Source organism: Primulina huaijiensis, chromosome 8, assembly GCF_012295235.1.
Source record: "Primulina huaijiensis isolate GDHJ02 chromosome 8, ASM1229523v2, whole genome shotgun sequence".
Classification (NCBI taxonomy): Eukaryota; Viridiplantae; Streptophyta; class Magnoliopsida; order Lamiales; family Gesneriaceae; genus Primulina; species Primulina huaijiensis.
The window spans coordinates 1,734,864-1,805,190 of record NC_133313.1 but is presented as its reverse complement, the minus strand read 5'-3'; the positions used below and the strand labels follow the sequence as shown (position 1 = coordinate 1,805,190).

The window sequence follows — 70,327 nt, the reverse complement described above, 5'->3', positions numbered from 1 at the left end:
AAGTTATCAACAAGCTTTTGTGATGAAGCACTGAAAATAATGTCATCTACATAAACTTGGCAAATCAAAATATCATGCTTCAATCTTTGAATAAAGAGGGTTTTATCAACCTCACTTCATTTAAAGCCCAAGTTGATCAAATAGTCAGCCAACCTATCATACCATGCTCGTGGAGCCTGTTTCAGTCCATATAGAGCCTTCTTCAGTTTGTAGACATGGTCCATGTGATGTGGATCTTCAAATCCTTTTGGTTGGCTTACATATGCTTTCTCTCTCAATATTCCATTTAGAAAAGCACTTTTTACGTCCATTTGAAGCAATTTGATGCGCATGTGACATGCTATGGCAAGCAACAATCGGACAGACTCAATACGGGCTACATGAGCAAAGGTTTCATCAAAATCCACCCCCTCAACCTGCGTATACCCTTGAGCTACCAACCAAGCTTTATTTCGAATGATGTTATCAGATTCATCTGTTTTATTTTTGAAAATCCATTTTGTTCCAATAAAGTTGGTATTCGAAGGTCTGGGAACTAAGTCCCAAACATCATTGCGCACAAATTGTTCAAGTTCTTCATGTATTGCATTGACCCAAAATTCTTCTTTTAGTGCATCATTAATATTATTGGGTTCAATTAGAGACACAAAACATGAGTGACTTACTTGAGAAAATGTGGAACTCATGCACACCAACCCAATCATCTTTCGGTAGTCGACCTTCTCCTTTTTCCTCGTTTGCACGTCTTCATGTACTTCACCATTAATTTGTGATGATGGGTGATTCTTCTGAATTTTACTGGGAATATCTTTCCCACCATTGATTATCACATCATCATCAACAACATCTTCATTTTCCATTATTTCTGTTCGGTTCAGAGGCGGTGTTGCGCTTGGTGTTGCCCCACTGAACTCAACACCGATACTGGTCGGTGGCTCACTTACATCCAGCAGTTCTTCAGTACCTTTTTCCTTGGTTTTTCCTGTTAGATCTGCAAAATCATCAAATACAACATTAATTGATTCAATAGATGTCCTAGTTCTCAAGTTAAACACACGATAAGCACGACTATTCATTGAATATCCGAGAAATAGACATTGATCACTTTTGGAATCAAATTTTGCAAGTGATCACGATCATTTAAAGCATAGCAAACACAGCCAAAGATATGAAAGTATTTAAAGCTTGATTTTCTTCCTATTAAGATTTCATAGGATGTCATGGTAGATCCGCTTATTAGAAATACACGGTTGGAAATGTGACATGCAGTATTCAAAGCTTCGGCCCAAAAACATTTTGACACATTCTTAGAATTTAGCATGACCCGATCCATTTCTTGGAGGGTTCAATTTTTCCTTTCAGCTATGCCGTTTTGTTGAAGGGTCTTCAGAGCTGAATATTCATGAGTGATACATTTCTTATCGCACAAAGAAATAAAGTGAGAATTGTCAAACTTCTTACCATGATCGGTTCTTATTCTGTCACCCTCGGATCATACAGGTTTGTTATCCTAGCATGTAATTTCTTAAAAGTATCAAAGGTATCAGATTTTTCTCTAAGGAAGCTTACCCAAATAAAGCGCGAAAAATCATCAACGCAAACAAACGAATATTTCTTACCACCCAAGCTCTCAACATCCCTTGGACCCATTAGATCCATGTGTCATAGTTCAAAGCATCGTGTTGTTCCGAAGTGTTGAAACACCGGACGCGCAAAACGGGTTTGTTTACCTTTCTGACAAGGTCCACAGACATATGTATTACCTGAACTTAAATTTAACATTATCACAGCATCAAACTTACACAGATTCTTCAAGGTATTGAAGCTCACGTGACCCAATTTTTTATGCCAGAGATCTAGATCACTTACTTTGGCACTACAACAGTCATCGTCTTCTCCCAATTGGTAGCAATTGTCAGCAGATCGAGCACCTGGCATTATACACATATTTGCATTATTGTAAACTTCACAATTATTTTTATTGAATCTAACATGCAAGTCATCATCACAAAATTGACTTATGCTTATTAGGTTTGAGTTAAGTCCTTCAACATGTAAAACATTGTGGAGTTCAGGAAGCCCATCAACATTCAAGGTTCTTTTGCCTACAATTCTCCATTTGGCACCACCTCCATAGATTATACGCCCACCTTTTACTTCAAAATAATCAATGAGGTATTCTTTAGATCCAGTCATGTGGCGTGAGCACCCACTGTCAAAGTATCATACTCCTGCAATGTTAGTTTTTAAAGAAGTATAAATGACATTGCATCGAATAATAGTTTTTGGTACCCAAATTTTCTTAGTGGAAGAATTCTTGATTGCGGTGTTGGGCTTGGTGTTGGACAACACCTTATGCAACACCTGATTTGAATGCCAACTGAGGTAGTCATTTCTAATTTTGTAGCAGAAGGGTTTGATGTGCCCAGGCTTATAGCAGTAGTGACAGATGAAATGACACTTTCTTTGCTTGGATTTTGAGGTTGACACAGGCTTCTTGACTTGTGACACCTTTGCTGAAGAGTGACCTTTTGACGGTGAAGAAGATGAACTGGATGTTTTTAGCTTTTGTTCAGAGACCAGCTTTGAGCTTTGCACAGTCTTCATAGGTGGATTTACTGTTAAGGGGTCAGCATAGTCTTCAACACCCTTCACAAATACTGTGGTCTTTGAACTGGAGTTAGATGACTCATCATGTTCATACACACTTTCAACTTATCCAAAACCAGTTCTATTGTCTTTTCCCATAGTTAGCATTGACTCAAGTTTTGATGAGCTTGAGTTGAATTTTGCAAGTGCCTTTGATGCCTTCTCAAGATAATTATCCTTGATTTTACATAGTTCGAGGTCCTTCCTACTCAACAAGACTTCAAGACGAGACAAGTTGCTCTTCAAATTAGTGTTTTCTTTTGAAAGTATGGAGTTTGTCTCATTTCGTTTGACCCAATCATCATAAAGTTCTTCGTACATCATCTGGAAAATTTCCACAATAAGCTCTTTTCCTAACAAACTAAATTATTAAGATATGAAATTTTTTTTGAAAACATCATATATTTTGTTTGAGATAATAAGAAATATCTGAAGAGAATTTGTTAAATTAATGATATATATTTGAATATTTTTATAGAGATTTTAAAATATTCATTTTGAAAATTATAATTGTGGGAACCAGGACGCTAATCATTTTCTTAATCGTCATTGAGATAAATGGATCAATTAATTAATCTGGGTCTAAATTTTTTTTTAATTGCGGAACATATCATACTCAATCTGATATAAACATCAACAGTAAAAATTACAAGTCGTGTACAACATACAGCCATTTAACACTAAGGTTCAACAACTATATATCTAGTGTCGAAACCAACTCTCTACATCAAGTCCGTAGTCTCCACTCTATATCAATCTCTCCTCATCTCCTCGACCCTGATCATGCCCCACCTGTTGTCATGCACACATACAAACACAACAACAGCCGGATAACTCCGGTGAGAAATACATACCAGTATAAACAATGTATACATGCAGTTTATACAATTCTATATAAAAGCATAAAAACATTGATAACAGCATATATCAAATCTGAAGAATGTAAATCAACATAAAGCTGTAAATCAAACTCTGACTCATATTCTTTGACTCGACTCAATCTGGCCTAGTCTAGGGATCCCGGTTGAATAAGAACACAACAACTCACCTACTCTCCGCAGCTAGATGGTGGTACGTTCTTATTCCCAGACTTTGGTACACTATATCGAATATCTGCAATAGAAGCCGATCTGCATTCTAAGCAACATCGATATAACCCAAACGTCCAGTGACCTGGCACCTCTGCCAATACTCTGTCACGACTTGGCACATCTGCCAATGACAACTTTGTCTCAATCAATCATCTAATACATGCTTTCTATAAATCAATAGAACAAGCATATAAATGCAATGAATTCAAATAACTAAAAACAATAGCAAATAAGTATGTGGTTTAGGGAAACTCAAGTTCTATCTAACTCGAGTCATTCTCCCTGATTCGACATTAATTTATACTTTTCTTTTCGTAGTCTCGGTCTGAAGAAGTAGAAGTTCTGAATTCAAGACTGTCTCTATCAATCTGAAATGACATATCGAGAATAACAATATCAACATACCACTCAATTCAGATCTGTTCTGATCCATATTCAAATCAAGATATAATCTGATCAATATCGACAGCATAACAGCACAATCTCGATATATCCAGTAATACAATATCAACAGATACCAATCTCAATATCTATAATCAATCAACAACAAAATCTGATATCAAATCGGTATAGTCTCAATCGAATCAACTCTGAAAATCATAACAATTCCATACGGTATCAGTTCTTCGATCTGGTTTCGATTATATAATGTCTAGTATCTCAAAAACACCATATATCAATCATATCTGATTCCTTCAATATCATATTTTTAAATCGTAACAAAACATAAGAAATGTTACATCCTGTTGAAGTTCTTGTTGATAGAAGCACGGTACTAAACTCGGATCGAAAATCGGACGGACGGATTTTATAAAATCAGAATTCTAGTCTTCGAAAGAAATTTTGAAAATCTCCTATGGCTTTCCTCGTTTTCTTGCTGATTATAAAAGAAGTGAATGGTTTTATATATATATCTTGCATGCCAAAGTAAGGGTGGCTTCATTTTGGTGATGCACGTCTCGCGCATATGCGCGAGACATTCTGTCTCGACGCTCAGCAATTCTGCTGCTGGCGCATATGCGCGACTTCACCCCGCGCATGTGCGCCCACATCTCTGTCCCAGCACTTATGGACTCCACTACCTCGTGCATGTGCGCGCCTCACGTCGCGCATGTGCGCGCAAAGTTCTGTTCCGGCTTCTTGGCTACTGCCCTCCTCGCGCATATGAGCGCCTTGTCTCGCGCATATGCGCGCCTTGTCCTCTGCCTTCACGATTGGTCTCTCGCACATATGCGCGCATCTTCTCGCGCATATGCGCGAGGCTACTGCCTTGCACATTTCATTTCAACTTTTCAATGCTTTTTCTCGGTGTTCCGGCCCTTCGAAATCAAATCAATATAATCAGTCAAATAATTTCTGATAATTGTGCTATAAAATCTCGGACATTACGATAATTGAAAATGTATGATATATCTTTTGAATAAGTCTATATATGTAAGGAGTTTATTAAGAAGAATGTATTGTTTTGTTAAGATATAAATGATAAATTGATAATAATGTTTGAAATAATTATCTCAATTATTTGGTTTCTGAAAATGCTATTAAAATAATAAGATCTAAATTATGAAATAAAACATATTTTATAAGTTTGAAGAGTGGAGTTTTCAATTTGGAACATATTATGCAATAAAATATAAAATATATATTAAACGAGATTATTGTGAAATGTGATCGAGGCAACCACATTATATATTGTGATTGTATCGTGAATCACATTAAAATTTTGAAGGATAAAAATTAAATGTATCGGAATTTGTATTATAAATTACAAGTTTATTAAAATTGTATTAATATTATTTAAATAAAAATAATAATCCACTAAATATTTAATGTCAACTCATCAATTAGATAGAGTTTATGTCACGCCCCGAGACCGGGGTTAGTCGACACCGGCGTTGCTCAACAATCACATAATCGTCAAACAACAAGCCTCGTAGTACAGTATATACCAATACCAGTTTATTTCTCATAATCAACAAAAAAATCGTCTTTACAACTTTAATACCAAAATAAACTGATTAAAAATGTTTTAATAGTGCGGAAGCGATAAACATAAACTAAGATTTAAAACTTCTGGGATAAATCGAGATCTTCTATCATCCCCAAAATTGCTCTTGCTCCTCTTCATCCATTTGCTCTTCGTTCTTATCTGGGTGGGAAGGAAGTAAGGGGTGAGTATTTTGGGAAATACTCAGCAAGTGGGGGCCGTTCGAGACATGAAGCAAAATATACATATACATGAATTCAATNTCCTTTCCCATATCCAATCGAATCCTAACAGTGCTTTGAACATATAATTTGACAAATCTTGAAGAAAACATATCATGAACAATGAATTATGCTCGAACGAATTTTAAAAAAACGAAATAATTCATACGCAACATATTTTAAAACAAGCCCACTTACGAAGAACAAGTGTGGCAAACAAAAACTCACTTACTGAAGAATATATACATAACAAAAGCGCACTTACAAAAGACAAGTGTGTAAATTATAATATAACAAAAACACACTTACGAAGGACAAGTGTGCAAATTATAGCATAGCAAAAACCCACTTACCTTAGATCTTGCTTGAAGAAAAAGTTGAATGAACAAGCTGAAATTTGTCTCTCAAAAATCAGCCAACTTGCAGGCACGTTTGCAACTTAATGAACCGTTGGATCAAGCTCGAACTTGTACAGCACGTTCCCAAGTAAGTTATTTAAAATATGAACGGTGGAGATTGCGTTTGGACTTCCTTTGTACCAGATTATGGACAAGAAACCGTAAATATGCTGTTCCGCGTAGAATCTGAGCAGTATTTTTGAAACGACAATATCGTAAAAACTAACCGTTGGATTTGACTGAATTTTGGATATGTTGTTCAAAACATATGAAGGTATGTTTTGAACGGTGAAGATTGGATTCCGAGGCCTGGAGTGATGGGACGAAATTTCAGAGCGTGTGCAGATTTTCGGTCTCTTGGCAGCACCTCGGGGGACGAAATTCTCGAAAATTGGAGAGAGAGGAGCTCGAAATTTTGAGCTTGGAATGTGTGAATTTTGAATGCATAGAGTCTCTTATTTATAGGTGTGTGAATAAAAATCTTACCATAACCGGGTTGATACTTCTTCCATAATTTCAAGGATATTTCTTCCATTATTTTATAACATGCCAAATTCGCAAAACTTGATTCCCAAACAATGCTTATTTACCAAAATTATCTCATCTCCTAAATCAATTATATATGTATATTTATTTATTTAATAATCTCATACATGTATCTATATTATCCCTTTTATTAAATATAAATCACAAGATACACATACATATACACATACATATACATATACATAGGTGTATAAATTATTTATATTGACAACTTCTTAATTAAATTCTTGAAGAGTTTAAAATAGCTAAATCCTTGATAAATTAATATTATCTTGAGTATAATTAAATACATGATTTAGAATTTATGGAGTTTTACAATATTTCTCTAGGTTATTAATATATATCACATGTATAAGTATTTATTATCTCATTATTTAAATTCTTGATATGTTTATCTCAAAATTCTTTTCTCCGAAAAAAAATCAGGGCTTCACAGTTTATGCAATAATTAAAATTAAACTAAATTTACTATAATTATATTATATTTATATAAAATATAAATGTGTGAGGATAAAATTTTTATTATGAATCACAAACTTTGTCTTTCATGGTATATATTTTACAAAAAAATTGAAACTGAATGTTTCTTTTAAAAGCTAAATTACTAAGATATGATAAAAATTGAAAAATATTATATTTATTGTCGGAGATAATTAGAGATATCTGAATATATTTGTTAAAATAATGATATATATTATAATATTTAGATAGATATTTAAAATTTTCATTTGGGAAAATTAAATTGTAATTATGATATATATTTTGAATGAGACTATATAAGCAATACGTTTATGAAGAAGAAAAGATATAGATGATAATTTGATAATAATCTTTGAAATAAATATATCAATTATTTAGTCTTATTTTTTTACTCGAAATTTAAAACAATATTTTTATTTCATACAATCACCGAAAATTTTAGAAACTGGCACATCAAATTAAAGTTGCTGATAAAAGTACCCTTACACAAATTCTCCATCAAAGGAATATTCTACAAAAGGTAGATAATATTTATCTTTCAATTTATATTTATCGTATATGTATATATAATAAAATTCAATATGTTAATGTACATGTACAAATATACTTGTCATATCGACGTTGAAACGAAATAAATAAAAAGTAGACATAACATTAATTCATAAGATATATAGTTAAATTTTAGCAAAACAACTTTTTTCACCTCATTTTTTCTAGTAAAGACAAACGTGAGAATAGTAACTCCAACGCCCTAATTGTGATCTTTAATGACGATTCAAATTTATTGCGACATGAGAACAACTCAAAGAAGCATTAGACATACTCAAAACAACATATGAGGAAACAATTGCAGTTGAAGTTTCCAAACTATACCGATTTTTTTTTTAATGAAAAAAGATTTCATTAAAAAGGTAAAAAGTTAGTACAAGAACAACTACACTGGACATCCTTAGGAGAGATACAAAATACCAAACTATACCGATTTGATGACATGAGGATGGATAGGCGACTTCAATATCAAATTTTGTGAAATTTCAAATGAAGCATTTGCTCTTGGACCAATACCTGAGGTGAGTCTCAGATACAATAGTCCTTCAAATACATATCAAGGATAATCATTATTCTACTATATGAGGCCAACAATTTCAAAAATAAAAATAAAATATTTAAAATAAAAAAATAATTATTATTAATAAAAAAATCATTATTCTACTATAATCATTAAATACACTATATCAGTTTTCTTAACCATATGTTGACTTTTAAATCTCCAATAGAATTTTTTGTTCATCATATTATTTAATATGAACTCACACTAACCATTAATTTGGGTAATCAAATTTCAGTATTATAATTTGTTATTAATAATTAAAATTTGATATTGAGAATTCCTTGTTCGAGAATTTTCATTATATGTTTATGTGTTATGTATTATTGCCAAAAATTGATAATTTTTTTTAAAATTATTTTAACTTGTTTTACATTTGATAAGAAACGATCGATAGCTAGTTTAATAGATATAAAAAAATTTCATGTATTTTTTAAGATACAATTTTTGAATTGGTTACTTATGTTTCAACATGGCTAGTTTTGCTGATAAAATGAATATTAAATTATACAAGTTAAACATTTATATCTGCATACATATTAATTTAGAAATACATTCCAAATTTCTAAGTAATATAATTTGTAGCTATAATAGATAGCATTTATTTATTTTTTGTTAGATATAATCAATAATCAATGACATAAAACATTTTTGGTAGCCAAAAAAAAATAGAAAGGAAAAAAATTACTCATAATTACATTGGAGATATTGATAAATATGAAAATAATAACATAAAGAGAGAATAAATAATTGGCAATATGACGGATGTGAAACAAGAAAATCAATTAAAACAACAATAATGTTAAAGAATTTGATTCATCTACGAATGATAATGATGAAAAATAAGTGATTCAAGCTCCCATTGTGAACGAATTGAATGAAGAAGAAATGTTAATATTATCGACGATGTTTAACATGAAAATATTGATTAAGAGAGAGTTAGTTTCCATGTTCATGATCACACAATTGGAAAAAAATTGGTGAAAATATTATAGAATTCTTAATTGAAATTTATCTGACAGAGATGATGTCGTTATATATTGAACAATTCTTTTTTTTTTCCCTTATGAAAACGATAACCTTTTTTTTTTTTGAAGGGCTCAATTTTTAAGTTCGACTCAGACATCGAAATCTCAAATACGACATTGATACTCGGATGCGAAAGTTGTAAGAAAAACTCTTTCTTTTTTACCTAAAAGATTTTTTAAGAAAGAGCAGCCTTGCAACTATGAAAGAAAAACACTTCCTGCTAATGTTTTTAACATAAATGACTTAACACGAAGTAACATATGTATTTGCATAAGCTGTATATATTAGAATACTAGTAATAAAGTACGTGTGTTGCACTTGGGTAACGCACTTGAGTGCGCTATGAATATTGATTGTAAATTTGCAAATCAACATAGACACGTAATTTTTCCACAAATGATTCGATAGCAACTATCATTTCAAATAAAAATGGTTTAATTTCTTCAATTTTTTCCTTATTTGATTTTTGAATCATTCAATATATTTTTCATCTTTTTTATTTTTATTTTTTATTTTTTCTACTTCTTTGTTCGATTAAATATCTTATTTTCATGTTTTTTTCATCATCTGATTTGAAGTTGATTAATCTATTTGATATTTGCCTTGTTTTTTTTATGACTTTCTTATTTTGTTTATTTGAGTCTTCACACTTCAGGTCTTACTTCATTTTATTTTCTTTCTTTTTTGTTTTTGAATTCTCACTTGGTTTCTTCATATCTTTCACCACTATTGACAACTCATCATTGTTCTTAGTAATTAATTTGTCTAATATCAAATGAAACTTGTGATGTTTTTGTTTGATTATCTAAGGTTCTTTTTAGTTTAGACATATATTTTTCTTATACATGAACTAAACTAATATTTTAATAAGTTTTCAGCTCTATCTTTTGGACATTGTTGGGTACAATAATTGTCCCTGCTTGGTAGAGCGATCGAACCGTGGTGCTTGAGCTGTTGTGCGGTTTAAAAGATTTGAGTTGCACCATTACCACCAGATATAACTTTTGGTAAAGCGGCAAGCGCTCGGTCCTACAAATTGGTATCAGAGCCAAGGTCACGAGTTCGATTCCCATTGATTGCAATGAGTGCAATTATTAGAAGAGAGATTGTTGGGTACAATAATTGTTCCTGCTTGGTAGAGCGATCGAACCGTGGTGCTTGAGCTGCTGTGCGGTTTAAAAGATTTGAGTTGCACCATTACCACCAGCTATAGCTTTTGGTAAAGCGGCAAACGCTCGGTCCTACAGACACATACATATAATTTAAATCATAAAAAATCTCAGTCCAATATTATGGTCACACAACTCTAATTTATTTCACATCTTAAGGTATTTACATGCTCCACCAAAAAATATGTTTATTATTCTTTCATAAGACAAATGGCAAACACTACAACCTCACATGGTCTATGTTGCCTTATATTTTAGGTTATGCTTCACTTTAAATCAAATAATGGTAATTTAAAGTTTTTCTTCAAAGATGTTGGATACTTATGTCTAAAAATTAAAAAAAAAAAATCAATGAACAAATAATAATTCATCATAAACGAAACGGACAAATCAATTTTTAAAATCAGATGATATAAGTCCAACTTATCATGTCTAAATACAGATAATAAAAAGCGAGAAAGATGACCACAAATCTATATAGCAAATCTAAAATATAAATTTAATTTTTTACTTGTATAGTTTTTATATTTAAGAAATGAAATTCACTTCGACATCATAGTCTAATTATTCATAGGTATGAATTTTGATTTACAATCATGTTTCAAAATAAAATGAGAAGAAAAAAAGAAGGAATGAAGAGAATTAAGAATTAAGAAATAATTTTTTTTTTTGAAACACATCACATTTTCTCAACATTTTTTTTATTGAATCAATGATATTAAAAAATATATCAATTGACAACTCAATATTTCACACCAACGTATAATTTTTTAATAATAATAAATAATAATAATTATATATACATTTATATTTGAATGAAAAAAAACTCTGATTTGAAATATGAAAAAAAAAAATTAAAACATAGAGAAATCATAAGAGTTATATAATTTAAAATCATATGATAGAATTTCATCTTATCATGCCTAAACATAAATAATAAAGGGTGAAAAAGATTAACATATATCTATATAGAAAATCTAAAATATAAATTAAATTTTTTTTACTTGTAAAGTTTCTATTTTTAATAAATGAAATTCACTTTGAAGTCATAGTCTAATTATTCATGGGTACGAACTTTGATTTACAATCATGTTTCAAAACAAAATGAGAGGAAAAAAAGAAGGAATGGAGAGAATTAATAATAAAAAAATATAAAAATATATTTTTTTTATTTTTTGAAATACATAACATTTCTCAACATTTTCATCGAATCAATGATATTAAAAAAATTTATCAATTAACAATTTAATATTCCACCCCAACGTATAATTGCTTAATAATAATAAAAAATAATCATTATATATACATTTCTATTTGAATGAAAAAGAAAAACTCTGATTTAAAATCTAAAAAAAAATCTAAAACATAGAGAAACTATAAGAATCATATAATTTCTTTAAATAATATCAACTTAATATAGTAATAATTTAAAATAAATTAAAAATTTTCACATATTCGATTACGGGGATAAACAATTTGAACACATGTTATAGAAATTTTAATTGCTCGGGGAAAAAATGAAGAAAAAAATAAAATATTGCGTTGAGAAATATGTATTTATTGACAAAAAAAACTTATTCAAATTACCTGAATCATCAGATGAAATTATAATAAAATGAAAAAAACATAATCGAATATATATATGTTATAAGAATAATAGTTACATAAAAAAAACCAAGCAAATTTCTGTCGATAAAATATCATATATCCGAATAGAATTAAAATATGATCTCAAAAAATTTTACTGCTCACTAAGTGTGTTAATTAAAATATTTTGTGAAATCGAAGTATATTAATTCATTCGACTAAAAAATCAAGACTTTCACATGAGAATGAAAATAATGATCATTTTGTTAAATTGAAACTATACATATTTAAATCTGATTGTTTTTTTAACATAACCGAAGTCAGAAAACTTCAAGTCTCCAAAGCAATAAATATAATAAAAAGATAGAACCTCGAGACTCGAGATGTAATTATGTAATTAAATCGTCCAACCAAAAAATGAAGAAAGAAGATAATCCAAAGCTAAATATCTGACAAATGACAAAATTACAAAAATACGATATAGTTATAGAAACAATACGTGTAAGTGGATCGACTCATCAACTTCCATTGAAATATGATCCATACAAGGAAAAAAAACTTGTTATCCGTTGGTTATTAGCGGCATCTTGAAAATATTAGAGTCGAAATACGACTTTCAAATTATTTTTTGAATTAGTGGATGCTGTCAAATGTAGTTTTTAATGCAAAATTGAACATCGATATGCAACTATGGAATTAAACCCCCAACCAAAAATAAAATAAAAAAAATTCAAAGTTAAATAGACAATGACAAAATAATCTTAGTGATATCAAATGACAAACATAAGGCGCACCAAAAGACAAACATAAAACATGAGAGCATTTAGTAAACAAACAATGAAAACTCTCATTTTTATAATAAATAGAAGATATGCACGTGCGTTGCACGTGTCGAATATACAAGGATTATATGAGGAGAACAATTCTCATCTTACTCTCACTATCTTTTATTTTTTAACAATTAATCTAATCTACGATACCTAGATAAAGTTCATATTTTATTTTTTGCTTGAGTTCTTGAAAACTAATATAATTGAGTTGTTTTAGGATTGATATACATATAAATATATATTGTTGCAATATTTTGTCTAAATATAATAATATTTATTAATGTGATCCATAATCAGAACCGTATTCTTACTATCACTCTGACACCTATTTTAATATCACAACCTTAAAATTGTAAAAATAATATAGTAGATGTAAAAGTAATTTGTTTCACATAAAAACGATTTGAATTCATTCTTATTCCCAATTTTCTATCACTTTGATCATGTCTATAAGAGTAATTATTACACATAAAATCAATTTAAACTCATTTTCAATCTTCTGAAGTGTTCCCTTGTGGCACCAATCAATTATTTGTGTTTGTCATGCATAGAGTTTTATGGTTTGGCCCATTGACACAACGTCAGTGCAATCCTCATTATATTCACCATTAGCTTAGTACATGGCTTTGCATTATAAATCATAATTATAAGAAATAAAAGTCATATCTTAGATACAAATATAACTTTTGATTGGAAGATCAAGAAACGTTTGAACTAAAAGATTAATCTTTCACTATCATTCAGTTTTGTTGAGTTAAGCGTGCATGAGTGAGAGTAGTACTGGGATGGGTGAACTCCTGAAAAATTCTCGTGTGTTAAACTGGTGACATTATGTCGCTTATTTTAAATTACATTAATGATATAGTTTTTTTAATGAAGTTTAAATTTCATTCCAAAAATAAAATTTCATTTTTCTTCAATTTATTGTAAAATTTATTAATATCTTTTTCAAAAATAAAGTCTCATTTTTTTCAATTTATTGTAAATTCATTAATACCTGAAAAAACAAATAAAAAAACATGTATTTATTAATACTATTTAACGAAAATAAGGACATACATGTAAATTCACACAATTTTATTAGATTTTTCAAATTTATTATTCGCGTATTATTTACGTTATTCATGGATGTTAATTTACTCAAGTTAAAAATAAAAATTGTCACAAAAACACATATGTGACTATTTTACGGGTCAATTTTTTGAAATATGTCTTCTGTTGACCCGGATCATGAAAAAACATTGTTTTTCACTCCAGAAATAAACTGAGTCAACCCATATCAGAGATATATATCCATGAGACCGGTTTACAAAATACCTACTCAAAAATTGGAGAACTATAAAATTTTGAATAAGAGTATATATTTCATTTTTATTCGATTTATTTTAAATTCATTAATTAATGGGGAAAAAAAAAGAAATCAAACAAAAGAACATCCAAAAAAATAAAGATAGAGTTAATAAATCGAAAAAAGAAAAAAAGAGAGAAATTAAAACAAAAATAATTATTTTTAAAATAATTATATAATTCATTTTTAAAAAATGGAATGTAAATTTTATTATTCTTCTATTTATTTTAAATTCTATTAATGATATAGCTTTTTAAAAAAATATAGAGTATAAATTCCATTTAAAAAATAGTGGTTAAATTTCATTTTTTTCAATTTATTTTAGAATTAATCGGTGAAAAACAAACAATAAACATGTGTTTATTATTATTATTATTTTAAGTATCATTAAAGATATAATTTTTTAAAAAAAAAGTGGAGTGTAAATTTCATTCAAAAAAATGAAAGTTAAATTTAAATTTCATTCCAAAAAATGATGGCTAAATTTCACTTTTCTTCAATTTATTTTAGAAACCATTAATAGCTGGGAAAATACAAGAAAAATATATTTATTATTTTTATAATTTAAAAAAATTAATTTAAGATATAGTTATTTTTTTAAAAAATAGAATGTAAATTTCATTTCAAAAAATAAAGACTAAATTTCATTTTTTTTTCAATTTATTTTATATTTATTAATTAATAGATGAAGAAAACAAACAAACAAAGATATATGTATTAATTATCATTATTTACGTTATCATAGATATTAATTAACTCAATTTAAAAATTAAATTGACACATAAACTTTTACGATGTTGTTTCGTTGGTCAATTTTGTGAAACATATCTCCTATCAGACCTGAATCATGAAAAAACTTTATTTTCACTCAAGAAATGACTGAGTCGACCCGTCTCAGATATATATATCCATGAAACCGTCTCACAGAAGACCAGCTCAAAAATTGGATAACTATAAAATTCTGAACAAGAGTGTAAATNTAAAATTTTGAACAAGAGTGTAAATTTCATTTTCATTCGATTTATTCTAAAATTATTAATTAATGAAAAAATAGAAATCAAACAAGGAGACATCTAAAAAAAATAAAGATAGAGTTCATAAATTAAACAAATAGCCCTTTACACAGGACTCCCAATAGTTATATTCATGTACGAAACAGCTGGCCTAACTAAGAACATCTGCAACCAGTATGATTCATCTCTAATCCCCAACCGTAGTCACCTCAATCAAAGAAGATGGATACCTTAGCCTACTTTCTGGTATATGCCATGGGTCTCCACTCTTCCTTACTTTAGCGATAGCAATGGTTCAACAATTCTGATTGTTTTTCCATCGTAGTGCTAGACCAGAGTTTTCTTCAAAGCCTCAATCCGTTCTCGCGCGCCCCTACTAACGGGCTTAACCGCGGAACGTACGTTCAAGAACCTTGGGTCGTCTCTGTTTGACCAGTCGGTCTCACAGTCAGGCAGGCTTAATCAATGAGAGTAGAGGATACAAAAGAAAAAAAAAAAAAGATAAATCAAACAAAAATAATTATTTTTAAAATAAGGATATAGTTTATTTTTTAAAAAAATGAATGTAAATTACATTATTCTTCTATTTATTTTAAATTTTATTAAAAATATAAATTTTTTTAAAAAAATAGAATGTAAATTTTGTTCCAAAAAGAATAGCTAAATTTCATTTTTCTTAAATTTATTTTAAAATCCATTAATAGCTAAGAAAAACAAACAAAAAACATGTATTTAATATTATTATTATTTTAAATTTTATTGAAGATATAGTTTTTTTAATAAAAAAATAGAGCATAAATTTCATTAAAAAAAGAAAACTAAATCTTATTTATCTTCAATTTAATTTAGATTTTATTAATTAATAGATAAAAAAACAAACATAAATATGTATTAATTATTATTATTTAATAAAAATAATAAATTTACAATTCAAAGCAATAGATATAAGTACGAACGAATTATTTTTCACGTCTCAATATTATATGATATGATCCAAACGAAGTAGAAAAGATTCAATAAAATATTGGACTTTCACGAAGGACATTGTCCCATTAATTATCCACACAGCATAAACACTATTTTTAATTTTTCTTTTTGGTAAAATTTGTTTGCTTCCTTTATTGTATTTGATTTGATTGATTGTTCTTCTTTTTCACGCTGTTCTAAACATTTATACCCGATTCTTTTCTTTTCTTCCGCTTGCCAAGAAGATTACACAGAGAGGGAAAAAGCTAAGAAATCTACTCGTTCATAAATGGCAAGAAGTAATACGATCCATTTTTCCAGCAGATGTATGCTTACACCAATTTTGTACGTATTTGTTGTTTCATGGGCAGTAGCTACCGGAGCGCGACCTCGGCACCCTTATTTGAACGGCGAAGAAAAACCCATCAGCAATATTTTTGACACTTCAAAATATGGAATATTTCAGCTGAGCAATGGATTGGGGAAGACTCCTCAGATGGGGTATCTAGATAATCCCTTTTACTTATTTTTGTTCTTCTTTTTAGTCAGTACGCTTTTTATTTTTCCTTTAATTCTTTGAATGTTCGTGGGTTTTTCCAGTTGGTGAAATTGAGGCTTGAATAGGGAGATATAAGTTCAGATTGTTGTGATTGATTTGGTGCTATGCCTTTCAGTTGGAGTTAAGAGTTGTAGGACTTCCCTTTGATTGTAATGGAACAAGCTTGAGTTTTAGGTTATTGCTGCTGTGTAGGAATGGTACATTTTATTATTGATTGAATGACTATATTTTTGGGCAGATGGAATAGCTGGAATTTCTTTGCATGTGATATCAATGAAAAAGTTATCAAAGAAACAGGTATTCTTTTGCTGTTGTTATTGATATGCTAAATTGTGATTTAGGATCCTTATTTCTTAATGCCATGTATAAATAATCTTTTACGTAGGTGTAATTTATGACATTTTAACTCAAAATTTAAAGATCTCTGTGTTTTATATGATGAATTAATGAGCATTGCAAAGTACTGCTGTTTGTTTTGAGAAAGCTAACATTTATTTTCTATTTCAGGATAGTTCGCCTATTCTTGGATTTTTTAGCATTTGCCTGCTCTTTTTCGAAATTTAACTTCTCTTTTTTTTTTTTGTAGTTCAGTCTTCTGGGGTGCCTGAAAGATTTGACCTTTTTCTTTGTGCTTGTTGACAGCTGATGCTCTTATTTCTACTGGTTTGGCCAAGTTAGGATATATCTACGTGAATATAGGTTAAAATGACAGGTCTTCCTTATTTTACTTATTTCATGACTTGGTATGTTCTTGATGCTCAATATCATGAAATGCAGATGATTGCTGGTCTAAGCTGTCACGGGATTCCAAGGTGAATAAGTAACTCTGCTAAATGAATTTTAGCTTTTGAAATATATGCAAAGATTTAGTTTACCTCGAGAAAACTTTTTTCTTTTCTTTTCCCTGCACCAAAGCTCTTGTCTTAGAGGTGTCTTCCGTATTTCGGATTCTATTCGTGAGTTGTTGGAAGTGTACATCTTCATGCCCAAAAACGAAAGACGTGAATAAAGCACCCGAAAAGTGTTGGACCTTGATCTCAAGACCATAAAGATCTTGTTCTAGATGGTTAGCATGGTTAGCTTAATCATGCTAGAACCTGGATTACTGTGCAGGGTCAACTAGTTCCTGATCCTGAAACTTTTCCATCGGGAGTTAAAGCTCTTGCTGATTATGTGCATTCTAAGGGGCTCAAGCTGGGTATCTACTCGGATGCGGGGTAGGAAGCAATCTTTAGCGTCTGATCAGGACAACACAATTAAGAATATACGAACAATACATATTCATGTTAAGTGATAACTACAAGTGTTTCTGATATCTTTGCTTATCTCAGTGATTCTTGAATTGAATTTTATCAGGGCTTTCACTTGTCAAGTACGACCTGGGTCACTTTTTCATGAATCTGATGATGCAAAACTTTTTGCGACTTGGGTGAGCTGATGTTTCTTTATTTATTTTTGTAACTTTCTTTTTTCTCACGATTATCGTTGTGTTATCATTATTAAAATACATTGTGTTTTTTTAAGAGAATGTGATTTCCTGTTATTACTTGTGGTTTATTTTGCAATAAACTCATAATATCCCCAAAGTTAAAAAACTGCCTAGTCACTACTTAAAGTTGGTGGACCAGACCTTGTAAGGTTTTTGGAACAATAATCAATATCTTTATTACATTAGCTAAAACTTACTTGATGTTGTGAAACTTATAAGTTTTTTCTTTGTTGATTAAAAACAACTATAAATAATAAATCTCTTGGTTTATAACTTTCATGCTGCTGCCATTGCTTTTCTTTTTTAGCAACTACACGTGCTTATGCCGTGGCTTATAGATGCCATATTTTCATTGCCTCTAGGGTGTTGATTACTTGAAGTATGACAATTGTTTCAATCTAGGCATTGAACCAAAAAAAAGGTAAGCATCCAAATATGGTTTTACATTTTGCCATCCATATCCTGTTTTAATCATGTATCCACTATTGTCAGGTATCCGCCGATGCGTGATGCCCTCAATGCAACTGGACGTGAAATATTCTATTCACTTTGTGAATGGTATCCTCTATCACCTTCAGTCTCCGATTTCATACATGGAACTTGTTTATCCCCCACCTATTTTTAGCATCTTAAAAGTTATCTAGAATCTAAAAATAACTTTTTGGTTTTAAAATTTTTATAGGGGAGTGGACGACCCTGCCTTGTGGGCAGGAAAAGTTGGAAACAGTTGGAGGACAACAGATGACATCAATGATTCGTGGGCAAGGTATTGAATTGAACCCTTTGCTTTTGTTGTCGGTCGAATATCAGATGTGCCTGCTCGTGTAATTTTTTATGTACATGTTAAAACATGTCTTATTAGCAAAATTTTATCTCCCTCGAACCAATTAACTACAAGCATTCCTAAAATGTACCGTTCACACATTCAAATTAGATAAACCCAAAAGTTCATTACCTTTAAACCTGAGGATAAAGCCCATTGATGAAAGAACAGATACAAATGTTGCTGGTAGAACTGCAATAACATATGACCTTTTATCTTACCATAGATCTGTGTTAATCCCATGTTTCATGCAAAGAAGTTTATGGAGTGGTATGTAAGGGGAGGGGGGTGGCGGGAGGGACGCGGGTGAAGATGTGCATATAGTTATATGTACCAACACCTACATTGATGTTTGAGAAAGCTGCTGCATCAACAAACTTCTGTTGTGTTTTTCATTAGCATGACAACAATTGCTGATCTCAATGACAAGTGGGCAGCATATGCAGGGCCTGGAGGATGGAATGGTAACATTTCAAATCTTAGTTATGTAGATGCAACTAGGAACAAAGTTTACTGATTCTTTTTGTGACTTCTCATTTGGCGATTTGTTCAGATCCAGACATGTTAGAAGTTGGAAATGGTGGCATGACTTACGAAGAGTATCGAGCACATTTCAGCATTTGGGCTTTGATGAAGGTTCTTTTTATAACACTTTAAGATTGCATTTCTAGTAAACACTTTCGTATTAAGGCAATAAGGCCCAAGGAAATCCTTAAAAAGTTATGCAGCTCTTGGGTGAGGTCACCATAGTTGCATTTTTCTTGGCTAATCTTAAAGTTTCATGGATCTTTTGTTCCTCTGAATCAAATTTTTTTTATGCTCTTTAGATATTTCCGCAGTTTTCTTCCAGCTTAAATATGTGGATCTCTACTTTCTAGGAAACAATCATCCGAAATATTCTTGTTGCCAGTGATATGAAATGATATTGACATTTCCATCAGTCTTAAACTAATGTTTACTTGATTCTGCAGGCCCCACTTTTAATTGGTTGTGATGTGAGAAACATTACTACAGATGCATTTGAAATTCTTAGTAACGAGGAGGTTATTGCTGTAAACCAAGGTAAAATACATCTTTTTGCTTCTGTCTTTCTCCTTAAGACGGATGGCAAGACAAATTTAAAATGTATGTTGGCAGTTCTGCAGTTCTTATTACTGACTCATATATTTTATTTGCAAAATCATTGCCACTTACTTCTTGTTGCATAAACAAATGAAATTTTATTCTGATTACAGATTCACTAGGGGTTCAAGGAAGGAAAGTTTATTCCTATGGACCTGGTGGTTGTTATCAAGTACGGCATTCCTGGACTTCTTTTACGCGTTTTTCCCATTTTCCGACTCTGTTTTCAAGCTAAGTGAAGTTGAGGGTCTAGTCCCTTGCATGTCTTTGTCGAAGCCTTGGGAATTTTTAAACTTTCGCACATAAACTTCTGAAACAGATACCTGTAGGAACAGAAAGCGAGGTGTATTGTCCCGTTTGATGACATCTTACTTCAAATTTCTGGGACATCTGTTTCTGAAGTTTAGGAACAAAGGCTTACATGTTTCAATCTATATAATTAACTCCAAGAATAGTTTCGGTTTTTTTTTCAGATGATGATTTGGTTGCTGTGATTCTGTTACATACTTAGGCAAATCATATTTGTTATCCAGATTTGGGCCGGTCCACTTTCTGATCAACGTCTGGCCGTTGTTCTATGGAATCGATGTTCAAAATCTGCTATAATCACTGCTAAATGGAACAAACTTGGACTTCAATCTTCTATCAGTGTCTCTATCAAAGATTTGTGGAAGGTATTCTAGAATTTTATAATACCCAACAATTATCTCGATTGTTCTATTTCGCTGTTTTTGTTGCATTTCGCTAAAAACTTGGCATTTGGGCTGTTATGTGTAGTTTCAAAGAAATTAGTTGCACTACTATCATCTAGTATAACTTTGGTATAACAGTAGATGCCCAGTTGAATAAATTGTATAATACTATTGCCAAAACATGCTTTGTTCATCTGTCTGGCCAATTTTAAGCAGCGGAACTTTTTTGTATGTGAGTGAGAATTGATTTGTTATAATCACAATATCCTTGTAGCTCTTAGAGGGATTGGTTTCTTGTTGTGCTCTCATTTTGCAAATATTCCCGTTAATTTCCTTGTGCTATCTAATGCAGCACAAATACGTTTCACAAAACAAGGCCTCGTTCAGTGCTCGAGTTGATGGCCACTCTTGTGAAATGTACGTTTTTGCTCCATCAATTCAGATGCACTCTGCAAGCTAACTCGCCAGCTAAAGTGAGTTTCAAATCCTGTAACCATTTTTAATGGTCATCGTTGTCCTCTTCGAGTTCATTAAAAACGGAAGAAAAAAATAGGGTATGTGGGGATTTAGTATGGTAAAAGTATTTCCTTTCCACATGCTTCGAATCAACCTCTACTGTATTATGATGCGTGTGATCTTCGTGTATAAATAATGGTTTCCTGTGCTTAAGCATTGCCTTGGGTGCAAATTCATGGATTCTTGAGATTTGTATAGTGTACGTGTATGAATTATGATATATGATATTCTAGACAAAATATTTCAACTAATTATAAGGATTAATTGAATCATGTGCAGGTATGATAAACACCGATGATTCAGGCACACGCATTGTCTGTGTAAAGTAGAAGACATTGTGTAATACATTACAAATTTTATAGGTACCGGACGATGATGAATGACAAAATATGCCCAGTAGATTTGACATTTAGCGTTAAAAAGAAAAAAAAAACAGCTTTTAATAAATATAATAAAAATATATATATTTTAGCAACATGTTATTAAAAGATACTAGTGTTTTATTGAAAGGGATGATTGTCATGTATTTTTTTTTATATTTGATAATTTTTTTATAAAAAAATATATATTATTTTATTAAGATATGATATTTATATATTATTTATTAAATAATATTTAATAAGATATTTAAATTATAGATAAATTAGATATAAGTTGGAGAAAAAAATTAATAATAAACACAGTCAACAAAGTTTGTTAATAAATATTATGAAAGATTGACATATCAAAGTTTGTTTAATAATATGAGTAGATCTTGTGTGACATAGTTTTACGAATCTTTATCTGTGAGACAGGTCAATTCTACCGATATTCAAAATAAAAAGTAATACTCTTATTATAAAAGGTAATATTTTTTCATGGATGACTCAAATAAGAGATTCGACCCACGAAATTGATCCGTGAGACCGTCTCACAAGAGTTTTTGTGTAATAATATAGGATTATTGTGCGACCACTAATAATATGTATTTCTTGAAAAACTGTATTAAAATGCCTGGATCCATAAACATAAAAAATCAAAAGGCGCTTTTAAAATTCTAGCATCACCACAATTCGCAATAATTCTCCATTAGAGCTTTTGGCATATACAAAATGAATTCGAAAAACTAAGGTTCGCAATCAATTACATAAATTGACCATTGAAAAAATAAAAACTAAAGCTAGCAATCAATTTGAACAAACTTGGTTCAATGTGTGATGTAGCCATGAATAAAATTACGCAATTCGCGAAGATTCAGGTGACCGGCAGACAATTGAGTCCGGGTGATCGGCAAACAATTGAATTCGGCGAACAATCGACACTCCAACAAATCCAAAGAACAAATTTCATGGATTTTCACTTACGTCACAAAAAAAAATATATAAAGATGTCGAGATAACCGGCGAAAACCCTCAAAAGTTGAAGTATATTCCCCCTCAAGGCAAAAACTTGTGTGAGACGATCTCACGGGTCGTATTTGTGAGACGAATCTTTTATTTGGGTCATCCATGAAAAAGTATTACTTTTTATGCTAAGAGTATTACTTTTTATTGAGAATATGGGTAGGGTTGACCCGTCTCACAGATTAAGATCCGTGAGACGGTCTCACATGAGACCCACTCTTCCCTCAAAACAAGAGCATTTGAATAGTTATTGGTTTTGGCCTTTGAGAAGATGCATTTATTGGCATAATTAATGAAGTAAACCGGGACATTTAAAGATTTAAAAACATAGAGCTAGCATGTACATGGAAAATATTAAAACAAAGAGTTGAAAATGCATGGAATTTTATATAAAACAAATTATATTCACTTTAATAATCAAAATGTCAACGTTTTTATGAAAATTTAATAATTTGAAATGGGATAAAAAGAAGTCTATAAATAGTCACTACATTCAAATCTCTTTTATCAATAACAAATGGCAAACTTCACAAGACTTGTGTTTTGGATTCTAACATTGTTCTTGACTACATTAAGTGTCAATACAAATGCTGTATTATTTACCCTGTCACCCTCGTCATCTCTGCTGCCTCCTCCACTGTCACTATCACCGCCACCGCGACCACCACCACCACCGCCACCGCGACCACCGCTGGGACCACCACCACCTCCACCCACTTTATTCCTTTATTGCATAATATTTCTTCCATGGTCACCTCCCCAAATAGTCATTATATCTATCTATTGCCCACGTCCGCTTCCACCAATACCAACAGCACCACCCCCGATTTGCTTCCCATGCCCTCCCATTTCACCTTTTCCGATACTTCCTCGGCCTAGAATTTGCCCAATCCCCCTGCCAACTCCACGTTCTTAAACGACGGCCATGCACGATCATCCTCTACTCTACATGCTATGTACAAATGCTAAGCAATAAGACTTCCCATGGCTTGGATTACTGGCTAAATAATCATGGATCGAAAACTTGTTCGGGCAACTATCATCAAGATTTAATATATTCTACAAGTTGTAATTTGTAGATTTCAAATCTACTGTTTGATATTTGCACTTGTATACTTTACAAATAATTAAATAAAACCAAAGTCATCTTCATGGGAATTTAAAAAATCATTAGAGCTCATTTTATACTTGCTAATTTATTAAAATCTCAGTTTTGAGATACTGTACGTGTTTATGTCTTTATTTCTCATTCTTCTTGAACAAAGTTTGCTTCAGTCATAAAATAAAATTTGTTCAAAATATTTTCTAGTTTATATATATACCGACCAATCATCATCACAGTCTCCGGAAACACTATTTGTGGATGGCCAAAGCAATCAAAATATGGTCAAAATCCGTTTAAAATTTCAGAAAACTTTATGAGATTGGCAAGAGTTAAATCCACAATAAAATCCCGGCCGCGCACGGAGGCCAATGCTCGCCCACCCGCCAGCACGGAGGGGAGTGAAACTCACGTGCCACTCCAATGATCGCATTCGCGAACGCGATGGCCGAACACTTCTGGTGCATTCTCGGCCATTTTGGAAGTTTCATGATTTTACGACATGCATTTTAATTATTATGAATTCTTAAAGCTTTAACCAACACTTCCCAATACGAATTTTGTACAAAAACGACTTCAAAATTTTCAAACACCTGTTTTCAACCCTAACCCATGAAATATCATTTAAATTATATTTTAGGAATTTATCGTTTTTTGGATTGAAAACCAAAATCAAATAGACAGCTATTGAGGTGAGGCTTACTATATTTTATTTCTAATAAATCCGTTGACATTTGGCTAATTTAAATTAAATTTTTGTTAACTATTCATATATATTGCATCATACCGTATCACTTATAGGTAATATCGTTATGTATATTTGATTTTTTGAAATGTTATTGGTTCGTGATTGATTACTGATCGACTACGGTAAATAAATAAATGATTGAATTCCTGATTCGTGCCACGAACAACTATCAACGTACCGATTGTTAGAACACTGGAAGAAGCATAACGTAGCATTAAGCTGCATTACAAATTGCACGTGCTTACTACAAATTTAAGCGTAATAAAGTATTTGTAATTTTCAATATCCAAAGTCAATCAAATAATTAATAATGAATAATTCCTTTACTATTACTGATACTCACTTTAAATTTAGAGTCTGATTCCAGCAAGTAACACTAATCCAGACACAGGTTTCGGATTTGCCATGAGTCTGAAATAACGAAGAAGACCGTTAGAAGAGGGCCGGGAGGGTGTCCCGACGTAGCCCCTCCGAATCTCAAGTCAGATATTGATAATATAAAGGGGAGCAGTTAAGCGTGCTGCTGAAAAATAATATAGTTAATGAATGAATTAAACACTCAAACCTTGTATTTTAGAAAAATAATGAGCACGTCATGAGGCTTGTCTTCCATTTGAGCTAGAGATGGACCAGGGATAGTGGGCACATCTGTCCATGGGGTATCAATTACATAATCACAAACCCCAAAAAAAAAAAACAAAAAAACAAAAAACCAAGTTCAAGATTATCTGACACTTTGTCGGATCATGATTCTATCTGCATTTGTCATCTAATCTTATAATTTTAAATTTAATAATTGTCGTGATAGAAACAAATAAAGTACGAAATTCCAATCAGCCAATGTAATGTAATATTATTTATTTATATTGATAAATGATCGAATATGTAGGCAAAATATTTCTTGAAAAGGCAATGAGGCCCATCAAAATATATAAAATGATTTCCTCTGTATTGGATAGAAATCATACCAATGAATATCAAACCAAGCATTTCTTGGTTGCCCCCAATTATTTTAAACAAATTTATGAATTAAAGAAAATTTATTTTATAAGAAATTCCAAATTAAATCAAGGTATGTAATTGTGAATATGGAAAGAATTCCACCAAAAGAAATTATTATTTTAAATATAAATTTTATTCATAATATTTCCAAATTTATAAAGAAAAAAACTTGTATGAGACGGTCTCACGGGTCGTATTTTGTGATACGGATATCTTATTTGGGTCATACATGAAAAAATATTAATTTTTATGCTAAGAGTATTACTTTTTATTGTGAATATCGGTAGGGTTAACCCGTCTCACAAATAAAGATTCGTGAGACCGTCTTACAAGAGACCTACTCATTTATTAATGACATTCCATTATCAAAATTTACCTCTAGCCAGGAATTTATGATAATTGATTTTAGTAAATCTAATGGATATAATAAATATAAGATGGTGAATTATGTGTAGCGGAAGATTTTATCATATTAAAATAGTTATTCATAAAAAAAAATTAAATTTATTTATTCCTTCCAATTTTGGGATAAAATAGATATAATAGCCGACTATAAGGTCAATATACGTCCAACTTTTTTCAATCTTTTTCATCAATTAAAGCACAAAAAATGCATGTTAACCTGTTTTTGTGTGTGTGTGTGGACCAGTACGTGGTCAACTTGGAGAGCAAGTTCGAAATCAACTTGGAGAGGTTTTATCAACAGCATTCAAATTTGTTTTCTCACAACAAACTATAATTATATTTAATACGATAAAAAAAATATTTAAATAAAAAATTGAAATTATCCCCCACTTGATAGACCTGTCCACGGGGCGGATTAGGTTCAGGTCTAGAAAATCTCGACTCTTAATTGGCCCATCGGATTACGGAACGGGCAGTCCGGTCCGGATTCGGTTAACCGAAGGGTCCGGGTCCAATTCGGCCCGATTCAATTTTTTTAAAAAATTACAAAATTTTTAAAAACAAAATAAAATATTTTAAAAAACACTTGCACGTGTATATGTATATGTATGCATTTGATATTGAGTAGGTCTTTCAGAAGACGGTCTCAGGGATATTTATTCGTGAGACGGATCAATCATGTCCATATTTACAATAAAAATTAATATATTTGACATAAAAAATAATATTTTTTCGTGGGTAACCGACCCATATAGAATATACGTTTCACAAAATTGACCCGTGAAACTGTCTTACATTAGTTTTGTGTTTGATATTGGAGTTGGTATTTTCATGTTAATTTACTGTTTAATTAATTATTTTTATTATTATTTGCTAATGGGAACTGTAAAAGAGTAGGTCTTTCATAAGACAGTCTCACGGATCTTTATTTGTGAGACGAATCAATTCTGTCCATATTTACAATAAAAATTAATATATTTGACATAAAAATTAATATTTTTTCGTGAGTGACTCATATATAATATCTGTTTCACAAAATTGACCCGTGAGACCGTCTCACTGGAGTTTTTGTGATTGTAAAAAGAGTTTTGAGTGTCCAAATGTTGATTATTTTTTTCCCGTAATTGATAACATATTTAATTTTTAAACCTGCTTATTCAATGTGTTTATACTTGGACTTGAGACTACGTATTTAATTAGGATTGTGATTTCATGAGAATTTTTTCTATACTGTAGTGGACCATCTTGGATTGCAAATGGGAATTTCACATTCTAAAATAGAAGGTTGGAGATGTGACCAAAATTCTAATTTTTTTTGTGATTTTAAAAAATTATGAAGATATTAGGTTATTAATTTAATAATAATTTCATCAAAAATTCTTTTAAAAAATAGAGTACATGCTAACAAATCCTTCAACCCGAGCGAAAATTTTATATTTTTTTTAAGAAAAAAATCACAATAATTTATTTTATTCCATTATTTATGGGACTGTCCTTTTTCTAGCTGTGTCCATCCGTAGTCTTTGTGTACGTAATCTCTCTTTCTTTTCTTTTCTTTTCTTTTCTTTTCTTTTTTTTTTTATAACTATTTTTGCGTTAAAAAATAATTGGAATCGTACAAGATTTTGGTATATTAATATTAACTTTTTAGTTAACGGTTATTTTGATCAAATTGAAGTTATGAATATAAAATATATTGGTGTGACATTGAGAAATATCACAAAAACTCTTGTGAGACGGTCTCACGGATCAATTTCGAGGGTCAAATCTCTTATTTGAGTCATCCATGAAAAAATATTATTTTTTTTGCTAAGAGTATTATTTTTTATTGTGAATATCGGTAGGTTTAACCCGTCTCACAGATAAAAATTCGTGAGATCGTCTCACAAGAGATTTATTCGAGAAATATTGATGTGATATCGAAACATATCGAAACCTGTTGATTTGTTGGATGTCAAGTCAATTATTAGACCAAAATATTAAAAATTAATATACCAAAACAAAATTTCCAAACTTCAAAATTGAACAAACTAACATACTAAAAAAAATCATTTCCCAAAATAAAGAGAGAGCAAGAAACTGAGCCCACAATATTTACTTATTATCGTTATCATTATTAATGTTATTCATGATATTAATATTATTAGTTTTATATTATCATGGTTATAAAATAATTATATGTATCTGCCTATTATTATGACAGGCCGACTTGGGCAACTTGCCTACATGCAAGAGTACTTAATATCGTCGAAAACGCCATTTGTTGATACTTAAACGTCAAAATTTAATGAGACCAAATTGGGATAATTAAGCTGATTTTGTCATTCAGTCTAAATTTTATGTTAGTCTACTTAATCAAAAAAATTTTATCTTAATATAACAAATATATATTTTTGCAATTTCAATATGATTTTCGCTAAAGTGTTGATATGACAACGAATAATATGAACATGATGTCAGATAAAATCGAACTAAAAGTGTAAAAACAAAAAAAAATCACACTAAAACCAAAATTTGAATAATTAAAAGAGTAGGAGTAATATTCATGCAACCATATTGCTAAAAATGGACAAAAGCATGAAAATGATATGGACAAGTTCTATCCAAAATTCATCGACGACCAAGCCAAATTGAATTTGTCAGTTTATGCAGGTTCCATTTTTATTATTTTATTCTATTTCAATTTCAATTGAACAAAGTGCATGCATGATGCCCTACGTAGCTAAATGTCTTAATCATATTTGACTGGATGGGATGAATTTTTTTGCCCTAGTTCCACGAATACGAGTGTTAAGTATTGTTGGAAAATAATTGGGTTTTTGGCTAACTAATCTTGAAAAAATAACTTGAGTAGTGGACTTCGTTCAACAAAAGTTGAAAATTATTTGGAAAATTGAAATCTACATTTCGAATAACTATGGTTAAAATATCAATTTTTCAAAACAGATTTAGGCCTTTTGGGTGGCTTGATTTGTTGGCTTTAGTTAGGGATTAGTTTGAGTTTTGAACCTTATTGGTTTAGCATGAACTTTGAGCCATGATTAAGTCATATGGGTCCATATCTGGGGCCTACAAGTTAAATTTATAGCAATTATCATCTAAGTTATGTAAGAACGAGCATTTATCGTTTTATTAAAAATTTTTGTGTAAACTCAAATATTTTTAAATCACATACTCAAATCTTTTTGAATAACAAAACAGCCAAATGTAATGGTTCAATCGCTCTACCCAGCAAAGACAATTATTTCGCCTCAACAATCTTTTTCTCAATAATTACACTCTTTTTCTTGCAGTCAATGAGAATCGAACATATATATGACCTTCACTTTGATACCAATGGTAGAACCGAACACTCGTCTTGTTACCAAAAGCTATAGCTGGTGGTAATTATACAACTCAAACCGTTTTAAACCACATAGCAACCCAAGCATAATGGTTCTACACAACAAAGACAATTAATGCACCTCAATAGACCATATATACGGGTGTGACGTGGAGGCACGTTAGTGCCATATGGACAAAGTATGCTTGTATGGCAGTGCCATTTGGGCAGCATATGGTCGGGTCGATGCCACTTGTTTAACATGTTTATTCCACGTGAGAGAAGTTTATATGATGTGCCACATTTCTGTCAATCTAAAGTTAAAAACCTTTTCACAACTATCATAAACATCTTCAACAATTTCAAAAATAAAGAGAGAGCAAGAAGATAAATGGTCAACGAACTGAGAATAATAGACTAGTCTTTTTCCTTATTTAAGTTTAAGCCCTTGTAATAAATTAAAAGTTTTTCTTCTTTTTTTTATATATGTAAATTGTATCATTCTTCGTCATAAAAAAGTACAGAACCAAATGTTGATATCACATTAGAATATAATGCAAAATAAAAAAGACCACACAGATCACCCAAAATTTTATATCACACTACGGATATATAGCTAAAGGATCAACCATGGAGAGAAGCATAGCTGTTGATGAGAGCCAAAGCGTTGCTGGTTACATGAGCCACATTCACAATCTTCCCCCTTACAGTTGTCTTTACACCGCCGGCCATGGAATTTCCGGCGAAGCCCTCCATACAGGTGTCCTCATCCGTCAAGGCGGCGCTGACCCACGTCTGAATGTCGCTCATCATCAACCCGAAATTGGAGCCATTGATTTGGTTCATCTCCGCCATGGAGCTGCTGAGTCTGTCCACCGAGTCACCCAGCTCCTCCATGCAGTCGCGCATGGCGCCCACTTCCCTTGGGGTCATCTTGGTGCCTCTCGAGAGCCTGACCATGTCACCGGAGGTGGCGCGGGCTGTGTCTATGCTGACAGATAGAGCTGCGTGAGCAAGCAGCTTGGGACTCCGCTGTATGGCGCTTGCACGGCTTGAGAGGGAGGAGAAGCAGAGGGTTGGATATGCCGTGGCGCTGCATGAAGTTCTGATGAACTCGGTGCTGGTGGTTCCGGCGGCGGGCCTGGCGGCGGAGGCCAAGTGAAGAGATGGAGATATTAAGATCAGAGCAGCTGCTAATAGTGATACACGAAAGTGGCTTTCCATTTTAATTAATTAATTAATTGTTATTTTTCTCTATGTTGTGGAATCATGGGGAAGCTAATATTCGTTTATTTATAGGGAATTTCGTTCACTGAATCGGATATCATCCACTTGCTCAAGTTACATTCAATTCAATTAATTATTATAATTATATATATATATATATATATAAATATATATTTAAATTAATTTAATATTTAAGTAACCAAAAATAGTTGTTCACATAAATTAAATTACGTGCCTAAAATTATAATTAAATCACATTCTATATAAATGAAAAAATTGATATCTTTTTGGAAAATCAATTTGAGGATAAAAATATATTTTTTTAGTAAGAAAAATAATGATTGTAAAAAAACATATAGCCAATAGGAGAAGTATAGACATAAGTTATTTTGGAATTAATAATTATATATTTATTTTATTTTAAACTTAATTTTGGTGATAAAAAAAATGATGTACGAAATTCCAATCAGCCAATTTAATTAGTAAATTAAAAACGGAAGATCATGATGTAAACGTGCAACTGCTTTATTAAATATTTTCAATTAATTACAAAATATAAAGAAGAAGATATTTTTCAAAATGTCCTTTGTTCGAATAGGCAAGCAATATATTTTTCCTTTTTAATATCTTCCCATCAATCACATATAAAAACATATAACATAGTACCTAAGAAAAATAGAGGAGAAAGTAGTGTGTTTTTTTTAAAAAAAAATGAAAATTCAGAAATTTTTTTTAAAATAGGATGAAAAAATCCGAATATGCAGTTGGGTGATTCAAAAGTATTTTTTAAAGAACTTCGTCAACATATCAAATATTAGTTACTGTAAGAGATTTATCTTAAATTATTCAGCGTATCAAATGTTAGTTACTGTAAGAGATTTATCTTAAATTAATTGTGTGTGTACACACATTTTATTTATTAAATTTTTGTACAAAATTAGTTGGATTTGAGGTTCATTCTTACCGAAACTCCTAATAACAACTTTTTAATTAGCTGTAACGACAAATCACCCTCGATCGGTTACAAATCTTTTTCATCAAACCCTGATTATAACAGTGAGAAAATGAGAAAGATTGAACATGAAAATAAATTCACATATTAATCCAACAGCTAACAAATAAAATTTTATTTATAATGTTTCTAAATTTGTAAGTGGCATCCAATCGAAGTAACCATTCGATCGAAATGGTTTTATTGTGAATATCGGTAAGATTGACCCGTTTCACAGATAAAGATTCGTGAGATCGTACTCCAAAATTTTTAGATTTATTCGTTTATGAATGTTGGGAATATATAAAACTTGTAGATCTCACATTAAATTAGTCAAATCTTAATAATAGATAATAGTACACACATATATATGATAGAATTTCCCGACGATCAAATAGGACTAATACCCACTTGGATATTTGCATGGGCAAGTGGCCAACTTGGAGAGCAACTGCAAATTTGTCACATTCTAGACTCCATGTTGGAAAAATATCAAAGATTTTTCTTTTGTTAAAATAATAGAACTCGAATATATATCAGATAGGCCAAAAGAGAGAACTTTGGTAGTATATCATGGTCTTACTGCATGCATGCTTGTCTCAAGATAATTTATTATCTTAAATTTTTTATACAACTTTCAGTCTACGTTTCATCTTCTTTCCCAAAATTTCCCGAGTTTTTTTTGCCCATTCTTGAAATTTTTGATGAAGACCAATAAGGTTTAAGGAAATTATTGATGGTTTTGGTCTAGAAATTTTTTGACAGAAGAAATGAGATTCCATAGCCTGTCACATTCATATATTATTTCAATCTATCTGCTATTTGAAATTTTTTTAAAAAAAATTCTGTTTATTGAATAATTTGGTTAGAATATGTTGCAATGTTACTTTCACTTCAACAATAACTCATGTGAGACGATCTCACGGGTCAATTTTGTGAGACGAGTCTCAAACCCAAGTCAATTCACTACAAGAAAAAAGGCCTACGACAACGGTTTTTCCCCGTTGTCATAGGCCTTTTAAAACCGTTGTTAGAAGCCCTATGGTTAAAGGGTGTGCTCAAAGACAACGGTGAAAAACCGTTGTCGTAGACGTCTAAAGACAATGGTGAAAAACCGTTGTCGTAGATATATAAAACCGTTGTTAAAGGTCATGTGGTTAAAGAATTCGTTAAAAGACAACGGTTGTGGAGTGTTGTGGTAGTTACAATTTGCGACGGTTTTTAAAAAACCGTCGCAAATTAATTCGCGACGGACATCATCCTTAACTGTCACGAAAATTAGCGATGGTTGTAATTTAAACTGTCGCTAAATAGCGACAGTGTTTTATAAACTTCGTCGCTAATTTTAGCGACGGTTTTGTATGCTTTCCGTCGCTAATTTATTCAGTAAAATAAAAAAAATTCACTTTTAATATTTTAAAAAATATAAAAAAAAACTCACAATCTAATATGCAAACTATATTTTTTATTTATCGTCGAAAATACTATATTTTTTATTTTAAAAATTTATTAAATTTTAAAGAGGAAATCGAAACTAAAATTGTGTAAGGGAGAAAAATTTTAAGTGATGTGAAGTGGAATGGTAGAAAATGGACCGAGGGTGGGGATATTTATAGACAGTTTGCGACAGTTTTGACTTTAACCGTCGCGAATTCTAACTGTCGTCGATTTAAAATTAGCGATGCTTTTACATAAACTGTAGCTATATTTAGCGACAGATATTAGAAACCGTCGCTAATTTTAGCGACAGTTAGTTATAAACCGTCGCTGATTTTAGATCAGCGACGGTATTACCAAAATAGTCGCTATATTTAGCGACGGTTTAAAAACACTGTCGCTCAGTTCTTTTAAAACCGTCGCTATACTTATATCGACGACGGTTTTACTTAAAACCGTCGCTAAATTTTGCGACGGTTCTACTTTAACCGTCGCAAGATTTAAATTAGTGACGGTATAGTACAACCGTCGCTAATATTGACAACAAATTTATAGAAAAACCAGTTTAAAGACAACGGTTTGTTACAAACCGTTGTCGTAGCTTGAAGAAAAACGCTAATAGACAACAGTTTAAAAACCGTTGTCGTAGGCCAAAAAAAAAAAACGCTCATAGACAACGGTTTGTTAAAACCGTTGTTAAAAGTAAAAAGACAACGGTTTTAATAAAAACCGTTGTCTTTGTTGCGTTGTTAAAAATGAATTTTCTTGTAGTGATTCTTAAAAAATATATATTGTTTTTATACTAAATATATTACTTTACACATCAAGTATGAATCAGATTGACTCGTTTAATTGAATAAATCCGTGAGACTATCTGAAAATAACACACTCATTTTTCAATAAAATTTCTTATTTAATCAAATTATCATTAGAATCGATTATGTCAATGAAATTGAATTCTTGAAGTCATAATATGATTATTTTGGTTTCGGGTGCAAGATAAATTAATAATTAGGGCGCTATTGCTCTGACCCGATGAAAAAATGGAATACTTCTTATCGACTCGATGAGGATTATTTTTTGACTTCGCCCCGGGCCCTAAAACTATCAGGTACGATGCTAAATAAGCTGGCATGTGTGTTTGATTTTTCGTGAATGAATTTTGCACGTGAAGGTGGATCAGTCATCATACTACCATTGTTGGATAGCACAAACTATGCTTGTTGGAAGGTTAGGATGAGAGCCTTCATCAAGTCCATCAACGAAAAGGTTTGGCGATCAATCGTGGGTAATTGGACATCCTATGGAAAAATACTCCGATGCAAAACTTGTTTGAAAGAAGCTATGATCTCTCCCACTTGGATTTGATGTAAACACGGTTGTCATTGAAGAAGCGAAAGACGTAGATGCGATGAGGTTGGATGAAGTAATGAGATCTCGAATAACAATTTGAAATGATCTCGGACTCGAATAGAACTAATTCAAACCAAATTCAATCTTTCAATTTTTTGTCATATTTGACTCGATTCGGTTTGTTTACTTCGTAATGTGAGGTGAAGGGAAGTATAAATAAATCCAAATGAATAAAGAGTGAAACTTTTTGTAAGAATGACTCAAAGGCCCAAATCACAAGGTACAAATCCATGTTTTCTTGTCATCTTAGACCCTTCACCTTCACCCTATTCGGACCAAGCCCGACACCCAAATGCTGCATGAACCGACCCGAAACCGAAAGGGGTCTCACCTTCGACGTCGGAGACACATTCTTCCGCCAGGAGAGCGCCACCGGCCGTGACCTCGCCGTGCTTTCCGCTGCCGTTTATAAGAAATCCCATAATGCTCTCCGGGTGCTCGACGCAATGTGCGGCTGCGGAATCCGCTCCTTACGTTACCTGGTGGAAGCGGACGCCGACTTCGTACTGGCCAACGATGCGAACGCAGACTGCGGGACAATTATCTCCGGGAATTTGGAGAAGGCGGGGAGGGAAAGGAAGAGGTGGCTGGTGACGCATTCGGATGCGAACCGGGTGTTTGCCGAGTGCTTTTTGAAGAGGGATTATTTTGACTTGATTGATATAGACTCGTTCGGGAGCGAGTCGAGCTTCTTGCGGGATGGTATGCGTGCCGTGAAGTTGAATGGGCTTTTGTATCTTACTTCCACGGATGGGTTTACTTCCGGTGGTCATCGGCCTCAACAGTGAGTCATGTTAGCTTAATTTCGGTTAGTTTTTCAATCTTTTATCAAAGCAGATCATTCTGCTCGCTGGAGGTCTGCTTCCGATTCGAAATAAAAAGATTCTATCTAAAATTATATCCAAGTTTAAATGCGGAATTATTTCTTGGATTTCACCAGAGAATGGTTGTTGTTTTCTGCTTGATTTCTTAAAGTCAGTTTATGGCTATTACTACTTGATTTCTAGTTCGTTGGCTGCATACGGAGCATACATTAGGCCAACACCATACTCGAATGAAATTGGCCTACGAATGCTTATAGGTGGGGCTGTTCGGGAGGCTTCTGTGTTGGGTTATCACGTTATTCCGCTTTTCTCATACTACTCCTTCCACGGTCCCGTGTTTCGAGTGATGTTCCAAGTTAGACGTGGGAAGCTTCCCAACAACAGGTCTTCACTGGTTGCGAATCGTCTGTCTTGTATATGAATCGTATCATCTGTTTTTAAACTCAGTGATTGATTATATTATATTCGAATACCAGGCATTATGGCTTCATCAGCTACTGCACTCAGTGTGGAAATTCTCGGGAAGTTTCATGGATGGAACTTGGCCACCTATTATGCACTTGCAGTAATGTAAGCCTAACAACTTACCATCTTCCATTGCCATGTTAACGAATCCAGAGAATCTTCTTTTACTGCTCAACATAATGGACTGTTGTGTTTGCTTAAGATTCCCATGTTTTTGCTTTCTTACTATAATTGTTTTATAGAAATACTGAGACTCGGTATTAAGAAACACTATTTCTCAAGAACTGTGGCATTTCTTGTTTAATCTTGAAATATTGCGCCTATTATTTTGTTCTAGGTTCCAGGTTCGCTTGTTGTTTCAGGGCCGCTATGGACAGGACCTCTTCACTGTGCAACCTTTCTAGCCGAAATACGCGATTTGGCTGAGAAATGGGGTTGGATTAGCAATGGAACTGGGAAAAGTCTCGAGACATTGATCAAACTAATGATCGATGAAAGTGACCCCTTTTTGCCATTTGGATACATCAAGTTACAAGAGGTATGCTTGAAGTCAGTCGATCAAAATACGAACCGTCTAAACCGTGGGACAGTAGTGCCGTTTCACTCACTTTCACTTACTCGTCCACTCATGGCTTCTTTACAATGTTTCAGGCTACGAGTCGAGCTAAAGCTAATTCGCCTCGCCTGGATACGCTATTAAGCACCCTGCACAAGGTACCTGGCCTTCTAATATTTCTACCGCAAAATTTTCCCTTGAATTTTCTAAGACAAATATTTCTACTGCTACCCAATTCATATGCCACTTTACTTTTGATTGTTTTGGCTGCTAATTTTTTGTATTAATTTTTACAAAAAATAGATGTTTGTCAATCCGAAGATTAGGGAAAATGAAGGATCGGTCACGTACCATTATATCGGAATTTATGACTAGGGTAACACTGAAATTCAAAGTTCAAACAGCATGTCAATCTAGGTACCACATTTTGATTGTTCCACCAGCAAGAATAATTGATGCTCTAACGATCCTCCTAATAACCAAATAAACTGGGAACTCAGGCCAAATGGTGGTAATTGTTAAATGGTACAACAACCGACGCAAGTGTTCTCCATCGATAAATAATCAGAAGACTCAGCCAGTTTCCTCTCATTCCATGACTCTCATCTTTAATTTGTTTGGCACAAGTGCAGGAAGGATACGGTGCTGTTAGATCACACATTGCCAATAATGCAATCAAGACAAATTGTTCCATGGTTGATTGTGTCAGGATTGTGAAGCAACTCCAACACACTGAAGATAACAAATTCTGTCTGCCCATTGAAGCTTAACAATTAAATATAAGGAAAGCGCTACCGGTTCATTTCAGTTTGAAGACATGACAAAGCCTCTATTCTATGATCGAGCATGACCCTGTGCAAGATTGACCAGACTCCATGGATTCTATCAAAGGTGAAGCATTGAAAGAGTGCATGGCTAAAAGATAAAAGAATCATGAAGATTCATTCATCATTATCAAGTGCTCAACCAAGCTTAAGACCAGTGTGACCCAGCTGGGAAAATAGAGGAACATTAAGAAAAAATTCAGTTTATTCTGTAAATTTGTCTTTCGCTGAAAAATGTAAATTTAATGTATAAATATGTCAAACTATCTACCAAACATCGTCTTATATTTTAGGGTTTCATTCGATTCATGGATGTGCCTGATTATCATTCGATTGCAAAATGATTTCCAATTTGCTTTACAGGTTATTGTTCGCCTTTAAACTTAAACATGCAATCACCAAACACAGAAAATAAATGGCATGCTTACATCAACGATTATTTTTCGAACCATATGATGCATTTCAACGAGTACAAACAGGGTCATACATTTATTTCGTAGAACTAGTATCGAGCTCCTCCAATCAAGGGGATTCCTTATCATACACTTCGCTAGCATACTTCCAGTTTATGACTTTCCATATGTTCTTCAGGTAGTCTGGCTTCACATTTTTATACTGCACCAAAAATATATGATGGGGCGTGGCGTCAAAAAAGCAAAGTCAGTAGCCAAGACAACCAATGAAATAATGAGAATCAAAAGAAACTTCCAACGCTTAGAAACTGTAGACCTTATTCGTATTCTTTCATCTAGGTTCGAATCCTATAGAGAGATCACCTTTTGATATAATTGTTATACTTAGTGTATAAGATTTTTTTATTATCACAATATCTTTTTCTCAATTATTCTATTCTACGATATGGGTAATCGTTGGAATTTTTCAAAATATTCTAGTAGAAAAGATTGAAAAATCATCACAAACTGACTTGAAGCGGGTTCAAAAGATCTACTTATGGGCATGCTCCACTTGGCTCGGGGGATATTTTATGATGTCAGAAGTACCTGCAGATAGTATGCATGCTCCCAGACATCAATACCAAGCAGAGGAACCAAACTTGGACCTTTAGTAACCAGTGGATCCTGCACAGGAAGATCACCAAAAAATTCACCAAGCAGACATAAGTTTACAAACAGGGGAGACAAGGACTGCCGTATTTCCGACTAAGAACGTGCATTCTCCCATCAATTCTTCCTAATACAGTAATGATGGTCTAAAGACTCAAAAAACATTTGATCAATGATCATACGAAAATTAATCCAAAACCTGCATCAGTTGCTGCATGGCAAGCAGTTGTATTCTAAAATGCAGGGGCAAGTTCTGGATGGCTTGCACATACAATACATGCAAGTGCGTAAATCTTCCTAAAGCAAAACGAACTCAACTTTAAACGGACCATTTTTAAACCTCAATATACACAAGGATAAAGCAGACTTGTCACTAAGCAGTTACAGTGTTGAACATAAGATACACACAATACACTGATGAAATAGAGTACGTCACTTACCTGATTAGCAGTAGTCTCAACCACCAGTCTCTTCAATTCTTTGTCCAGAGCAAGCCACTGGTGAAATTTGAGCAAACATCAAATAGGAACAATAAGCATGAAGCAACTTCAAATGAAAAGCAGACTCCACAAACGTCTGTATTGGAAGAAACCAACCAACTAGAGCCCCGAGCAACTGAAACTCGAAGACACAAGGTTCCCGAGTAACATTGGGGGCCTTGAGCGTGTTTGTTTTCATATTTTACGACTAAATTGCAAGCAACGCATAATTAAGCAAAAGTAAAATATACTCACCACCCATCCAGACCCCTGTAAAGCAGCACCTTCTGCATTTATCTTCTGTACAAGAGCTTCCAATGATCCAAAGTTACTGTCAACAAACGAACCTAAAGAGCCTTTTGGTGGCTCACCACCACCTTCCTGCAGTAACATATTTAATAAATTTATGAAACAGAACTACTGATGAAAAGAGATTACCAATCCAAGATGCCAAAGATAGAACTTACACGGACAGGAGCAAGATTCTTCCAGAAAATTGAGTGATTAATATGGCCTGGAAAATATTTCAAAAAAATAAAATAAATAGAGTGCTAAAATAAGTTAGAATTATCATCTTAGAAGTGTTGCAGTAGAAGTCTGGCCTCCCAAACTCATGTTTGAGTAGTGCAATCACAATCATCAACTTCCAACATAATCCGAAAATGCAGCTATATTCAAATTTCCAGCATCATAATCATAATATACTGTTCTGAGATCACCGGAAGTCAACCGAAACTAACAAATATGAATCGAGAAATCAAGTATATCGGAACATCGTTTTAGGACCTCCTCCATTGAACTTGAGGGCGCTCTGCAACTTGACGGTGGCGGACGCGTCGCCGTAGGAGATAGCGCTATCGAGCTGCTCCAGGGCCTTGTTGTAATTGGTGATGTAAGTCTGGTGGTGCTTCTGGTGGTGGATCTGCATGATCTCGCCGCTGATTGCGGGCTCCAACGCGCCATAATCGTAGGGAAGATCCGGCAACGAGAACGTCTGAATTCGGCGGAGCCCCAGAACTCCACTCCTGGCTAGGATTTTAGCGCCCGCTAGGATTCGAAAAGCCATTTCCGAGGGGCTAATTGCTGTGAGAAGATGAGTCAGTCTCAGGCGAAAATGGTCTCTGCCGCCAGCTAAGAGCGCCGCCAACACGTGGCTACGTATAAGGATAAATGCTTTTTATGTCATCGTACTAAATTTGAATCTCTAATAGCAGTTAATTATATCACGTTTCATCGTACAACGATATTAATAATAATTATATTGTGAAAATTTATATTGTATTTATTATAATATAAATTTTTAGTGTAATAAAAATTACTATATAAATTTAATTATACATGTAATATTACTATTCCGATATTAATAAAAAGTGGAATCTGAGTCGAACTTTTGGTTTAGGTTTCAATCTGATTTGGTTATGGTTTGAATCGATTTAAAATAAGACATTTTTATATACATATGATTTAAAAGCTAGGGAAGAGAATAGTAATCGAACTAATTAAAGTTCATTATTTAAAATAACATAAATATTTAATTTTTATTAAAAAAATAAACATTTGGAGCTAATATAATATAACTTGTGATGGGGATATAAAAACACATTCTCAGCGGGCCACTGTGTATTTCCCTTAATTGAGCTTAAATTTGTCAATTCTATCAAGACATAAATAAGCATAATAGACTATCATTCTTGGTGATAATTCACAAGGAAAATAGAAGATCAGAACGTGCAACAATGTGACAGAAGCAAACCAAATTGAAGTATATTATATAAAATCTATATTGTGCACAAAATTTATATTGACAAAAGACATTTTTACAAAAGATGTTGATATCTCTGAGTCGGAAAAACAAATTATTTGAATCTTAATACGTAATCTGCAGCATTTGTATGTGAAATGTCCAAGCAGATGGAGAAGAGAGAAGTATTCCTTGATTCACGCCAATGCTTGACATGTGGAAGGCTTTAGTGAAGCGTAAAAAATTTCAAAAGTTTATGTATCGAAACATAGACCTTCAAGCACGCAGATCCTTGTCTGATTCCCAAACTGTGTCCTTCGGGGCAGAAACATCGTTAAACTTCACAGCTCCAATCTCCACATGCAAAAGGGGATCCGATTCAGATTCCTTCAGCTGTATAGAGGAAAACAAAAGAAGCAAAACAATGGACAGTATGTAACCATTAGGTGTCTCCTCTTCAAAACAGAGTAACAAACAATCTTCTAGATTTGAGAGGACGAAAAGATAGTAGCTCATAAGTCATACCTGATCCAGTGTTGGTGCTTCTTCACTTTTTTTCTGGTTCTCGATAGTACAATAATAAGAATATAGAACCATACCAACCATAGCAACCAAAATCCCAAAAATGTTCCTCCAGCTGAATGGATCACCAACCAAAACATAACCAAATGCTAATACTAAACAAGTTTTGAGATGCCCAAGAACTTGATAAGTGACAGGAGACGTTTTTCCTATCACAAGGAATGTGCTAAAATTAACAGAGATCGCGATCAGGCAGGATAGAACAATGAACACCTGCAACACAACAATTGAATTCTGATTCTAGTTACACACTTTGGTATTTAAAACTAGTAATAGAGATATTAAGCCGTATCTTACTTACCAACACTCGTGGGGTGTATCCGAAGGAAAATACATTTAAGCCAGTTAAAAGCTTATCCAGAAATGGACCGGAGACAAGCAGGGTGACAGATTGATAAAAACAAGATTGATACAGAAGTTGGGTTGAAGAAATCTTGTACTTCTTTTGGATGGTATTAGTCATCTAAAATAAACTGTTAAGATCTCAAACAATCAAATAATCCAAAAATCTAATGCGATGCATTGTGTAAAGATAATTATGTCATGAGCCCATAAAATATATTCATAGAAAGCCCAAACCACATAAAAAACATGAAATGCTGAAAGGTAATCATTCTGCCGGATCCAATCGTAGGAAAAAAAGTTAAATTTACAAGATTTTGTTTCAGGTAAGATATCCTGACCCTTATAAGATTAAACCTGAAGATTATTTTCTATGCTAGTACTGTAGTTTCATGATGAATGAAAACAGTCCTTAACACATTCTTATAGAAAAGCCAAACCATATATGAACATGAAATGTCCAAAGGCATCATTCTGATGGATTTGATGGTTGGAAAAAAAATTTGCACAAATTTTGCAGCTTATGAGACATCCCAACTCCTTGAAAGATTAAAACTGAATATTATTTGTCGATGATTGTGCTGTAGGATGAAAGAAACAGATTACAGTCTCTGCTAAAATAATTTAGTAAAAGCGAGGAGCTCTAAATGAAGTTTCAAGATGTTGACAGAGTATCAAGAGTTCTGAATTCTTCAATCAATTTATGTTTAAGATCAATGACGCAGAAAATAGTTTAAATTAAAGGGAATGGTACTGTAACGTCTTTCCTGTTTGCTTCTAACTTGAGTGCTAGAATCATTAGGGTTATAATTTCAAGCTTACTGTCACCAGATTTTGGATTTTTTTTTTGACCCAGGTAAGAAATAGCGGGCCAAAGTTAAATGCTTCCTTGTTTTCACAGGAATTAGTCTTCACAAAAGGGTAAAATATAAAGCTCATCTTTCATCCCCTTATAAGCAGGAGCCTTTTGCGCTGAGTACGCCCTTATATGCTCCTATTCAGTTCATATGACAGCAAAAAGGGAAAAACACGACGCTCGCCTTACATCCCCTTATAAGCAGTAGGCTAAACCACTAAGGGCGCCCAGTGGCTTTATACTCATATTTAGTTCATCATCATATTGGTATCAGAAAGTTTCAACAAGTTTTTACACATATCACGTCTCTGAGTGCAATCTGATAGCTCATTTCTCCAGAAATATGCTCATGTCTTATCCTACTACATGTTTTTCTTCTGGCAGTAGTTCACACAATTTTCAGACTTAGTGGTAGCATTGGAAGAGTTAGTTTTAAAGAGCCAAGGTTTAATCTGAATGAATGACATAAAGAATGAAACTACATAGAAAAAGGATACAATTTGAGCAACACAAGTTGTAACAACTGCAAGAAAAGATAGAAACGAGCCCAGAAAATTAAGCTGCAGATCAGTGATGGTGGCAATTCCAACACCTAAAAGAAGAATTCCGAGAGAAAACTTTATGCTTTTACTGCAATTGTCACAACCCAAAACAAATATTAGAGACAGAACAGATCAATGAAAACATGTTCCACAAATCACTTTGTATGCAAATCAGTTGATACCAAATCACATTTCTTAGAAGAAGTCAGATGTACAGAACGGATGTAAGAAAATGATTTTTTCCATGGCCATGTACAAAGTCGTCATAGGACAAACTAGCTGAACCACAGTAATGGCTTACTCAAACAAATCCACTAGTCTAGAACCCCATATAGTCTAACTAATAGCCCCTTCAGAAAATAGTTCCCAGTAACAATATCGATTAAAGTGAAAATACAGATAGAACAACCCACTCAGCTCGCATAACAATTTTTACAGAGCACGGCCAAAAAAAATTAACAGTATCATTCAACCGTAATGAAGTAAAAAGGATAAACATGCAGATATATTTATAATATAAAATGATTTTCCACAAGATGTGCGAGCACCCATGACCCACCTGAATGTTTTGCCCAAGAAAAGGGTTTCCAATAGTACCGTGCATGGGATAATTGCCAGCTTAGTCATCTGGTCAAGTAATAAAAGTACACCTTTAAGTCAGAAAGAATGCAGCAGCTCAGGGTTGAACCTGTTGGTAAAGAAACATAAACAAGAAAATTTTACCTGATAAAAACCAACAGAATTGAAACCTAAGCTGAGATTTAACAATCCGATCGAAATTCCATTTAGAATGCCGAATCCAATCACGGTTTGTGAATCTATTGGTTTGTGCTCAAAAAGCTTCATCCATAGTGCCACATGAAGAGAACAGAAAGTAACCAGTAGATGCCAGCTTGTCAAAGTAGTAGCTGTATAGGGGGGAAATTGAAGCAATGTTATTTCATAAATGTGCTTGTATCTTTTCTAATGCATCATAACCCTCACAAAGCCTATTTATAATGAAAAGTGACTCCCTTTCCTTTCTACTACTTCCATAAAGTAAAAAAACATTCAAACAGCTTTACAAGCAACCAGTCAGATAACCAAGTTTAATCAGTCAAGTCCTCGTAAATTGATCTATACTTTACATCAAGTTTTAAGGAAAACTTGATCCCATAAATAGTCCAGGCTTGTAAGTACACAAATCATTCCTTGCGCCAAGATTTATATGAAATTTTTCAGGGATCATGTACGATTGATGGGATATATATGATGTAGATCTTAAGGGGTGTGAGATCTGTTTTTCCCGACTCTTTTGAAGCATTCAGATTCATGCACAAAACAAAATGCTCACTTCCTCAATTAAGCTAGTTCAACTGCTTCAAAGCTTTAACACAGATTAGCAACGGAAATAAAAAACAGAACATTCGAATTTGAAGCACTCAATCCTACATTTCTCACAAAGTTCACCCGATTAAAATAACATGATTAATAACAAAAACAACCCACCAAAAATGAAGTGCAAAGAACTCATAAGCGCTTTGTTACAAATCACGATGGAAACCGACGAAACCACCGACAGAGTCAACGCCCCAATCGTCCCCAGCTGAAACCCCTTGCTATCACCCATCTCCCCTTTCGTCTCTCCTCCTCCTCCTCCTCCTCCTCCTTCCCCTGTAGCGAAAATCCCAATAAATCAAAACAATCCCCAAAAACTACAACAAAGACACTCCGAATTAAAAAAAAAATCCGCACCTGAGCTGAATCGACTGAATGATTGAATGCCGGATCTGTGATTAGGAAACGACAGGTTTAAATTAGGTCCAAAAGCTGGGCAGTCACTGTAGATTGTTCACCAACAGTTTGTTGAACTAGCGTGCATATGATTTCATCGAACTATTATATATATACAGATCGAGAGAGAGAGAAAGAGGAATCTGCAATAAATTCAGTCAAATTTTTCTCTGTTATATTTTTCTATATCAAAGTCTATTATCTAGCTCCCTTTCTTTCTTTCTATTTTTTTCCCACACACAAGATTAACCAAAATTAGTTATTTTGTACATGCGATGCATGTGTGTACAATCTTTTTTATCATTATAAATGAACTAAAATGAAATTTATCAAATTATAGAGAAACTAAATTGATATTTGAATTTTTGAATAAAATAAAAATGTGTGTTGAAATTTTAAAAAAAATCAAAAAATAAAAGTGTAATATCAGTATCATATAAAAATAAAGTTGGAAGAAAAAATTGGTGTCTTTTTATTATGATGTCTTCGACTTTAATAAAATAGAATAGATAATGATTTTTGGTTAAAAATCACTCAATTGGGGGTCATTATCTGCACACTACCACACTTCTATTTTTTGTCACTAACTTATTTTCCTTGATACATCAATCTTTAAATTTTCAATTTTGGTACAAATCTTCTGGATTTCGGCCATTTTGTTTTATATATTATTAAAAAAATCATTTTTTCCCGATAAAATGTTAGTTATAAGATAGACATAGCAAAAAAAATTATGGATTTGATTCGAGCAATCAAAGAATTTGATATACATTTATTAAAATTCATTGATTCAAACACAAACGTAGAATGATCGGTACCACGATTCACTAAGCTAGACAACAACAAATTCTTGTGTGATTCTATTAATTAAAGCACATGTGTCACCATTGTCGGAGCATTGATTCGCTGATTGAGAATTCTAGTTTATTATATCATTAATTTGTTTTGTACTTTAATTATATTTTGTGATATTAATAAATATTATATAAAGTTCAACCATAAATGTATCAAACTAAACATAAAATATAAATTTGGTTTATATTATAAAGATCGATAAACTTTGAAAATTAATAGAATTACATCGATATTTACAACAATTATATCGTGAGATTTTGTATTGTATTTATGATGAGATTTTGATAAATTAATTTTTTTGTGTTGTATAAATTTTATTGTATATGTAGCATGACTCAAATTAATGAATACATAAAAAAAAAGTGCACTATATTACAACAACATAAAAAAAAAAAAGTAAAGGTGTAAACTAACCGAATATGAGAAATATTTAAAGTTCAAATTACTCGAGCTCATTTCGAAGACTTAAACATTTTTGCTCAAAATATACATTTAACATATAATTATATTAATATAACATTAAAGCTTGTAAATAGCTTGTGAACTATTAAATAAAATAATTTGACTCGAATTTTATTAACGAATTATGAAAAAAATAAATTTAAATACAAATTAAATATTTCTCCAACTTGATAAAAAAAAAAAAAAAAAAAAAAAAAAAAAACTCGTGAACCAATTTGACGTTTTTAGACCTCTAAATTAACCGAAATCGTCGAGCCCGGAATACATTTTCGTAAAATCATAAATATCGGGTCGGATCAAGAAATCAATAAAACCCAAATATGTTCGGGTCAACCCAATTTAATCCGAAACCCGAAAAAAGACTGACCCCCCAATATACGACGTCGTATGCTTTGAATCTTCTTACGGTTTTAGTCAAAAGCTAAGCAGCGGACGTTCCAATGCACAAGTTAACCTCAACAAACCTCTTCGATCAATCATTCTCCGATTGATTCAATACAGTGTTCGATTTTACGGTAATTTTCACTTATTAATTTTCTTCTTTTGGTTTTGGCTTTGGTTTTTCGATTTTTTTTTTCTGTTTTGGAAATTCAGGAATGGAGAATTCAAATAATGAAGATGTATGCGGTGTGGAGCCGAACGAAGAGGTGAGAATAGGTAATCCGACGTCGACGAGCTCATCGTACAAATTGTTCGGTCGTCAAGCAACTGTTCATCAGATGATGGGCGGTGGCAAAGGTGATTACGATGAATAAATGAAAGTGATACGAAGTAATTTGTGTTCATTTCTTGCTTGTTTGTTTGTTTGCTGATGTCTATCAGCTGGTTTTTATGCATGCGTTTTATTTAGTAAAGTTGCCGGCATTGATGATCGGTGCTGAATTTGTCTCAGCTCAGTCCGTATGTTTGCAATTGTTGAGAGCATTTTATTGTTGTGGAGGTGTTCAACCTCAAGCGTCTAACATATTTATTTCGAATGTGTTCTGAGAACAGGTGCTCATGCTGAAGTATCCGAATTTTATAGAGATTCGATCAACCATTGTATTAGAAATAGTGGTCATTTGACTGGGTTTCTGTTAGGTGATGTAAATTAGTGAGGAAATTGGACGATATTTGAAAGAAGAAACTATGTGAAGTCGGGCACTCAGTTCTTTTGCTTGAGTTTGTAGGTAGTTGAGCAAATTTTTATTTTAGCAATTTAGTTTTCTGTTTCTAGGAGTTGCATACTTCAATATTTTGTGCAATGTCAGGGATGTTGATTCCGAAGATACATATTCTAGACACAAAAGGGAATGCCTCTATGATGCACTATAATGGATGATGAGTACAAATAGGCATCTTACATTGTGTATAAAACATTATAGCCCTCCATTTTTCATTGACTGATTTGGTGCAGAAGCTTGCAACATTTTTGTCATGCTTCTATGGTTGCAATCTTTGTTTAACAATGGCTTTCTCTTCTTCAGCCATCGCCTCATCTCACCCATTTTTTCACTCTGGCTTTAGCTGCTGATGTTATGCTCTGGAGAAGGCGACATATTTCATTTGGTGTAGTAGTAATTGCTACTATTGCCTGGCTATTAATCGAGTGCTCAGGGATATCATTCTTACCACTTTGTTCTGATGTCTTGCTGATTTTAATTGTCCTGATGTTTCTTCGGGCAAATTATGCGGTATTTAGAAACAAGTACGATGCTTGTATATGTATCTATAATGTTATAAAATCAGGTTTGCGTTGTTTCAAATAGGAATAACATGAAACCTTTTTTGAACAGACCCCTCCAGGCACTACCAGAACTAGTCTTGTCAGAAGAAATGGTCAATAATGCTGCAGCATCATTTCGTGTCAAAATCAATTATATGCTGCTTATGGCTCATGACATAACTCTAGGCAAGGACTTCAGACTTTTCTTCAAGGTTAGTGATAACTAATTTTATAAAGACTGAAAGAGTGCAAAATTCTACGATATGAACTGCAATTGTGAAAAGTCTTTCCCTGACCACCCACACTTCAGGACTTCTTTTTCTTTAGTTGATGGAAAAAAAAGATGTTTACTGTCAATTCATCCATAAAACAGTGGTGATGAAGACAGAAGCAGAGAATCTAAATTTATGAGTTCCAGTCAATTCTCAATTGCACAAGGCATGATGGGTTATACCTTAAATGCAGGGAAATGTTTTTGGTAGGGGTATGCAAAGCAGGATCCTCATATAACTTCTTGGAGAGTAGCATTTTTTTATTAAATACTCTTAAAATTCTTAATCATCCGCTTCTGAAGTTGCTGAGAGCTTTTTGCCGTATACAACAGACTAGCAAAACAATTACGTGAATTCAGTTTTGAATAGGGTTTACATATATTGTTAGGTTTTGAGGAACAATATGCGGCAATGAGTAATACATTTATATAATTATATTATATTGGATTAGATTAGATGTCTGTCCCTGTACTGTTCACCAGATACCTCGTAATCATTATAGTTGACATTAAGCTGTAAACTTTGATTTATTATTTCAAATCCTATCGGAGATGGCTGCTTTCTAACCGTAACTCTTATTCATTTCTTTCCGTGAAATTTTAGAGGATGGAATGGTCAACACTTTTCCCCTTTGAAAACACTCCTCCGGGCTCTGATCATTTTGTCAGTTTTGGAAAATCGGTGAATTCTTGGTCTCTGTTTCCGCCAAATTCGAACTTCAGACATGATGCCATAAATGCATACAAATTACTTAGTTCTGAATGTGTGTTAGCTTTGAGATGTTTTGACTCCCTAATCAATTTTCTCTGATTATATTAGAGAGGCCGTTAAGTAGTTGGACTTAACGGTCATATGGATTTGCTTACTAGGGTTTGCCAATATATTCTTTGGACCTCCTACTGATTATCATAACTCAAGACTGCTTTATAGAACTGTTAGCGTGGATATAATTGTTTCTCTATCAACCCTGAAATTTTGATCAATCACTCAGAGAAACAGAAACTTAACAAAGAATTTTTGAATCTTGCAGGTTGTGATTGCTTTGTGGCTTTTGTCTGTGATTGGTTGCCTGCTGTCTTTCTTCACTTTCGCATACATAGGTATGATGTTTTATCCTTGGATTTTCAACTCTTTAATGTTTTATGATGCCTATGGATCCTTGGATTCTTTTCTATATTACATTGGCAGTAGGAGTAACATGTTACACTGAATAAATGTGGCCCCCATATATTTCATGTAGGATTGACACATGTTTTGATGTGTCCCATAGTGTTATTCCTATGTTGCATAGACAATACCAAATCGTTAGTTCCCATGTGTTATTATCTTCTCTTTCAGCGCTACTAGGAAGATGACATTTGAGCAAGTATTCAAATTTTTGGAAGAAAAATTGACTCTTTAGTTAGTGGAAGATGATATGATGCAAATATTTTCACTTTGTTATTCCATACGATTGTTTTGTAAAGGAACAATATAATGGTTATTTTTTACTTTAGTGTTAACAGTGGAGTTAGAGTGTTATAATTATATGTGATAGGTCCAGTTGTCTTGAAGTAAATTAACAGAGGAAGATAGAATAAAATATTAATTTGAAGATAATCGAGGCCACATGCGTTTGTGGCAGTTCCAAAATTTTCTACACACGGATTAGATTTTTTCACGTCTCATGATGCCTCTCAAGCTTTTTTAGTCATTCGTTAGATATGTTGGTAAAATTCAATCTGTGTAAAATATTATCCCTCGGTGACATGGCTCTTAAATATTTCGAAATTCTGGTAGCTCGGTTGTGAGTTGTCGAAAGTTGTTTTTGCTATTGTAACAAGACTTCCCATGGGATTTTGAATTCTTGTGTATTTCGATTTGCTACTTTGACGTTTCACTATTTGGCAGCAGGGATCATTATTTCTGTCACAGTTCCAGCTCTATATGACAAATTTCAAGACCATGTAGATCGATATGCCGATATGGTTCATCGTAAATTTTCGAAGCATTACAAAATTGTGGATGAAAATTTGCATAGCAGATTGCCACGGACACTGTCCAAGGACAAAGATCCTTGAGTCAGGGTAAACACACGGCAAACATATGCTAAAACATTCAATGTGTTCTAAGAATATTTTGATGTCAATATTTTTTACCATATGATTGATTGTCAACGCTTACATTACAAAAGCAAAATGCTCTGATATATACTGAAATCAAAACACACATGTTAGAAAATTTAATGGCAATTGTAGCAAAGTATTTTCTTTCACTCGATTGAAATAATGAAAAACTGGCAACCTTGTGCGTTAGATTTTAAATATCTAAATTTGAGCTAAAAAATCTCTTCCAAAAGATCGAGTTTCAAGCAGGAGTGTAAACAAACTAAAGCAACCGAATTTGATGAAAAAATTAAGACTCAAAATAGATATATATAAACTCGATTCGTAGCTCGAAATTTTTTAAATTTTTTGTTCAAAGTGTTCTTTAAGTTTTTAAACTATGACTTAAAAATAAATACTTGAAAGTTATTAAATTATTATTTGTATTATATTAATAAATATCAAGATTCACAAATGACTTTCGAAAAATATAATTTGATTTCAAAATGAAAAAATTCAAATATGTTTGAATTCGACTTAATTCATTTTCACCTCTAGTTCCAAGCCAAGCTCTTGAATTGGCTCAAGAAACCGTGTTTACGAGGCGCTCCTTTTTTAGGAATATCGAACTATCCATCCGACCAAAATTATTTATTTTTAAATTATTTTGAATATTGGCCCTGAGGATCAGAGTTCACACAAACACTATACCTTCATCATTGTAAAAGCATTACCAAAGCTTTCTTCAATTTTCAGGTAGATTTGTTTAGATAAACTGACTATAAAAGTCACCTTCACCCTGCAGTGTGTGGGTGTAGTTGTAAGGTTATATCTTCTGCCACAAACGGCATAAACATAAAATTGATTAATAATTTCAACCCAACATTTATTCGACGATCCACTGGACCTCCCCGTGATATTTTAAACAAGCAAACTCAGTGAACTGCTTTTTGCCTCTGCTGCATAAACCCTTGGGTTTCGCTAAAAATCAAACATTATCATTTTTGAAGTAATTCATTGGCCTTGTTCAACCAAACATCGTAAATCTCATCCGAGTACAGAACAAAGTGCACCTGAAAGACAATGCAACTGGTGATGATTGTATTCTCTCATTCATAGAGCTTCAACACAATCAATTTATTACAAAATAATGAAAGAAAGCAGTCACGTGACAGTGCTTAATCTCTTATTCATTTATATGAACACGAGGTTTTAAACGAATGCCAGCTTTGGAAGTTTGAAATTCACACACTATTTTCATTCATTACATGCAAGCATGCAGTTAAAGTTTCTCCAATCCTAGAATTACTTTGTTTAATGATTAGGAAAAAAGCTTTTTACCTCCTTTATGGAACTTGATGATTTATTCCCAAGTAAACGACCCCAAAACTTGGAAACTGAGCTCCCACTCAACTGCATTAAACGAAACTGTAACATAAATCAAACCAGAAACTGGCTTCTTATTTGAGCTAGACCAAGCGGGTCCTTCTCATTGATTGCATCGAAGTTAAATAATTCCCACTTGATAGAGTTACCTCCATTAACTCAAATCTCTAAGTTGGTTAGCAGGGCGTTGGTTCGACTTAGCACTCAGAATCACAAATTGGAGCCTTATTTATAGCCCATTATGCAACAAATAATACAAGATTCCCAACAAAATAAGTACAGTGGAGGATACAATCCAACTAATAAAATGCAAAAAGGAAAGAAAGTATGAAACTACCTCCTTAAAGTCCTTTGCGAAATCTTTGACTGTAGAAATGGCCACAGTGGCAGCTTCATCATAAGGATACCTGAATTCAAGTGTAACAAGTATTGGACAAGGAACTAACCTATGGAAAAAAAACAGCATGTCGTTACTAGTTGGGAGACATCATTTTTCCAAACCAAGGTTTCCCATTTCACTACACGCAATCATGGGTTAAAAGCTGCCCCATGTTAAGAGAAGCATTGCAATATGCTCACAAAGGATTGAACAATATCATGATGCGAAATATACCCGTAGACACCGCATGATATTGCTGTGAATGCAATGTATTGGATACCATTCTCTTTGGCGATGCTTAAACTGTTTCTGCATCATGTTCCGGTAAAAAAAGAAAAAAACCACACTTTAAACACAGATCAAACCTCCAAGGTGGGGACTTGTCATTCATTCAAGTATGTACCTATACGCGTTTCTCAAAGAGGCTTCAGGGTTTTTATCTATGTCATAAATTGGTCCAACTGTATAAATAACATGAGAAGCTGGCAAACGGAAGCCCCTGGACATTTTAAAATGTTAGCATGTCAGTGAAAGCAGGTGCATGATACACAGCACATTGAATTTATTCATATTACACTATCTACGAGGACATACGCGGTAATCCTTGCTTCTCCAGTAGGACAGCGAATTCCAGGCCGTACTTCTGGGACCTTATAGCATGCTTTGGATAATTCTGGACCAGCAGCTCTATGTATTGCTGCAAAAATTTATGGGAGGGAGGAAAAATTACATGAGGAAGACACCCAAGGAGTACATTCCTCCCAAAAAAAAAGGAAATTGAAATTATTACCCCCATCAGCACCAGCACCTCCAAGCATACCTTCATTGGCTGGATTCAGCTTTCAAAAACCATGCAAACAATCAAATGAATCTAACAAATCTTACAACACATAACAACTATATACTATTAATATCCTGACTTAGGCAGATAATAAAACATTGCTGAAAGATGGTGCGAATAAAACAAGACACGGTTTGGTTCGTGTGATGAGATCATGAAGAATGCATAATATAGGGATGCTAAATCAATAATATCGATGATAACAGAATGTCGTGACTTTGATCATTTGTAGAATTTGATCCAAATAGAACTTGAGTCAATCCTCAGACGAAAAAGATGTGCGCCAAACGATGCTAAAGTTAATGTACTGGCAATCCCATGCATAGCCTCAGGCGATTAGCTTCATCAGATATTATAGAACCATACAGTTTTCAATTGTTTTCCATCTGTGTTAAGTGATTTCGACAGACATGGATCATGAATAAAGAACAATTTCTCCTGCCCGATCACACTACAGTGAAGCGGAATTGACTAATAAAATCACTGAAACGAGTAATCGAAAAAGGAGAGAAAACAGAGATGCTTAATATGGCATCCGACGAACCGTCGACAGACCACTCAGTGATGTCACCTCTCAAAATCTTGAGAACACTCGACTCCCAGATCGGAAACTCCACCATCCGACGGCTATTAGCTCCGCCGTAAGACATCGTCAAAAACCTAAGGGCAACCGCGCAGGGACGGCCCAAAGGCTGGGGTGGGCTCCAGCTTAGGTTTATTTTTGGGTTTATTTAAAAATATGGATTGAGTTTTTTTTTAAAAAATTTTATCTTATTTTAGTCCACATTTTAGTCCACAAATTTAAAAAATAAAATAACATTGAGTATATCACAAATTTTAGCCCACAAATTTTTAGTCTAGGATCGAAACTTTTTCTAGTTACGTCCACCGGAGACCTCCCGCTGGAGCAGTTCTTGGTGGTTGCTAAGACCGAACCTGCGTAGCGATTCAATGAGCCCGGCGTAGCTTCTGGAAGTTATTATTCACCATTGATTCTATAGTCATTAATACTCATTATGATTTGGGTGGAAATTCACATATTTTAAAAAATACTTCATCCATATATTTTTTCTTAAAATATTTACTATAAAATATGCTATTTGGTTAAATTTATTATAAACAATAAACAGAAAAATCTTGTAAGACGGTCTCATAAGTTAATTTTATAAAACTGATTTTCAACTCAATCTAATTCATTAAAATTATTATTTTTTATGTTAAAAATTATATTTTTCACTTTAAATATGGATCGAGTTGACTCATCTCACTAATCTATTTTTTTGAGATCGTCTCACACGATGCCTGCTCAATATTTTATTAGCTCTCAAATATTTTACTTTTTTTCATCATATGATATGACCGAATTTAGGATTTCCGGTCCATAATATAATTTTCTATTGAAATATGAAGGTAGTATACTAACCCGAGTTGTTGATATATGTGATGTTATAATGTATTTTAGTATATGTGTCACTTAATTTTGTGGTCGAGTTGGAATATAACAATATATATGAGGATATATTTGTCTTTTAAAAATTAAAGAGAGTCATTAGAGGTAAGCTTGGACAAGAAATAACTTATTTAGACATCTTATATGCTCATATTAAAATATTTGTCAACATTTGTTAATATTATAAATTCTGAAATACCCAATTGGAGGTCAATTGGAAGCATTTAAAAGAGCCATTAAAAGGAAAAATTCAATCAATCAAATAAAGTTTTATAACTTCAATCTTATTATAATATATCCCATTTCAGTTTTGTCCGGAAAAAGGACTAAATTACAATTTTAAATAAATATATCATTTGCGGCTTCATACAAATTTGGCCAAAATTTTAATCTTCTCACCAAAAATTCAAAAAAAAAAGAGAAAAAAAGAAAAGAAAAAAGATTCTTGTAACTTAAATAAAAATGTGTGTTATGCCTAAGCGGGTGCGCACCCGGTCACCCCCAGCTCCACTAGTCCCTTCCCATGATACGATTTCGAGTCGTACTCGAGCCTGATATGGTTCTCTTTCGAATGAAATATTATATATTTAAGATTTGAATCCAACTAGAATTGGCTCCCTTCGTATGTTTGGCCGAATTGCCAGTTGGCCGGGGCAGCATTGTTACTAATAAGAGTCCTGCCATCACTCGTCGTGACTCGAAACGAGAGCGGTTGGCCGTTAAGGAACGAGTTGCTCTGCCAGTTTTGGCCCCAATTCCTCGACATGGGCTGCCACCCGGTTCTCGAACCCTTGATCGATACCGACTGGACGTCCCCGGCGCCTGCTACATTAGTCACCAGTACCAGGTTGAAAAAGGAGTGACCATTGATAGTAAACCTTATTCCTCCTTTCTTGACACAAGGGACTCTGTTAATACAATATATCAACATGTTAGGCCTAGGTCGCATCTTTTTCAAGAAAAATCGTGGTGGTGATGTTGGTTTTTTACCTTCGGAATGAAACCGGGACGATCCCGGCTCGGTACTGACCGATCTGCAAGAAGGCCGGCTCGGCCAAGTCAAAGTGTTGGCGGGGAGGGTTGCACCACCCACCGGCGTTGTTCGGCAGAGACGGGTTAGGCGGGCAGAAATTGGTGGCGGTGACCGTGATCGTGCCCGGTATGCACGATTTGGCGCCTCCCGAGCATGTTAACTGGTAGCACGACCCGCAGCTCAAGCCATTGTTGAATAGAGCAGTGCTGAGTGCTGCGGTGTTAGTGCCATATCCTTGACTATACAAATTGCCATACCCACAAGCACCTCCTGAAAAAGAAAATATATATTAGAACTTGCTTTCGATTTTATAATTGTTTCTCGAGTTATGTTATTTGTGCTCCAATTTATGAATAAAATTATCCCAATTTTAAATAAAATGGTGAAACGTAAGTAAAGGAAAATAGAGTGCAAACGGTGACTACATTAAAAAAAAAATTAGTTATTACCATCATTTTGACCCAAGAAGAGACAATGCTAGACTAAAGAATATTTGATATATATCTATATTCAATATTTGGACAAGAAAGTGAAATGAACACGACGTAGTTCGATTCAAACTGACCCATTGTGCCCGATGCATCGCCCCCACCATAGAAGGTGGCGAACGCGCCTTCCCAGTCACCATTAGTAGCTCGTAGGCAAAATCCAAATAAGGATGAGACCAAGAAGAGTGAAGCCATGGAGAATCTTTGAATAGCCATTTTGGGTAGAAAGTTGAAATGCTTAGGAGTGGGGAGTAATTTTCGTGCTGAGGACTTATACAAGATTTGGAAAATTGGGATTTATTTATATAGAGGAAAATTGAGCTATATTTATAAAAATAATATAGCATATGGTGGAAAGTGACAATTTTTGTGGCATTAATTTCTTGTAGTTGAAGCCACAAGAAGTGATTCAAAATATTTTTGGGATGCACATGCACTTGTTCCTATTTGAACTACCAAAGGCTAAGCTTGAAGTCCCTACAAGCACATGCATTCTTAGCATCTTCCTTATATCTATATCTCCTATGTCATTATTAAATTTGTTTGAGTTTTGTCCATAAATTTATTACTTTTATGCCGCACGTCGACTTAATTTGTTTTGAGTTAGTGATTTACTTCGGGATACAACTTTATTTATTTTATTTTATTTTATTTATCTTGGGGGTGATCATAAGTCGTCGAATTTCTGATTCCTCGTATCGGGGAAATCTAAACGAATTCGTGACACAATCTTAAACTTTTTTTTGGAACTCGGATTTTCGGTTCTAATGTTCTTGTTTTCTTGGAAAAGAAAATTACAATAAACAAAAAAAAAAAGGAAAATACGATTTTGAAAAAAAAAAATGATCATATGACTTATTTGGCTCGAACAAGTAAACCTTTTATGATAATATGGAATCCGACAATTTTCTCAGACTCTCATGCAAAGTGTTTTAAATGAGACTTTTAAAAAGGTAAATTAATGTTTTGTGTATCTCTTCGTATTGACCCTTAATATACTGTTTAAGTTGTGAGATAGTATGAATATATTGTTGAAGAGTTTTTTCTCAAACAAAAATCAAGTTTCTATGTATCCATGAACATGATGAGTAAATATACGAAAGCGGAACGAGTATTACTTCTAGCTATTGAATAATTTTTAAATATTCTGATTTCTTCCGATTTGAAGTCTTCTAAGTACTCCAACTCTCTGTAGATGATGTAATATTATTCTTATAAGTTGTTTGCTTATGGATTCTGCTCGATTTTGTTTTCTCTTCTTCATTTGTTTTATATCGGTCATTATATGATTTGATTTGCCGACTTCAAATCTTCTTGCATATAAATGTATGTATAAGTCAAAATTGATATATTTTAATGTTCCTTCCATAACATAAATAAGTTTATAAAAATATTATTAATTAATTACATATAAATGTATGTATAAGTCAAAATTGGTATATTTTATTGTTCTTTCCATAACATAAATAAGTTTATAAAAATATTATTAATTATATAACTAATGTGATAATGGTGATCGTATGAAATTTTTAGAGCCATAATTTGTTATGTGCATAACATGTGATAGCTTATATTTAAATATTATGTGGAAGACCACTGTATTGGAGAATTACACCCCCGAAGCGATGCCAAACACGATGATAATAGTACCAAAAAATGCAGAATAAAATAACCAACAATAACACAAAGATTTACGTGGTTCACCCAATATAGGATACGTCCACGGAGCACTGCAACTTTTATAACCGGAAGAAATATTACAACAAGTGTATACACCAATACACTTAATATTTCTCACACTCTCAACCCGAGTATACCGAGAAAATAATTTCTCTAACTCACACAAGAGAATTCCCGCACTCAAGAAAAAAATACACTCTTTTTTTCTATGCACTCTCTTTTTATCAAAGCTGAAAAGCTTTTGATTTTGGGATACAATAACTAAAGGAATTGAGCTCTATTTATAACTAATTCCCTCCAGCAACTTTTCAAATTCTTTCGATGTGGGATTGTGAGAAAGCATATTTTTTTATTTTATTTAATGTGTGGGCCCCACACCTTACCTAACAATTCTCCCACTTCAAGACTTGATTTCAATCATGTCTTCGCACCAACAGTGCAGCAGCTCATACCTCTTTTATTAGTCTAGGAGACCAACTGAAGTAAAAAACAACTTCAGTTTTCCAATGATAACAGCCTTCGTGAGCATATCAGCTGGATTCTTGCTTCCAGTAATCTTCTCAAGCTTCAAGACTACGTTCACCTGATCTCTAAGGATCCTTATTCCAAGGATTTGTTTTGCAGCATCCAAATCCTTCAAAGCAAATTCTTTTGATAACTCTTTCTCGAGTCTATCAATCTCCTCCAGACAAGCTCCTCAGAAAACCATCATTATTCATTCCACCATCAAACTTCTTGTACCACTGTCTTGCTTGTTTGAGACCATACAAGCTCTTCTGAATTTTGCACACCATTTTCTCTTTCCTTCGTACTTCAAATCCCTGTGATTGATTCATTTCTTCATCTAGTTTACCATGAAGAAACGTCGTCTTTATATCTAACTGTTCCAGATGCAAATCTTCTTTTACCATCAATCCAAGTACAGTCCTGATAGTAGTTAACTTTACCACCAGAGAGAAAATATCAGTGCAACCAATGACTTCCTTTTCACCTTTTACAACAAGTATTTCTTTGTACCACTTGCTACCGTCATGTTCTAACAGGTACTCTCACTTGCTATGTAAAACCTTTTTACCTTCATGAAGTTCTGACAACTCTCACATGTGATTGGATGACAGTGAATCCATCACATCTTCCATGGCTAACTCCCACTGTTTAAAGGTCTCACAAACATCCGATTTATTTTTCACAAAATAAACCCAAAATTTCCTGCTCGAATCGTCAACAGTAGTGCCATAATATCTTGAGTGATCTCCAAGGGATGTCACAAGAGATGGTCCACATACATCAGTATGTACCAGCTCCAAATCTGCTGATTTCGGTTCTCTAACCTCTTTTGAAAAGCTCACCTTTTTCTGCTTTCCAAAAAATACAGCTTCACACAGCTTGTGTTCAACGATATTTAATTCCGGTAGCTTTCCGTTTGAAACAAGCTTCTTCATTCCCTTCTCACTCGTATCCCCAAGCCTACTATGCCATAGACTTGAATTAGCTCCAGCATCCACAGCCGCTAATTTATTTCTCAAACTGGAAGTCATATAAAGTGTTCCAGTTTTCTTTCCTCGAGCAACAATCATGGCTCCCTTTTTCACTTTCCAGGAACCATCACCAAAGGTCACCTTATGACCTTCGTCATCAAGCTGTCCTACTGAAATCAGATTGTGTGTCAACTCTGGTACATGCCTTACTTTGTTGATTTTCCAGACAGATCCATTTGACATCTTCATCCGGACAACACCCATACCAATTATTTCCAAAGGTTTTCCATCAGCCAGGAAAACTTTTCCGTAATCTCCCCCAATGTAATTATCGAATACATCACGATTACCAGTGGTATGAAACGAAGCTCCCGAGTCCATAACCCAAGAATCAACCGGGCTTTCCATGGATAGTAATAGAGCATCATGTACCTCCTCAGTAACAACATTAGCGTCGTTCTTTGTTGATCTGCAATTCCTTTTCAAGTGACCAGTCTCACCACACCTCCAACACTTCACATTCTTTTCAAAGTTGCTTTTGTCTTTTCCATTTCTTGACTTGGATCTACCATGCCATTGATTAAAACTCTTTTCGCCACTACTGCCTCTTCCTCTATTCTCGATATTTAGAGCAGATCTCAATGATGTTCCTTCACTCGAATCCATCCTGTGAACTTCTTCAGCAAGAATTTGATCTCTAACATCATTGAATTGTAGCTTTATTTTTCCAACAGAGTTGCTAACCGCTGCCCGCATCGGTTCCCAATTGTCTGGTAAAGACGCCAAAAGAATAAGTGCTCGAATCTCATCATCAAATTTAATTTCAACCGATGTCAGCTGTGAAACAATCGTGTTGAATCCATTGATGTGTTTAGCCACCGATGCATCTTCTCTCATCTTCAAGTTAAATAACTTCTTCATGAGATGTACTTTATTATTTGCCGATGGCTTTTCGTACGTGTCCGACAAAATGGACATCATCTCCTCCGTTGTTTTTGCCTCCGCCACGTTATGTGCCACGTTCTTCGTTAGGGTCAATCATATTACACCTAACACTTGCCGGTCAAGAAGCTTCCACTCATCATCCTCCATCTTTTCCAGCTTCTTTCCAGATAGAGGTTGATACAACTTCTTGCTATACAAATAATCAATAATTTGTAGTCGCCAGAACGTAAAATCTGTACCGTCGAACTTGTTGATACTCGGTCCCGATCCATCATCTCCGGCCATCACTTCTCTAGCCTTAGCAAAAAATCTAAAAAATCTTTTCTGATGTGGAAGATCAGACAAAGCTGTAACCACAGAGCATACTCAGAATTCTTAAGAATTTTCACAACAAGGCTCTGATACCAGTTGTTGGGGAATTACACCCTCGAAGCGATGTCAAACACGATGATAATAGTACCCAAAAATACGGAATAAAATAACCAACAAGAACACAAAGATTTACGTGGTTCACCCAATATAGGCTACGTCCACGGAGCACTGCAACTTTTATAACCGGAAGAAAATTACAACAAGTGTATACACCAATACACTCAATATTTATCACACTCCCAACACGAGTATACCGAGAAAATAATTTCTCTAACTCACACAAGAGAATTCCCGCACTCAAGAAAAAAATACACTCTTTTTTTCTATGCACTCTCTTTTTATCAAAGCTGTAAAGTTTTTGATTTTGTGATACAATAATTGAAAGAATTGAGCTCTATTTATAACTAATTCCCTCCAACAACTTTTCAAATTCTTTCGATGTGGGATTGTGAGAAAGCATATTTTTTTATTTTATTTAATGTGTGAGCCACACACCTTACCTAACACACTGGTCTGTTATAGTATAAGTGAAATTAAGTATTTGAAATCAATTTATAAATGACATGATGTATTAGAATTTGGACATAACTCAAGCCTAAAAGCTAGCTCAAGTGGTGAGAATTATCCAAACCCATATATGTAACTCCCATCTATTTTATTCAACTGATGTGAGACAACTAACACACCCCTTTCACATCTAGAAATAAACATCACATCCAGGAATAAACATCTAGAGCTTGAAGTTTACAAATGACCCAACTATGGGAGGAACTGGTGGTGCAACACATAACAGTGGAAGCTGAGATCTGATACCATGTTAAGATTGGATTTGGACCATACTCAACCCCACAAGCTAGCTCAAAGAGGGAGGATTATCCAAGCTCATATATGTAACTCTCAGGTATTTTATCCAATCGATGTGAGACAACTAACACATGATAAAATATATATGAAATATGTATACTTTTTTAAAATCAAATTTGTGGTCTATTCTTTCGTGTTATAAACATCACGATTCGATCTTTCTAAATTATATTCTCTATTCGTTTCATGGGCTTCATAGGTTTCCTAACATGTATTATAAGTAACAGGTTCGTACCTAAGAATTTTCGAGTTTGAATCAAAATAACTTCAAAAGATGAGCACCTCAAGCAAGAGAGTTTGTTCAAATTTATCACATTGATGAAAGTTTTTCAAAACTAAATCTGATTTGTAGACACAGATTAATATAGAAAGCAATAATAGTATACAATAAATATTTGTAGGTAATGAAATGATGCAACAAAACTCAAAAATATGTATATTACACATCGCGTACTTATAAAATTGTCAATAATTTTCGATGATCACGTGTGACGTGTTATTAACGTATCGATTTCATAATCATGAAAAAAAAAATTATACAAAAAATAAACTTTTGAGTACGATGTCATAATCGTAGGCCAATTAATAGTTGGTTAGCATATTACAGGTATAACTAAAAGAGGTTTGGTTGAAAAATANTTATTATAATAAATTAATTTCTAATCAGAAAAATTCATAAATTCGATATAATTGAAATTGATTTTTGATGTGAAAAATAATATAATAATAATAATTATAAACATCCGACCCAATTCACACCTAACATTTTGGCATGTGTTTTGTCTATTTGTTTCATATTAAAATAATTATTCTTTTACTCAAAAAAAAAAAGAAAAGAAAAATTATTCGGATTTCGTATCTAGATAATGGTTGATATTGCGAACAGTGGCATTTGTGTACAAACAATTGTTGCAACCAAAGTGTTTCTCCAAATCCATTGAATATTTTGCTACATAATAGATAATTTTGATAAGTTATTACAGCATTTGTAAGCCTGATCACTGTTTTTAAAATAGACAGTTCCGATGTAATTAGAAATAGAAATAGGATCGAATCATGATTTAGGTACGATTTCGGCTCGAGTTTGAATCGATTTGACTGAAATTTATTCTTTTAAATTTTATTGGCCAATCAAAAAATTAATGCATAACTAGAGAAGTAATCTAACTAATTTTAATTTAAATATTTAATAATTATATTAAAAATTATAGAATTTTTTTTATTAAAAATAGAAATCAAGTTTGGTGATTCGATTTCTCCTAGCAGCATCTTCTCGGACTAGTTTATCATATATGACTTATCCAATGTGGTTGGCAAGCTGTTGTATTAGTTCGATGATTTACCTAGTGCGCATCGAAAAGTAACGACTTCGAGTTCTCATGTTATGAAAAAAAAATTGATGAAAAAACTTAGATAACTTTTTGTGATAATGTAAAAAAAAAAAACCAAAATTTTAAAACTTAGTAGACCATAACATAAAATTCAATAAGTTAATGGACAAAAAATCATTTTCTCATATATATATACACACACATTGTTGGTGTTATGAAGAATTTTGATGAAAAAACTTATAAAACTTTTTGTAATCGTGTAATAACGTTTATAACATGTATCAGCTTTTTGTTATTAATTTTTATCCTCATATAATAATCTATAATGCTACTAGAAATTAAAAAATATATATTAAATGTTATCCAAAATATATGGAAGAAACAGAACAGATAGCTATATGTAAAACCAGCAAATCAATGTAGTTAATCAAAACAGTAGTACAATAAATCAAACCGAGGCCTGTAGCTTGTACAGTTTCCTTAAAACAGATTTGCCCTCTCCGGTATGTGCTCCGAGGATTCAGCGGACGTCTGTTTCCCAGGATACAACGGGCAAACCAGCAGAGTTGCAGCACAAAGCACTATGCTAGCGAACAAAATCAGTACCTGAACTTTATCAGTGAACAGAGCAGAAATAGTACTGTAGCAGAAGGACTACTGTAGCAGAACAGAAGTACTGTAGCAGTAGGAGAAAGTGGATTTTTCGGTCTCTCTTTCTGGCCTTGGCACATCTCCTATTTATACATACCTATACAAGCCATACAAAAGGCCACAGGTTGTCTTCAAGATGCCTTAAATGTCTTAAAGATGGTAGATGAATCACTAACAATTGGGGAGATGAAGCACCAACAGTCAGACCATGCGAAAGGTCTCAAGGGCATGTGAAAGGTCTCAACTGGAAAAAAAATAACAAAAGATGGTACTGTAGCAGAAGGACTACTGTAGCATAACGAGCAGCAGAAGTACTGTAGCAGAACAGAAGTACTGTATAGAACGAAGTACTGTAGCAGAACAGAAGTACTGTATAGAACGAAGTACTGTAGCAGAACAGAAGTACTGTAGCAGAAGGACTACTGTAGCAGAAGAAGCAGAAGTACTATAGCAGTAGGAGAAAGTGGATTTTTTGGTCTCTCTTTCTGGCCTTGGCACATCTCCTATTTATACATACCTATACAAGCCATACAAAAGGCCACAGGTTGTCTTCAAGATGCCTTAAATGTCTTAAAGATGGTAGATGAATCACTAACAATTGGGGAGATGAAGCACCAACAGTCAGACCATGCGAAAGGTCTCAAGGGCATGTGAAAGGTCTCAACTGGAAAAAAAAATAACAAAAGATGGCATAGACTGCTAGGCGATTTTTGCCTTGATCGGTCCGACATTCGACGCACTCAGGTCGCGCTCGTACGCTTGCACACAAGTCAAGCCTTTTTCCACTGCAAATCGGGCCCATGATTTGCACCCCGCGCCTGCGTGCGCGAGAGAGAGCCTCTTGACCAATCATTGTTAAACCTCCCTAAAGTGTAACACAATATAAACTTATCTATACTACTTCATTTTTCCAATGTGGGACAAACCCACCTTTCAAATTTCCATTCACACACATGGAGAGCCCATAAGCCTAAAAGTCCACCTTTAAACCAACATTAAATCCTATATACAACATGGGAATTCAAAAATATGATCCCATAATTCTAAAAACATATGAGTCGTAAATTCATTTAGATTGTGTTTGGATTGATAAATTTCAAATATATTCAAATGTTTTTTTTTTTGTAGTTTTAGGGAAACAAGATCATAAACTTTTAAATTCACACTTCCATGTTTATATTATATAGTATTTCATGTTAATTACGGTGAATTTCAAGTTCACGTAATAATTGAGGCAATTGAAATTCATTATATTTTGTATAACTAACATATAAATAAGTAAATGATTTAAGATTTCATCTATTGTTTCATTGTTAACAATAAAAAAAATATATAATCGAAAATCATATATTCATCCAAATGCAACCTTACATATTTTCAGTTTCTAAACCAATTAAAGTACCCAAAAATAAATTACTCAATTGTAGTGGGGTTAGTGTTCTAATGATGTCGAACGAATCCAATCTTGTGAAGGGGCCAAGACATAGGTTTAAAATAAATTAAAAGTGCCCGAAATTAAATCCCTAGCTATGTCACTTAGGTTTAAAATTTTATAAGACATAGTTCGATTTCTTTCGTCTATTTTTCCAACTTATTACAAGATACAAATTAATATAGGAACATATTATATATGCATTGTTTTAATCGAATCGTTCGACCAATAAATGTTCATACATTTTCACGATTTTAACCTTTTGAATTTCTTGAATTTTTTAATTTATTCAAATTTTATTAATCTTGTGATGAAACATAAAATAAATTTTATGATCCAAATTCTTTGCATGGACTCAATGAAACCATCCGAAACAAAAGGGCATGTGGAATTTATTCAAGTGTTATTTTTAAGGGACCAAAGGGTAGTGATGTTGGGAAGAGTTGTATTCATGGACGGGGTGGTATACCGTATCGTACTGTATCGAAAATCTTATATCATATACCGTAGCGAAATTTAAGGTATAAGAAAATTCATACCGATATCGTACTGAAAATTTCGGTATATCGATTTTCGGTATACCGAAAATTTCGGTAAATATAACTAGCATACCGATTATACCGAAATTGTACGGTATCGATATATACTGTTTTATACCGAAAAAAATCTTACATTTTAAAATTTTTATAAATTTTTTGTTTTAAAATATTATATATTTTAAAATTTTTGTAAAAAATTTTCGGTATTCCGGTATATACCAAAATTTTCAAATTGCATATCGTTACCGTATCGAAAAATTCGGTATTGTTACCGTACCGTACCGAAATCTTCGGTACACTGAAAATTCGGTATTTTTTCGATACGGTAATCTCGATATACCGAAAATTCGGTATTTTTTCCCACCCATGTTCATGGCATGGACGACCCTATAACTCATATGCAAAAGAGCTCCAAACATGTACACATTTTTGGCTTGTGGTTAACAAAATTAGGATGTTGATTGAATTTTTATTTGTCGTGTATTGTTGTCCGAAGCTCGGAAAGTGAAGAAAATACGCACGAGTCTTGCGAACCTATGGGTCCAAAAATGTGCATAATCGTGAAAATTAAGGAAACAATCCAGAATCCGATTCCTAGCCAACTAAAACGTGATTTCCTCAATTCTAAGCTAGGTAAAACTCTATTTTTGAGTTTTTTTTTTCTAGGAAAACAATAAATAGACAAGCATCATTGGGTGTTCTTAGGGAATCATATCCTTCTCTCTCCATTCAACAAAATCCTCATTTAAGTTCCCACGACAAAGTTGAAGAATTTCATGCTAGCTGGAAAAAAGAAAGCCAAAGCACAATATGACTGTCACGTCCCGAGTCCGCGCTTGCGTGACTGCACAATGGACTTCTATGACAACTTGGGTTAACATTTTTGTAAAGCGAAGACGAATACGAAGTAGTTGCTATAGGGGTCATTGTGCAGTCACGCAAGCGCAAGCGCGGGCCCGGGCTCGGGGCGTGACAATGACTAAGTTAATAGCATAGTTTTTTCTTAGTTTCTTTGTCGCCGAACTAAAAATTGTCGAAATCATGTTATCTCATTCACTAAAAAAAATTTTATATCGTGTTGTCCCGGAACTCAAAAATTGTTGTCATACATATAAGTTGTTTCAAAGTTTCTTTCCCTGTGGATTAACGACCTTTAATATGGTCACTAATTCCATCACTGATTGACATAAATTGTTATATGTTTAGCGTTTGGATTGATGGATTTGATCGAATATATATGTGTTGTTTTATATGAATAAGACCATGAACTTCAAATTCACATTTGCACGTTTATATAATGTTTTATGTTAATTATGATGGATTTCAAATTCTCCTAACAATTATGTTATTTGAAATTTATTATACTTTGTATAACTAATGTGTAAATAATTAAGGTAAGGTGTGAATTGTTAACAATAAAAGTATCGGAGTCCATGAATTTCAATTTCATCTCCCCAAATGCAAACACACATATATATATATATCTATCTGTGTGATATATATATATATATATGTGTGTGTGTGTGTGTGTGTGTGTGAGGCAGATGAAATTGAGTTGAAGGCTCTTATGTCTGCCATGTGCAATTTGATTGTGATTTGGGGTGGGAAGGGGCATCCATAGGCCCCTTGCAAGGTTACAAGGGGAGTTATTAAGTGGTCCAAAGGCCATTTTGTGCCCTAGACAAAGGGGATTCCATCTTATATAATGTTGCTTGATATCATTATTTTACTAGTTTTCTCGATAAGAAAATCAATGTTCTTTTCACAAGTCTCCTTTTCATGAATATAATTTTTGAGAGTCATATTCTATAACATTAAAATCTAGTATATTATCAATCTTAGCCATCGTTAGGTGCGAAAGATTAGAATTCGTGTTTTTGTTTCATCTAACATTTGGCTCGAGTCCTGTAACAATTGGAATTAAAAAAAAAAAAATTGGTATCCATATCTTTTAATTCCAAACGGTAATATGCTTGATATTAATTGTTATATGCTATTGTTGTTACCAAATAAATTAAAAGTTGAAAAATATAAACATTACATTATTTTAGAAAATTTGAACAATAATTTATATGTAAAAAAATTGAATTTACACTCTAATTTGTATCTAATATTTTTATTTTCCTAAAATATTTTTTTTATTTTTCGATCCTTTTATTAAGACTATAAAATAAGTAATATTTTTTAATTATATTTTAAATAAATTATTATCTTTTAAGTAAATTTAATTTTCTTTTTATATATAAAAATAATTTGTGTGTGCTCAAGTACCAATATAATTTAATGACGAACACATCAAAGAGACCAAGATTCATGACACCAAAGATTAATGGATAGAACAGATAACAAGGTTCAAAATCTTGGATCCACCATGATCCTACCTCAGATAGTTACTCCAGCTGCATCAGCAGCAGTAAGAGCACCAGGTAACTGTTTTGGCTTTCGAGTCAACGAATTTCGCGAATGCAGATCAGTAGAAGATTTTCAATCTATGGGAATGCGAGTATTGTTGAGACTATCCACAAAACGTGGGAAAATCATAGGAAGATAACACTAAAGTGACTGATGTTACGACACAGAATGTTATAGTTTGACTAAGACAAAATGATGTCTTAAATCTCATTACAAATGACATACTGATCAGTAGACCGAGCCCCACTCAGTCGATAAACGATACACTATCACAAGATGAAGCGAAGCTATCAACATTATCACGAACTCGTATCCCAATATTATTTTTCGAATCAAACGAATAAGTTATAAAGCACAGAAATACCAAAGAACCTACAACATGTCCTAAATAAACTAAAACCCCAGTTAAAACGAAAGGAAAAAGAATGAGAAAAATGATGATTCGGGATGTTAAACTTGGGCAAATTGGAAAAGACCCGAATCAGAACGTACTGCTGCTTTCGCTGGCGGAAATCGAAGGGGCTTCTGACTTGACAATTTGAGAACCTCTGCTACTGATATCGAGACCTTGAAAACGACCGAGAGAATCGTGGTGCAAGGAGTCGGTAAGACCCTGTACTTGAGCTGTGGAGAGCATTGCATAGTGGTGAGTAGACATGCCAGCCGGAAGGGAATGAAACTGTGGCATCTGTGAATTTCGGAGATCGTTTGTGCCAGCCTGAGGTTGACTCGAAAAGAAGGCCGATGAGTTATATGGAGCATGGGAAATTGGCAAGCTGAATGTGTCTGAGGAGGTCGAGATATCTCCAGTGGCGATTCTGAGTCTTTCTACTTCTTGCTTCAAGGCTTCATTAAGGGCTGCAAATACATCATCTATTATCATAACCGATTTCATTGGTAAAAAAAACGCAGAGCAGTACTATGGACACAAGTCAAGATTCGGGGACACAGTCCTATTGGACAAATACACAGCTATTTGAAATATTATTGTATTTTCAGACACAATCAACTATTTCATAACAAGGAAATGAATCCAAAATTTCACTCCTGGTTGAGGGACTGCTTACCATCACGTAACTGAGCTTGTTGTTCCATGGCTTGTAGCCGAAGCTTAAGCTCTGTATTCTCATTATTCAGCCCTGTTGTATCCCTCTGCAAGACAAAGTATTTCAGTTTATAATAATGAAATTATATCTAGGATGGAAAGCAACATTGGTATTCAGGATTGAACGATCATATATGTTATGGAAGCTTGTTGGCACTTAAATGGTGGATGATGGAATCTTAGAGCTGTTTTAAGTGGAAACCTGGTATATTCTGATTCAAAATAAAACAACATCAAAAGACATTGTTTTCAGTATAAGAACTTTCTGTGTTTCTTCAATCTTTCCAGCTGGATGTCACCCCACAAACATGAAGGTTTGATTTTGAGTAACTTCTAATGTTAAACAAAGTAACATATAGAATTCCACCATTCAATTTACATTTTCATCAATCAACAGCATTAAGTTCCATGGTAGCTAAAATAGAAGAAACACCTGGAACAACGTGAGTTGCGCGGATAGAGTTGTGGCTTCAGTTTGAAGGGTTTGAACTTTTCTCTCTAGTTCAGATATATAGCGAGCCTTTCTCTCTTTTGATCGAGCAGCAGATTGCCGATTCGCCAAAATCCTGCATAAGATGGTCAATCTGTTACACTAATGTTAAGGAATGTGTGACATATTTTGATTATAGTTTGTGTGTTTCTATCAATGAGACTCACATATGTCCGTCCGACTTTCATTCGCCGGTGACTAAACTAAACAAAGAATATCTGAATATTTGTCTCATGACCTATCCTATCAAAACTTGAGATTATAAGGTTAATACATCAAAGTTAATATTTAAATCAGAAACTCAATTCAAGATCTCCTTAATAGAACATCACTCGCACGCCAAAATGTCCGCAACATGATCATGAGCATACGTTAAGAAAAATTCAGTTAACATCAAAATTTAGACATAAGATTTGATGCATTGTATGAATCCATTTAATTTTTGCCATTGCCACATAGCCAGTCCAATGAAAAATCTAAGCTCCATTTCTTTACAACATACCATTGACAAAAGCAAATATTAACTATTTTGGAACCCGCGAGCACTGCTCTTCCTCGAAAGTAAAGCAAATACGGGTAAGAAAACTGCTGCAACAAGTCGTCAATTTGGTAGACCAAGCACAAGATTCACAAAGATCAATATAACCCCATAATTATACACGACTAAATCCCACTGGTATTCGACTCATACATTGAAGAAATCAAAGAGAAAAACAATAAAAGAAACAAAATTAAAATAAAAACAAGAAGAAAGATTCTACCTTTTGGCCCGTTTAGGATCAAGAGTCCACAACTCAGCAAGCTTATCAGGAGGCATCGCTTTCTTAGCTTCGATACTACTCTCATTCATCAGCAAACTCGAACCATCCACCGAATTGCTATGCCTGTGCCTCGGCCTGACACTGCCAGCCTTCTCCCCCTCCTCCGCTTCGCGGGGGACACTTCCTCCGCCGGCATTACCCAAGCAAGATTCTCCGACCCCAGATCCGCCGACGGCGCCGGCGGCACTGCTTAGCTTCTCAATGTCCATGTAAGTGGAAAACAGATCTTCCTCGGATCCCAGCTCCTCGAAACTCCCAGCTGGCGCATCAAAAGGGTCGGACACCAGATCTAAGTCCTCCGGCAGCCGGAAGTTCACCTCGGAGTGGGCCCTTCTGTGGTGGGAAGGCCTCATTGCGGCGGAGAACGGCGGCGGTTGGTTCAGCGAATGCTTGAAGTTGGGATCTTGCATTTGTGCACACGGATTTTGATTAGAGTAGTTCAAAGGTTTGAGTAGTGAAAGACTGGTGGGAGGACTTGAGGAGTAACTGTTTTTTCTTTTGTTTTTAGGATAGCAGTTGACGAAAAATAAACAGTAAATTATTATTATTATT

General features: G+C 33.5%; 9 protein-coding genes across 14 annotated transcripts; 3 read left to right on the top strand and 6 right to left on the bottom strand.

Annotated features, from left to right (window-relative positions):
* The first annotated feature begins 16,519 nt into the window (after positions 1–16,519).
* LOC140982977 (alpha-galactosidase 3) lies at positions 16,520–21,892 on the top strand. The gene is made up of 15 exons (XM_073449791.1): positions 16,520–16,923; positions 17,220–17,278; positions 17,624–17,680; positions 17,759–17,793; positions 18,095–18,198; positions 18,338–18,410; positions 18,833–18,891; positions 18,963–19,028; positions 19,153–19,236; positions 19,693–19,757; positions 19,847–19,929; positions 20,265–20,355; positions 20,529–20,587; positions 20,949–21,089; positions 21,460–21,892. Exons 1-15 carry the CDS (start codon positions 16,712–16,714, stop codon positions 21,565–21,567), a joined length of 1,296 nt encoding a protein of 431 aa, XP_073305892.1. The 5' UTR covers positions 16,520–16,711; the 3' UTR covers positions 21,568–21,892.
* An 8,148-nt stretch (positions 21,893–30,040) lies between these two features.
* LOC140982259 (21 kDa protein-like) lies at positions 30,041–30,865 on the bottom strand. The gene has a single exon (XM_073448712.1). It carries the CDS (start codon positions 30,806–30,808, stop codon positions 30,209–30,211), a length of 600 nt encoding a protein of 199 aa, XP_073304813.1. The 5' UTR covers positions 30,809–30,865; the 3' UTR covers positions 30,041–30,208.
* Positions 30,866–34,821: 3,956 nt separating this feature from the next.
* Positions 34,822–37,630, top strand: LOC140982596 (uncharacterized). The gene is made up of 6 exons (XM_073449164.1): positions 34,822–35,436; positions 35,660–35,860; positions 35,953–36,046; positions 36,279–36,479; positions 36,593–36,655; positions 37,130–37,630. The coding sequence occupies exons 1-6, from the start codon at positions 34,883–34,885 to the stop codon at positions 37,265–37,267; spliced, it is 1,251 nt and encodes a 416-aa protein (XP_073305265.1). The 5' UTR covers positions 34,822–34,882; the 3' UTR covers positions 37,268–37,630.
* A 115-nt stretch (positions 37,631–37,745) lies between these two features.
* Positions 37,746–40,047, bottom strand: LOC140982598 (superoxide dismutase [Mn], mitochondrial). Its single transcript, XM_073449168.1, has 6 exons — positions 39,651–40,047; positions 39,332–39,378; positions 39,120–39,245; positions 38,826–38,882; positions 38,323–38,400; positions 37,746–37,936 (listed from the first exon to the last, which is right to left on the bottom strand). The coding sequence occupies exons 1-6, from the start codon at positions 39,928–39,930 to the stop codon at positions 37,844–37,846; spliced, it is 681 nt and encodes a 226-aa protein (XP_073305269.1). The 5' UTR covers positions 39,931–40,047; the 3' UTR covers positions 37,746–37,843.
* A 556-nt stretch (positions 40,048–40,603) lies between these two features.
* Positions 40,604–44,934, bottom strand: LOC140983030 (UDP-xylose transporter 2-like). 4 transcript variants are annotated; one of them, XM_073449896.1, is made up of 8 exons: positions 44,662–44,934; positions 44,416–44,580; positions 43,651–43,835; positions 43,487–43,554; positions 42,883–43,015; positions 41,489–41,650; positions 41,131–41,400; positions 40,604–40,998 (listed from the first exon to the last, which is right to left on the bottom strand). In XM_073449896.1, the coding sequence occupies exons 2-8, from the start codon at positions 44,534–44,536 to the stop codon at positions 40,882–40,884; spliced, it is 1,056 nt and encodes a 351-aa protein (XP_073305997.1). In that variant the 5' UTR covers positions 44,537–44,580; positions 44,662–44,934; the 3' UTR covers positions 40,604–40,881. The 4 variants fall into 4 exon arrangements, with proteins under 4 accessions (XP_073305997.1, XP_073305998.1, XP_073305999.1 ...); XM_073449897.1 differs by having other exon boundaries at positions 44,416–44,574; XM_073449898.1 differs by having other exon boundaries at positions 44,416–44,571.
* A 1,460-nt stretch (positions 44,935–46,394) lies between these two features.
* LOC140982597 (reticulon-like protein B16) lies at positions 46,395–50,136 on the top strand. Of its 2 annotated transcripts, none has more exons than XM_073449167.1 (6): positions 46,395–46,532; positions 46,612–46,755; positions 47,524–47,704; positions 47,793–47,934; positions 49,025–49,094; positions 49,888–50,136. In XM_073449167.1, exons 2-6 carry the CDS (start codon positions 46,614–46,616, stop codon positions 50,052–50,054), a joined length of 702 nt encoding a protein of 233 aa, XP_073305268.1. In that variant the 5' UTR covers positions 46,395–46,532; positions 46,612–46,613; the 3' UTR covers positions 50,055–50,136. The 2 variants fall into 2 exon arrangements, with proteins under 2 accessions (XP_073305268.1, XP_073305267.1); XM_073449166.1 differs by having other exon boundaries at positions 49,885–50,136.
* A 635-nt stretch (positions 50,137–50,771) lies between these two features.
* LOC140982355 (uncharacterized) lies at positions 50,772–53,375 on the bottom strand. 2 transcript variants are annotated; one of them, XM_073448837.1, is made up of 7 exons: positions 53,200–53,375; positions 52,634–52,682; positions 52,438–52,540; positions 52,247–52,342; positions 52,078–52,152; positions 51,802–51,871; positions 50,772–51,151 (listed from the first exon to the last, which is right to left on the bottom strand). In XM_073448837.1, the coding sequence occupies exons 1-7, from the start codon at positions 53,332–53,334 to the stop codon at positions 51,077–51,079; spliced, it is 603 nt and encodes a 200-aa protein (XP_073304938.1). In that variant the 5' UTR covers positions 53,335–53,375; the 3' UTR covers positions 50,772–51,076. The 2 variants fall into 2 exon arrangements, with proteins under 2 accessions (XP_073304938.1, XP_073304937.1); XM_073448836.1 differs by lacking the exon at positions 53,200–53,375 and adding an exon at positions 51,420–51,491 and having other exon boundaries at positions 52,634–53,116.
* A 1,013-nt stretch (positions 53,376–54,388) lies between these two features.
* LOC140982191 (expansin-A4-like) lies at positions 54,389–55,931 on the bottom strand. Its single transcript, XM_073448609.1, has 3 exons — positions 55,733–55,931; positions 55,125–55,437; positions 54,389–55,042 (listed from the first exon to the last, which is right to left on the bottom strand). Exons 1-3 carry the CDS (start codon positions 55,869–55,871, stop codon positions 54,739–54,741), a joined length of 756 nt encoding a protein of 251 aa, XP_073304710.1. The 5' UTR covers positions 55,872–55,931; the 3' UTR covers positions 54,389–54,738.
* Positions 55,932–67,476: 11,545 nt separating this feature from the next.
* Positions 67,477–70,284, bottom strand: LOC140982273 (transcription factor RF2b). The gene is made up of 4 exons (XM_073448733.1): positions 69,716–70,284; positions 68,898–69,030; positions 68,427–68,511; positions 67,477–68,217 (listed from the first exon to the last, which is right to left on the bottom strand). The coding sequence occupies exons 1-4, from the start codon at positions 70,183–70,185 to the stop codon at positions 67,841–67,843; spliced, it is 1,065 nt and encodes a 354-aa protein (XP_073304834.1). The 5' UTR covers positions 70,186–70,284; the 3' UTR covers positions 67,477–67,840.
* Between the last annotated feature and the right edge of the window lie 43 nt (positions 70,285–70,327).

Bases quoted from the DNA above. Each gene is read 5' to 3' on its own strand.
- LOC140982977 (XM_073449791.1), top strand. From the start codon at position 16,712: ATGGCAAGAAGTAATACGATCCATTTTTCCAGCAGATGTATGCTTACA. The intron at 18,199-18,337 runs GTAGGAAGCAAT...GAATTTTATCAG, and splicing joins GGTATCTACTCGGATGCGGG to GGCTTTCACTTGTCAAGTAC. The intron at 19,930-20,264 runs GTTCTTTTTATA...TTGATTCTGCAG, and splicing joins GCATTTGGGCTTTGATGAAG to GCCCCACTTTTAATTGGTTG.
- LOC140982259 (XM_073448712.1), bottom strand. From the start codon at position 30,808: ATGGAAAGCCACTTTCGTGTATCACTATTAGCAGCTGCTCTGATCTTA.
- LOC140982596 (XM_073449164.1), top strand. From the start codon at position 34,883: ATGTTTTCTTGTCATCTTAGACCCTTCACCTTCACCCTATTCGGACCA. The intron at 35,437-35,659 runs GTGAGTCATGTT...CTTGATTTCTAG, and splicing joins GGTGGTCATCGGCCTCAACA to TTCGTTGGCTGCATACGGAG. The intron at 36,656-37,129 runs GTACCTGGCCTT...GCACAAGTGCAG, and splicing joins TATTAAGCACCCTGCACAAG to GAAGGATACGGTGCTGTTAG.
- LOC140982598 (XM_073449168.1), bottom strand. From the start codon at position 39,930: ATGGCTTTTCGAATCCTAGCGGGCGCTAAAATCCTAGCCAGGAGTGGA. The intron at 39,379-39,650 runs GTCCTAAAACGA...AATATTTTCCAG, and splicing joins CCTCAAGTTCAATGGAGGAG to GCCATATTAATCACTCAATT. The intron at 38,401-38,825 runs GTAAGTGACGTA...CTTCCTGTGCAG, and splicing joins TTGAGACTACTGCTAATCAG to GATCCACTGGTTACTAAAGG.
- LOC140983030 (XM_073449896.1), bottom strand. From the start codon at position 44,536: ATGGGTGATAGCAAGGGGTTTCAGCTGGGGACGATTGGGGCGTTGACT. The intron at 41,651-42,882 runs GTATCCTTTTTC...AGTTTATTTTAG, and splicing joins CAACTTGTGTTGCTCAAATT to ATGACTAATACCATCCAAAA. The intron at 40,999-41,130 runs GTATGACTTATG...TCCTCTATACAG, and splicing joins AAGCACCAACACTGGATCAG to CTGAAGGAATCTGAATCGGA.
- LOC140982597 (XM_073449166.1), top strand. From the start codon at position 46,614: ATGGAGAATTCAAATAATGAAGATGTATGCGGTGTGGAGCCGAACGAA. The intron at 47,705-47,792 runs GTACGATGCTTG...TTTTTTGAACAG, and splicing joins TATGCGGTATTTAGAAACAA to ACCCCTCCAGGCACTACCAG. The intron at 49,095-49,884 runs GTATGATGTTTT...ACTATTTGGCAG, and splicing joins CTTCACTTTCGCATACATAG to CAGGGATCATTATTTCTGTC.
- LOC140982355 (XM_073448837.1), bottom strand. From the start codon at position 53,334: ATGTCTTACGGCGGAGCTAATAGCCGTCGGATGGTGGAGTTTCCGATC. The intron at 52,683-53,199 runs GTTTTCTCTCCT...GGTTTTTGAAAG, and splicing joins ATGCCATATTAAGCATCTCT to CTGAATCCAGCCAATGAAGG. The intron at 51,152-51,801 runs GTAGTTTCATAC...ATTGTCTTTCAG, and splicing joins TCGCAAAGGACTTTAAGGAG to GTGCACTTTGTTCTGTACTC.
- LOC140982191 (XM_073448609.1), bottom strand. From the start codon at position 55,871: ATGGCTATTCAAAGATTCTCCATGGCTTCACTCTTCTTGGTCTCATCC. The intron at 55,438-55,732 runs GTCAGTTTGAAT...TTTCTTTTTCAG, and splicing joins CGATGCATCGGGCACAATGG to GAGGTGCTTGTGGGTATGGC. The intron at 55,043-55,124 runs GTAAAAAACCAA...TTGTATTAACAG, and splicing joins GTCCCGGTTTCATTCCGAAG to AGTCCCTTGTGTCAAGAAAG.
- LOC140982273 (XM_073448733.1), bottom strand. From the start codon at position 70,185: ATGCAAGATCCCAACTTCAAGCATTCGCTGAACCAACCGCCGCCGTTC. The intron at 68,512-68,897 runs GTGTTTCTTCTA...TTTGTCTTGCAG, and splicing joins CGCAACTCACGTTGTTCCAG to AGGGATACAACAGGGCTGAA. The intron at 68,218-68,426 runs GTAAGCAGTCCC...ATGTATTTGCAG, and splicing joins ACAAGCTCAGTTACGTGATG to CCCTTAATGAAGCCTTGAAG.